The following is a 71,823-nucleotide window of genomic DNA, read 5'->3' on the forward strand; positions in this document are numbered from 1 at the left end:
AATAAACTCTGGAGTTTCGTCGACCCTGGAACTCGGGGAAAGGCCGCCATCTTGAATTTTCTATAAAAAACACTTTTACCACTGGATTCAATCGTAAACTTGTCATTGGAATTTTCAGCGATCGTCTCAAAACTTTTTGGGCATCAATGGCAAGCTACTCTGGAAAAAATGTTGCAATCACAAGTTGTAGATTTTAAACGGCGTCCGCGTGGCGAGCTAGCAAATTGGCGCACTGTTATAACTCCCATGCCTTTCAATACAATACAGTGAAAATTGAATGCATGCATCCATGTCAGGAACTGAACATAATGAAAAACACTGGACATGGACATATAAGGAATGTGTGCGTGGTTAGCATGAAACCAATGTTGCTAAGGGCAACAAAAAGTTTGCTTAGACTGATTCATCTGAAACTGATGTCAATCTGTTCGTAATCCCAAGGCGATTAAAAAATAAAATGGTTGCTATGGAGATAAAATCAACAGAAAAGCCGCCATTTTGAAAAAAGTGGGTTTTTTATCAACTTATGACACATAGCTCTCACCAATGGAGCAATGTGTTTTTCTGTGTCAGTTGATGATGCTGATCGTTATGCTAGCACTTTTAGCTATGTTAGCATAACTAGCATAGTTAGCATAATTAACATCTTAAACAAAGTGTCTTTCTGAGAGAGTTGATGAAGCTGATCGCTATGCTAGCACTTGTAGCCACATTAGCATAGCTAGCATAGTAAGCATAATTAGCATTTTGGGTAATGTGTTTTTCTGAGTCAGTTGATGATGATGATCGCAATGCTAGCACTTTTAGCCACATTAGCCTAGCTAGCATAGTTAGAATAATTAGCATTTTAGGTAATGTGTTTTTCTGAGTCAGTTGATGATGCTGATCGCAATGTTAGCACTTTTAGCCACATTAGCGTAGCTAGCATAGTTAGCATAATTAGCATTTTTAATAATGTGTTTTCCAGAGTCAGTTGATGATGCTGATCACAATGCTAGCACTTTTAGCTACATTAGAATGGCTAGCATAGTTAGCATAATTAGCAAATGCCGTTTTGACTAACCTTTATCCAAAGTGGGCAGTGAGGGCAGTGAGGGCAGTGAGGGCGGTGAGGGCGGCGGTGGTGCGTAGAGTTGGGCGTGGAAGGCGGGTTGCGTCTGCGGGCCATACAACGCCGCTTGCGGCTTTAATTGTTATTATTATTATTGCACTCATGACGTTTAAGATAATGTTTTAATAATTTTTAATATCTTTTTAATAATGTATTTATTGATTGTACTTTTATAATTACTATTACTGTTATATGTTATTTTTTCTTCTTATTTTGTTTTATTTTATTTTTTAACTTTCATTTATATTCTGATGCTGGGGGATCCGGTTTAGCTCGTGCTGGTTTGTGGCACCTTCCGTCCGTGAAACCAGGGTTCGACTTCGGGCTGCTCCCTGTTCCCTTCTCTACCTCTGTGCCGATCCCAGGCCCGGTTGCTTTGAGAGGGTTGCGTCAGGAAGGGCATCCGGCATAAAACATTGCCAAGTTTACCATGCGACTCAGCCCTGTGGCAACCCCTGATGGGAAAAGCCAAAAGGGAAACAACATTTATATTCTGATGCTGTTTCTTACTCCAGTGTTTCCTCTTCAGGATCCATTGTTCTGGGGCACTACCGGCTTCACCTGTAGGGGGTGCTGTTGCTGCGGTGCTCGTTCTCATTGGGCCGGCTGGGGTCCCGCTCTGTGGTCTAATAGCCGTAGAGTGGGCCCTGAGCTCACCTGCAGAAACTTCACCTGCAGAAATATCACATGTTAATTCAATTAAGTATTTTATAAACTTTTAAAGTTCATTTTTAAGTGTCAGTATATGTATATGCATGGTTCAAAAATATACAATGCACTTTAATATTATTTCCCATAATAACTTGTTTACTGATTTCAATCTTAAAGTAGATTTTTAGCAACACTGATGCCATATAATTACTGTATAAATCACAGAATCAGGCTGGCTCGGAGCTTTTTCTCTCATGTCAACGAAAACGGGAACGGCTATCATGTGAAGACGGTTCGTCTCCATCGGGTTCCTTTTGCGCATGCGCAAGATAAAAAGAAATTATCTTTTCAAAGCAGCACTTTAACATCCTAAAATTAACATCCTTAGAGACATGTGACTGACAAAAGAAAAGATCACAGAATTGATTCTTACCTGGAAAATGAAGATGATTGACAGCATGAACCTTGCAGCCGTAGACATTAGCGCACAGCGTTCATAGTAAAAGTGCTCACAAACTACTTCCGGGTGATCGTGTGTCAGGCGAAATGTTTAAAAGAAAGAATTTAAAAGTTCATTAACAGTTTGCTGCACTTTTTATTTGATATATAAATGGGAAATACGTGGATTATTATGGTACATTGTTGTTTGGACGATAAAATCCGGTATCGCTTCATTTAAAATACTTTTCAATTCAAATGATTGACAAACATCATCATCCAATCAGCATTTTCCCATAGTACCTGTCTCTTCCGGTTTGAAAATGTTTTTCATTTTTTAATATTTCATTTTGTTTTCTGGAAATTAATTTTGTTTTCTGAAATGTTTTCATTTTTTAATATTTCATTTTGTTTTCTGAAATGTTTTTTTTTTCTTTTTTGTTTTTTAAGTTTTGGTTTCTGATATTTGTTTTGTTTTCTAAAATGTAATGCTGCTTTTTAACATTTTTTTTTTTTTAATTGTTGTGATCTTAAAAATGTTTTTGTATAGAGTGATTTGTTGAATGCTTTGCACTTCAGGGCCACCGTAGATTCCAGCTCAGGCAAGGAAAACAAAGATATATACGGATCTATTTGTCTGCAAATGGATGTCGGTTTGAAAGAAGAAATACTCAAAAAATGTAATTTTGAGCTTCATTTTTCTTAATTTATGTCCTCCATTAACCAAAAAATGTAACAAAAAAACGTGATAAAAAACACTTTTTTTGTCATAGTGGGTCTTTAAATAGAAAGTTAAAACACCATAAATGAGAAATGCAAGGAAAAGCGGTGAACAACTTGCCTATAAGTGCTTAGAAAGAACAGAAAAAAGCAGATATTTTTTTCCCATAGTGTGTAATCAGGAGGAAACAGGAATTTTAACCAAACAAGACATTTCAGCGGTTGTGTAACAGTAAACTGGCAGAGGAAATAAAAGCTGAGTTAGGTTTCGATTCCCAAATCTGTCTGAACTTTCAGAATAAAAGTTTTTCAGCTATAACAATCGAGAAATGCACATTTAGACTGTTTTTCTGCACTTATTTTCAGATTTTTTGCTGTTAGTAACTTATTTTGTTTATCCAGAATGTGCCAAAAACAATAAACCATCAGTTTTTCAGCTGTTTGCACATAAACTAAAAGAACTTGTGTATTCAAAAACACACAAAATAGTCTTTCACTTCAGCAAATTCAACTGGATTCATTTTAACTGAAAGGATTCCAGCGTCTAGAAGTCTCCCGGCACTGACGTGGTTAACATCAAGGAGCATCTGGATGGAACTTGAGGTGACTGTGGGGAAATTCAACACTGCGCAACCCAGTGTCTGCGCTTGAGCTGGGCAAAGAGTTACAAGGCAAAAAACCTCCAAACTGAAGTGGAAACATGCTGCAGCTCTTCCTATTGACCCTCAGCCTGTTGCCATGGATGCCAGGTATGACTGCTAAGGTCATCTGCTATGAAACCTTTGAAGCTGCAGATAATTGAGTAAAAACAGGATGATTACTTTGGCCTCCTCCCTTGATTAGGATGTTTTGGTAAATGTAATTTAAATGATGACGTTAGTCTTGCTTCTTGGTTGTTTTTTTTAGCTTAGAAGGAATTTTTCTTTTGTTTTCTTCCAAGTTCTGCTACTTTTTGCAACGATAAAATTCTCTTCAACATTTTGCCTTATTACTTTTTAGTGTTATGAAACAATTTTGAGAAAAAGGAATCAGAAAGGGAAATGGAAGTAGGAAGTGTGATGAGTCGGAGCACAAAAATCCACTTTCGCTATATTTTTCAGTAAATAAAGTCAATAAAGCTATTTGTTCTCTGCAGGTTTTAACCTAGTGGTTCAAGACCAATATGTGTTCTCTGGGAAAAGAGTTCAACCAAGTGTCAACAGTCCCATCTATTCTGCTTTTTGTCAGCGTTCCACTGTGAGGTCACCGTGGACGGCGAGTATTCGGTGCTGGAGGGGGGATCCCTCACCATCCCATGTCACTACGAGCCTAAATACGTTGGCAACGAGAAATACTGGTGTCAGGGGAAAACCAGGGAGTTCTGCACCATCTTAGCTCGGACTGACAACACTCGCTGCATGAATTTAGCTGTGGAGAAAGTGAGCATCTTTGACGACCCGGTCCAGCTGGTGTTTACCGTGACCATGAACGGCCTGAATGAAGAGGACTCCGGGTGGTATATGTGTGGCGTGGGGATCAAAACCTGGTGGTATCGTGACGATATCGGCTACACCTACATTGCTGTCATTCATGGTGAGAAATGGCGACACACATTCAGCTCATTATAACACCTCGAAACGCTTCGTCCACGCCGGTCATGTGACGCGTGTTAAAGATGCACATGTTATTGAAATATTGGTGCATTTTGTGGTACAACACCAAATTTGGCAAAGATGTACCTTAGGATCCTCTCTTTCAGGAAAGTGCGTTAGCCAATAAAAAAATCCACGTGTTTGAAACATATATAATGTCTATATTATAAATACTGTAGAACAGCATTCTATAAGTACCTCCTCAAGTTTAAAAAATGCAGTTTCTGCATGTGTATGCTACAGTCACAAAAACAACTGCCACCACGCCATGGGGAGGCATCGGCAGAATCTTCTAGATTTCACCCTGCCACCTGATTTTTGGAAAATTGTTGCAGTGGGCGGCTACCGTCCATATCAAGTGCCATCAGCCGCCAGTAAGTACCCTTGGGGTACATCAAAAAAGCTGGCCATTCAGTCTGTCACTGGACTGCCACCATGTGACCTTGAAATGGGCTGGGGAGGCCACTGACAGATGTCGCAACTTTGAAAGAAAATCGTTCGATTACCATAAAATGTTTTATTTTTTCTCAGAACCTCCTCTGGCCACTGCGTGGGCTGTTTAGGTGTGATCACTTGCCGAATTTGTTACAAAAATATTTTTGTAACAATTGTGTGTGTGGACGCCATCTTTAATAATTGCTGCCATTTTGGATTTTTCTCATGGCTAACAGGCTTTTCTGAAAGGGGATTGTAAGGTCTGAAATATCAACCTAACCGGCTCTGGTAATGGTGTTCATGCTGGATTACTAGTGCATGTCCGCCAGGTACAGTTGGAGTCTTGCAGGGAAATGTCAAATCGGAACATTTCCGGCTCCAGGCACTTTCTTTCACAGCTCTACTCTGAAAAACGAAAACTTGTGTCTTTTAATTCTGGCCGGGCACAAACTACAATTATCAATTTCTCCTTCACATCAGTTTACAAATGTTGGCAGTTCCGTGAATTGAATGGGATGCAAGTCATAATTCACAACCAAATCAAGTTTGATTTAGTTTAGCTGTCAACATGTATTCAATCGTATTGCCCTTTGTACGTAGAGCGTGAAAACACTCTTAAAAATGTGCACAGCTATGGGTGAATGCCAGAGTTTTAAATGCGGAAACCAGTAATGCATATTTACACACGTTTACTTAGACCTTTCATCAAAAGTGGCCGCTTGCTTTACGCCAGGATTTGCAGAGTTGTTTTCAAGCGACACAGAGGATGAGAGAATTCAGCGACATAAAGAGTTTAGTTGATTTGTTAGCGTCTTCTTGATGCTTTAGTTATCATTATTATTGTCTGTATGTTGGGCTAATGTACTAGATTCCTCCAATGTGTCATGAAGCTAAATAGGTTGATGCTGAAGCTGAAATTCGCAGATTTGCACTTTTATGTAGCCTTTCCATTGAACGCACGTGCGAACGTAGCAATACCGTTCTCACTCTGCTTTCCCATCATGTTTTCTCCAGGTTTGTCAGCTGTACACAGCCAAGTGAGTGGGGAGAAGGGGAGCAGTGTCACAGTTGAATGCGTCTACAGTGAGAGATTAAGGCATCTGAACTTCCTTTCTTTTATTCTTGTCATCCCTAAGTTTTCTGTTCCGACACAGGCAGATTTACAAACAGGCGCAGCTTTTCTAAAATTTCTAGCACCACCAGAGGATGGTGAGCACTAACAGACTCCCCCCGGGACTGCTTGCCAACAGAGACAGCGAGAAGATGTGGTTTCGAAGTGGAGACCTGAGATCCTGCCGATCAACGGGGTCTGAGGGGATCTACGAAGACTCCTCCGTGGTCATCAGAGATGACAGAATTGGGGCTTTCACCGTCACCTACAAAAAGCTGGAGAAAGGAGATACTGCTTGGTACTGGTGTTCTGCAGGGCAGCAAAAGACGCCAGTTCGCATCATGGTCAAGCCACCACCCACCACCAGTAAGATTTATCTTTTCAAATATTACATTTATGGTGCTAGCTGACTTGTTGACCATTAAATGGTCAACAAGCTGACATGGCTAGCTGACTTGACAGACCAATACGTGTTCTCTGGGAAAAGAGTTAAACCAAGTTTCAACATTCCAATTGTTTCCGGCTCAGACCTGTTCAACCTGATGCCCTCCGGGAGGCGCTACAGAGGCATCAGAAGCAAAACGAACAGACTAAAAAACAGCTTCTTTCCAAAGGCAATAACAATCCTCAATTACCAAATGCACAGATAATAAAAAAATAATAATAATAATAATATTCCTGTTTACTCTGTCCACAGTGTCAACTATCTACCTCTTTGCCACCTCTTGCACTTTGACATGTCTACGCACAGTTTTTCATACGCAATTTTGCACAATTATCTCGGCACTCTTCAGCACAGTTTACAGCTTATATTGCACACTTGTATATACTGTTTGTTTGCATGTTTGATTTTATTATATTACGATGTTTTCTTTACTACTTTTCCCTTCGTTACTGTTCTTGCACTGATGGAGATGCTTAAATCTCATCGTACTATGCACAATGACAATAAAGCCATTCTATTTCTGTTTCTATTTTAATACAGCACTCACAGAGGCACAGAGCCATTCCAGGGGAACGGTTAAATTCTGGTTTAAACCCCCCAATACTAAGTGTCACCCTTTTTTAGAGTGGTATCGCTCAGCTGGGGATTTGAACTTACAGCCTTCCAGTTTCAAGGCAAACACCAAGCTGGTCTCGTGACAGACCAATACGTGTTCTCTGGGAAAAGAGTTAAACCAAGTTTCAACAGTCCAATTGTTTCTGCGTTTTGTCAGCATTCCACTGTAAGGTCACCATGGACGGCGAGTATTCGGTGCTGGAGGGGCGATCCCTCACCATCCCATGTCACTACGAGCCTGAATACGTCAGCCACGTGAAATACTGGTGTCAGGGGAGAACCAGGGAGTCTTGCACCATCTTAGCTCGGACTGATGACGCTCGCAGCATCGGTCCAGCTGTGGAGAAAGTGAGCATCTTTGACGACCCGGTCCAGCTGGTCTTCACCGTGACCATGAACAACCTAAAGGAAGGAGACTCCGGGTGGTACATATGCGGCGTGGAGATTGGCAACTTGATGAATCGTGACGATATCGGCTACACCTACATTAATGTCATTCATGGTGAGAAATGGGGACACACATTCAGCTCATTATCCCAGCTTGAAAAGTCATGTAACGCCCGTCATGTGACGCGTGTTAAAAATGCACGTTATTGAAATATTGGTGCATTTTGTGGTACAACACCAAATTTGGCATACAGTAGATGTACCTTAGGATCCTCTCTTTCAGAAAAGTGGGTTAGCCAATAGAAAAATCCACGTGTTTGAAATATATATAATGTGTATATTATAAATACTGTATAACAGCATTCTATAAGTACCTCCTCAAGTTTAAAGATTGCAGTTTCTGCGTGTGTATGCTATATTCACAAAAACAACTGCCACCACGCCATGGGGAGGGATCCTCAGGATCTTCAAGATTTCACGCTGCCGCCTGATTTTTGGAAAATTGTTGCAGTGGCCATAAATGTAGATGGCGGCTGTCAATCAGTCAGGCGGGGTTGACGCGATTATGAAATCAGGCAATAGCTGGGTGGGCTGTGGCAACTGAATCGCCTGCCGGCAGCAGCTCCCATGTGTTCGGTAGCCGTCCATATCAAGTGCCATCAGCCGCCAGTAAGTAGCCTTGGGGTACATTAAAAAAGCTGGCCATTCAGTCTGTCACTGGACTGCCACTATGTGACCTCGAAATGGGTTGGGGAGGCCACTGACAGATGTCAACTTTGAAAGAAAATCGTTCGATTTCCATAAAATGTTTTATTTTTTCTCAGAACCTCATCTGGCCACTGCGTGGCCTGTTAAGGTGTGATCATTTCCCGAATTTGATGAAAAACAATTGTTACAAAAATATTTTTGTAACAAATTGAGTGTTCGGACACCATCTTTAAAAATAGCTGCCATTTTGGATTTACTCATGGCTAACAGGCTTTTCTGAAAGAGGGGATTCTAAGGTCTGAAATATCAAACTAACGGGCTCTGCTAATGGTGTTCATGCTGGATTTTTGCTACCCAATACTAGCGCATGTCCGCCATCTACAGTCGGAAGAGTCTTGCAGCGAAATGTCAAATCGGAACATTTCCGGCTCCAGACTTTTTCTTTCCCAGCTCTACTCTGATAAACGAAAACATGTCTTTTAATTCTGGCCAGACACAAACTACAATTATTAATTTCTCCTTCACACCAGTTTACAAATGTAAGGACTTCCGTGAATTGAATGGGATACCAGTCATACATCACAACCAAATCAAGTTTGATTTGGTTTAGCTGTCAACATGTGTTCAATCGTATTGCCATTTGTACTTACAGCGTGAAAACACTCTTAAAAATGTGCACAGCTATTGGTAAATGCAAGAGTTTTAAATGTGGAAGGCAGAAACGCATTTTTACACACATTTACTTAGACTTTTCATCAAAAGTGGCCGCTTGCTTTACGCCAGGATTTGCAGAGTTGTTTTCAAGCGACACAGAAGATGAGAGAATTCAGCGACATAAAGAGTTTAGTTGATTTGTTAGTGTCTGATGCTAAATAGGCATTGATATGTGCGATTGTAGAAACTTGCGTAGCTGTGTGTTGAAGATGAAATTCGCAGATTTGCGCTTTTATGTAGCCTTTCCATTGAACGCACGTGCGAATGTCGCATACCATTATCACTCTGCTTTCCCATCATGTTTTCTCCAGGTTTGTCAGCTGTACACAGCCAAGTGAGTGGGGAGAAGGGGAGCAGTGTCACAGTTGAATGCGTCTACAGTGAGAAATTAAGGCAACTGAACTTCCTTTCTTTTATTCATGTCATCCCTAAGTTTTCTGTTCCGACACATGCAGATTTACAAACAGGCGTAGCTTTTCTAAAATTTCTAGCACCACCAGAGGATTGTGAGCACTAACCGACTCCCCCCGGGACTTCCTGCCAACAGAGACAGCGAGAAGATGTGGTGTCGAAGTGGAGACCCGAGATCCTGCCGATCAACGGGGTCTGAGGGGATCTACGAAGACTCCTCCGTGGTCATCAGAGATGACAGAATTGGGGCTTTCACCGTCACCTACAAAAAGCTGGAGAAAAGAGATACTGCTTGGTACTGGTGTTCTGCAGGGGAGCAAAGGACGCCAGTGCGCATCATGGTCAAACCACCACCCACCACCAGTAAGATTTATCTTTTCAAATATTACATTTATGGTGCTAGCTGACTTGTTGACCATTAACAAAGCACTCTCAGAAGCACAGAGCCATTCCAGGGGAACAGTTAAATCCTGGTTTACCCCCCCTTAATATTGAGTGTTACCCTTTTTTAGAGTGGTATGGCTCAGCTGGGGATTTGAACTCACAACCTACCAGTTTTAGGGCAGACACCAAGCTGGTCTAATCCAAGACCAATACGTGTTCTCTGGGAAAAGAGTTTAACCAAGTGTCAACAGTCCAATTGTTTCTGCGTTTTGTCAGCATTCCACTGTAAGGTCACCGTGGACGGCGAGTATTCGGTGCTTGAGGGGGGATCCCTCACCATCCCATGTCACTACGAGCCTCAATACATCGGCAACGTGAAATACTGGTGTCAGGGGAAAACCAGGGATTCCTGCACCATCTTAGCTCGGACTGATGACGCTCGCAGCATCGGTCCAGCTATGGAGAAAGTGAGCATCTTTGACGACCCGGTCCAGCTGGTGTCCACCGTGACCATGAACAACCTAAAGGAAGGAGACTCCGGGTGGTACATGTGCGGCGTGGAGATCGGCAACACATGGAAAGCTGACGATATCGGCTACACCTACATTAGAGTCATTCATGGTGAGAAATAGGGACACACGTTCAGCTCATTAAAACAGCTCGAAACGCTACGTTCACACAGGTCATGTGACGCGTTTTAAAGGATGCACATGTTTTTGAAATATTGGTGCATTTTATAGTACAACACCAAATTCGGCATAGATTTACCTTAGGATCCTCTCTTTCAGGAAAGTGTGTTAGCCAATAGAAAAATCCACGTGTTTGAAATATAAATAATGCATATATTGTAAATACTGTATAACAGTAATCTGTAAGTACCTCATTTATATATTTTTTTCTGTTTCGTCCCTACGGGGTCACGGGGCTGACGAAGCCTATCCTGGCCACTTACAGGCGAAGGCAGGGGACTGCCTGGTCTGGTCGCCAGTCTGTCGCATGGCCACATATTACACATCCATTTCACTCTCACGCTCACACCTGTGGACAATATAGAGTTGCCAGTTGACATATGTAGCATGATTTTGGTACCTATAAGTACCTCCTTAAAAGGCTTTAAAGGCTGCAGTTTCAGTATGTGTATGCTACAGTCACAAAAACAACTGACATCACGCCATGAGGAGGCATCAGCAAAATCTTCAAAATTTCACGCTGCCATCTGATTTTTGGAAAATTGTTGCCGTAGCCAAAAATGTAGATGCTGGATGAGCTAATTTACCAGATTCCTACAATTTTCATGAAGCTAAATAGGTTGATGCTGAAGCTTAAATTCGCAGATTTGCGCTTTTATGTAGCCTTTCCATTGAACGCGCGTGCAAATGTTGCATACCGATCTCACTCTGCTTTCCCATCATGTTTTCTCCAGGTTGGTCAGCTGTACACAGCCAAATGAGTGGGGCGGAGGGGAGCAGTGTCACAGTTAAATGCGTCTACAGTGAGAGATTAAGGCATCTGAACTTCCTTTCTTTTATTCATGTCATCCCTAAGTTTTCTGTTCCGACACATGCAGATTTACAAACAGGCGCAGCTTTTCTAAAGTTTCTAGCACCACCAGAGGATTGTGAGCACTAACACCCACGGGTCTTCCTGCCAACAGAGACAGCGAGAAGATGTGGTGTCGAAGTGGAGACCCGAGATCCTGCCGATCAACGGGGTCTGAGGGGATCTACGAAGACTCCTCCTTGGTCATCAGAGATGACAGAATTGGGGCTTTCACCGTCACCTACAAAAAGCTGGAGAAAGAAGATACTGCTTGGTACTGGTGTTCTGCAGGGCAGCAAAGGACGCCAGTGCGCATCATGGTCAAACCACCACCCACCACCAGTAAGATTTATCTTTTCAAACATCACATTTATGGTGCTACTACCTGACTTGCTAACCAGCACTCACAAAAGCACAGAGCCATATGGGGTGATTTCTCAGTAATATGTCACTAAAAAGTCAGACTTTAGAAAAAGAAGACATATATATTATAATTATTTATAATTATACTGTTTTGTTGTTGTTGCTATAATTTAAACATAAACATGAAGAAAAAAATAATTCAAAATATAAAATAGTTGACAAAAAATAGTTGTCAAAAGCTCATATAATTTCCTTTCAAAATAAAAGACCCCATGCGTATATGTCGTTTCATCGCTGCCATAAAGTGAAAGAGCGTAAAGACAACTGAGCGGGTGTATTCAGGAACTGAGTGAGTGAACCTCACAACCGCGCAGGCGCAATTCTACCCGAGCGACCCCGCATTTTATAACTGCAGGCTTGCAATCCTAAATGAGCGGGGATCCTGCACGGGCAATTCCTCTTTGCACCCTCACCTGGATATAAAGTGTTAAGGGGGCGTTTTTGTCAGATGGGGGCAGTATTCAGGGGTGTATTTGTCACTTGGGGGCAGTAAACTTGCTGGTTGATCTGATTGGCCGAAATTTGCATGTCAAGTCCTGCAAAGGCAAGGCAAGGCAAGGCAACTTTATTTGTATAGCACAATTCATAGACAAAGTAATTCAAGGTGCTTCACAAAACAGAAAAAATGCATTAAAATCACAATACATCATACAAATAATCAACGTAAAATTTACTTTAAAAGAAAAGAAAAAAATTGAAAATTGATTTAAAAAGAAAGGAAAGGAAAGAAAAGTGCAGATAGGACCTTTCAGTCATATACACGGCTAAACAGAAATGTTTTAAGTCTAGATTTGAACATGAACACAGAAGAGGCCTGTCTTACGACTTCAGGGAGGCTGTTCCAGATTTTAGCTGCAGAATATTGAAACGCTGATTCCCCTTGTTTAGTTCTGACTCTGGGAATCAACAGGAGGCCGGCCCCTGAGGTCCTCAGAGTACGAGATGGTTCATACGGCACTAACATGTCAGAGATGTACTTTGGTGCTCGGCCATGGAGAGACTTGTACACAAGCAGAGCTGCTTTGAAGTCTATTCTTTGAAGTACAGGGAGCCAGTGCAGAGACCTGAGCACAGGACTAATGTGATCATACTTCCTGGTTCTGGTCAGGACTCGAGCAGCAGCATTCTGGATGTACTGAAGCTGTTTTACATCTCGTTTGGAGAGGCCGGTGAGCAGGCCGTTACAGTAGTCTAACCTACTGGAGACAAATGCATGAATAAGTATCTCCAGGTCTGGCTTTGACACTATGTTTTTGATTTTGGCAATGTTTTTCAGATGGTAAAATGCCGTTGGTTTTACTGACTTGATGTGGCTGTTAAAGTTCAGGTCAGAGTCCATGATTACCCCTAGATTTCTGACTTGATTTGAGGGTTTAAGAGACAGATAATGAAGGTAGCTGCAGACACTTTCTCTTTGTTTCTGTGGGCCAAAAATAATAACTTCAGTCTTGTTTAAGTGTAGCTGGAGAAAGTTGTTCTGCATCCACGCACTGATCTGTTGGAGGCAGTGGCTGAGTGAATCCACTGGCCCATATTCACCTGTTGTCAGTGACACATAGATCTGAGTATCATCTGCATAGTTGTGATAAGATATGTTATTTCTGCGTATTAACCGCCCTAGTGGCAGCATGTAGAGGTTGAACAGAAGGGGTCCCAGCATCGATCCCTGGGGCAGACCACAAGTCAAGGCCATGTAGTCTGAGACACAACTCCCAATTTCAACAAAGTATTTCCTGTCTTCTAGATAAGACTTGAGCCAAATTAGGGCAGATCCAGAGATGCCAACCCAGTCTTGGAGTCTGTGCAAAATGATCCCATGATCAACAATATCAAAGGCAGCACTCAGGTCTAGCAGGATTAAGACAGAGAGTTTGCCATCATCAGTGTTCAGGCGGATGTCGTTGGTTACCTTGATAAGAGCAGTTTCTGTGCTATGATGGGGTCTAAAACCTGACTGGAAAACATCAAATGAATTGTTTAATAGGAGAAAGTCAGTGAGCTGTTGGTAGACAACTTTTTCAAGGACTTTTCCTAAAAATGGCAGATTAGAGATAGGTCTGTAATTATTCAGTACAGTGGGATCAAGACCGCTCTTCTTCAGGAGGGGTTTAATGACTGCAGTTTTTAAGGCCTCTGGGAATATTCCAGATTGAAGAGACATGTTAACTATTTGAGTAATTGGTGGCAACACACTGTTCAGGACAGACTTTGGAAATCTAGTGGGTAACACATCAAGGCAGCATGTAGACGAGCTCAGACGGGTGATGGTCTCTTGGACAGTTTAGTCAGTGACAGGTACAAAGTGAGTCAGCTTAGAGTGAGTAGGTGGCCGTTGGATAGTTATGTGTTTTGGAGTTGATGGCTTTTTTAATGCCCTGAACCTTGTCATTACATTAAAATACAGCAAACTCATCACATTTAGGTGTGCAAACCAGTTCTATTGGTAGCTGGGTTGGAGGGTTAGTTGATCTGTTTACTGTTGTGAACAGGTTACGAGAGTTCCTGCTGCAACTTCCAATGATTTCAGAGAAGTACCTTTCCCTTGTTCTGCATAAGATCTGGTTGTAAGCGTACAACTCCCCCTTATACATTCCATAATGAACCTGGAGTTTTGACCTGCTCCACTTTCGCTCAGCTCTGCGGCACTGTTGTTTCTGTGCCCTGACTAGATCATTGTTCCTCCAGGGAGCTTTCTGTCTATGTTTTCTCAATTTAACCTTCATAGGGGCAATGGCATCCAGAACATTCAAGATGCTAGAAGTAACAGAATTCAGCATTTCATCAACATTGGCACCAGATGCGTTTTCAGGGTTTATCATTTCTACAAACTGTGCCCTAGTGCTCTCATTTATTTGTCTCATTTGGACAACTGCAGGGCCAGGCGGTGGTTTGGGAGCAACAGACAGGTCAAAGAATGCACAAAAATGATCAGAGAGGGCGACATCAACCACACTGACATTGTAAATAATAACCCCCTTTGTGATGAGCAGGTCCAGAGTGTGCCCTCTGCTGTGGGTGGGGCAACTCACATGACACACTGAATTAGATCAAAGGTTTCAAGGACAGCATTGAGCCCTTTTGCATTTCTGTCATTGACATTATCAACATGCACATTAAAATCACCTGTAATGACTAGACCATCAAAGTCTGTGCACACAACTGAGAGCATTTTAGTGAAATCATCAAAGAAACTTTGGCTGTGCTGAGGAGGTTTGTACATTACTATGCAGAGTAAGGGAGGAGTTTGTTTTAACTCAATCTTAAAGGACACATACTCAAATGATGAAAACACACCAAATGATAGTCTGTGGGTTGCACTATTATCTCTGAACAGTGCAGAAATGCCTCCACCGTTTTTATTTTCTCGTATTTCCGATTCATGTTTGTAGTTGGGGGGAGTTGATTCGACTAGAGCTATGTTTCCTGTGTTTCTGTCAAGCCATGTTGTCAAGCCTCTAGAGGCGCGCAGGGGAGGTCGAGTTGAGGGTAGTTTGGGTGATGGACCAGGAGGAGCGGGAGCTGGATGGGATTTGGGTGAACGATGGAGGGGGCGTGTTGGAGGAGGTTTGGATGAGGGACGTGTTGGAGGGACTTTGGGTTAAGGATAAGGAGGGGGCGCTGGAGGGGTAGGAGAGCTCCTGTGTGGTGTGAGGCTCACAGGTGTTAGGGGAGCCATCTTAATTCCTGACTTAATGAGGCCATCAAAATGGCTAGGTAGGGTCATCGGTGAAAGTGGGGGGGCGAAAAGGAAAGTGAGTCTTCACTGGGAGTAGATGTAGCGGTGGGCGCCCACAGCTGGTCAGATGGTGGTATTTTTGGGGCCAAATCTGGTGGTTGTTCTTGTGGTTCTGCAGCTGGGTCCTTAGCTGGCGGTAGTTGTTGTGGTAGTTGTTGTGGTGCTGGTGCAGCTGAGTCCTTAGATGGAGGTGGTTGTGGTGGTGGTGCTGCCGGATCCAAGTCTTTGATCGGTGGTGGTGGAGGTAGTTTTTGTTGCCGTTGTGCTGTGATTCCTGGGACATTGGCTCGGTCCTTCCTTACTGCCTTTTCAGGGCCTTGGCCTCTATGCCCCAGAGCGTGGAGGAGGTTCTTCATTAACTCTCTTGCTCCACCTCTGTTCAGGTGTGGGCGCCTCTTCCCATGAATAGGTCCTTTCGCTGCCAGAATATATTGAAGTTCTCAATGTAATGGAATCCTCTGGAAGCACACTCTGGAGAGCCAATTGTTCAGCTGAAACAGATGGCTGAACTTGAGTGACACCCTATCAATGTTAGGAAGAGGTCCACTGATGAATGCTTCAACCTCTACTTTGTCAATCTCTCCAAATAACTTCATGAAGTCTTTTTTCAAACGTTCAGATTGTTCTTTTTTGATATCAACAGCACCTACATGGATGATTATTCGTTTAACTCCTTGGTACAAGACTTTAGATAAGAGTCCTGTAATCACTGGAACAGTAGAACTCGGGCAACATAAAGTTTGCATTTATTTCCTTGGTCTTGGGTCGTTGGTTAACATTTTAATCCAGGTTACATCTGTCGTATATTTCTTTTAAAGCCTCTAACGCAAACAGGGGTGGCGAACAAGTTTGACACAAAGAGACGAAATTTCTAACTATGATAGTCAAAGAGCAACACCACGCACTGACCTGCCAGACATACACACACAGACACGCAATTTAAGCCATTTTATTTCCAACAACACACTCCTTCATTTACAATACTACAGTACTGGATTAAACGGCGCAGCTTCAGTTATGAGTGTTTTTTTTTCTGTATTTAACGTATCAGTAAAACGTGCATGCTCGTGTTAAGTTCTACAGACCAAAAGTAACTCGCCTCTTAACAAAAAGAGTGAACTACAAATGCATTTCTGAAGAAAAAAGATATTTTTTTGCCTTTTCATTAGAATTGTTTGCTTCAAGCTGTGAAGTGCAAACTCTGTGAAACACCATTCTGTAAAAATCAATAATCTCACAAAAAAGAATAAATGTCTAATGAAGACTTGTCAGAATATTCTTGTTACAATAAATATTTTGTAGGAAAGTCAATCTTTATTTTATCTTTTTGCATACAGTAAACCCTTGTTTTTCGCGGGGGTTACATTCCAAAAAGAACACGGGATAGGCAAAATCCGTGAAGTAGAAACCTCTGTTTTTTTTACAATTATTATACAATTAAATACTCTATTATACATTGAAAAGAAAGAACAAACCAGTTTACAGGCTCAAGCATTTGTTTCACAAATAAAAGTACTTTAGAAACAAATAACTTCTGTACTGTACTGTCAAATAATAATTTTAATCATCAATGTGAACAGAAGGCTTCAAATCGCAGAGATTAGCCCCGCCCACCGCGACCCTAGTTTTGGATTAAACGGGAGAAAATTTAAAATGATTATGAGAAAAATACAAAGTACAGTCAGACAAATAGTAACTCAGGTGTATTTCACTGCTCTTCAGACTGAGCCGCTGCATCCTGACTCCGCTCTGCAGTGATTTCTTCTTTTGAAGCCCGCGGTGCAGGTGTGTTTGTTCGGGAGAAGGAATAAATACACAAATATATTCTACAAACAGCAGTGACCGTACTATGAATGAATCAAATGTTAGCGCTGATGTGGCACTCTAATACGTAACCGACGCCATCACCGAAACGCGCAGTGAAATCACAGCATTAATTCTTACCGGCTGCCTCCATTTTTACTTTTTTGTTTTATGTTTTTTTATATTTTCTTTTCTCTGTTTTTTATTTACTGCAAAAATAAATACTTGAAATATAGATTTTCTTTCAGTTTGACCTAACAGTCACCAAACCTTCTGTACTGACTAATCATGACCTTATTATCATACTATAAATAAAGATTATGTCAATAGTTCACTTTGTTTATTTTTAGGAATTTTTCATATTTACAAATGGATCAGATTTGGTCAAAAATCCTCAATAGCTCTGAAGATGCTAGAATTTTCAACATAATTTTTATTGTAGTAGGAAAATAAGGTCATAATTAGTCAGAACAGGAAGTTTGTGTCAGTAACTACAGCATCTTCAAAGCTATTGAGGATTTTTGACATATCTGATCAATTTCTTAATATGAAAAATTCTTAAAGATAAACAAAGTGAATTAACGACATAATCTTTGTTGCAGTAGGACAATAAGGTCATCATTAGTTAGAACAGGAAGTTTGGTGAAAGAAGCTTTAGTATCTTTAGAGCTATTGTGCACATTATGATTCATTTATCTATTACATTTTAAAAAGTATATGCAATAAAATAAAGTAGAGATAGACTTTCTCACAAAATTCAGCATAATAATAATAATGTAGCATGATTATGCTGACGAGTCTTCATTACCAGTTCATATAAATATATGTGACAGACAGGGCTGTGGGTGGTGGTTTGTCCCTCATGGTATTCCATAGTTTAACATTCATGGCCAGCACCTGTCTGTTGAGCTGCGATTGGCTCACAAGGCCGATAAATAGCAGCAGTGGGAGTTCCATCTAGATGCTGGTTTCCTGGTTTGGCCTTGGTGGGTGATCTTGACATGTGGACCTTTTTTTTACTAAAGCTTTTAATCATTGAGTCCTTTTACTAAAGTTTTTGAGCATTTGAGTTTGCAACATTTTAAATTCTATTTATATTAACAGGTGGTGGCATGAGTTCTGACCCTGGGGCATGAGAGGTAATATAAGGGTTTGTAAAACATGTGTGTCCCAGGGGAGAACTAACTTATTATTCTTTTTCCAGCAGAGTTGCCACTGCTGTTTTGCTTGTAGTGTTTTTAGTCAATGTTTTTAGTCATTGTTTTTAATGTTTTTTTTAACCAACCTTGACACCCTTGCTTTTATCCATTTTTAAACTGTTTTGTGCTCATTTTAGTAACTTGGTGGCTGGACCTGGCTGAAGGTGGCTGCCTCCTCCTTTTATCCTTATGGTAGCTGGTGGGTGCCATACGTGGTGTTGTGTAAGGGGGACCCCCCCCCCCCCCCTGTGTTCGGCCCATAAATTGGTGGTGTCGTGCTCAGGTGCACCTCTTCTGTTTTGTATTTTCTTTTAATCACTGTTTGGGTTGTGGTGTGTTTTTGTGTGCATTTGGGCCCTGAGCAGGTACTCCTGGTGAGGGTTTGGATCAGAGATCTCCCTTGGTGGTGTTTGGGGCTACCCACCGGTGCAGTGGGGCTGAGGTGATCTGGAGGCAACCGCCCTCATTCAGTGTTGGAGTGCAGTCCAACTGTCTGAGTTTATTTTAACCTTTTTTTATGGAACTTGTGTCAAGTTTTTAATAAATTGTATATTTTTAACCACTAAGAAATCCAGTCTCCATTTGGTGTGCAAATGTAAGAGGGCATTCGGTCACATATATATGGAAGCTCTGAGCTGCCACTGCGAAAAATATTTTTTGGAACAGCTTCTCGTAATAACGAGAAAGTATCTCGTTATAACGTGATACGTTTCTCGTAATAACGAGAAACTTATCTCGTTATTACGAGAAACCTATCACGTTATAACGACATACTTTCTCGTAATAACGACATAGTTGTTTACAGTAAAACGTCATCTTCTCGCGGGACATTTCATTCTCGTCTTGATGACCTGTGGGAAAAGATGGAGAATCAGCGGGAGCCTCTTTATTCCTTTTTAAGGGATAGAAATGTGTCAGAGGACAGAATTTCCACCATGAGGAATGACAAAGTAAGTTATACTTATGAAAAACATAGTTTACGTGAGTTTCATATCGATTTAATTTATTTTTTTGTTACTGAATGAGGCACAGCGAGCTTCTTCTAACTCCAGCGACAACGTTCACCGAACGCACACACACCCACAGGTAGACCCCGCCCCCCCCTCTCTCACCAGTCATCAGCCCACCGCTGATTGACACACACTGTGGTCTAGCATCTTGCAGAAAGAGGGGGGCGCCGGCCACCTGCAGCTCTGTCCAAACTCTGGGTCGTTACAGTATGTAATGTTTTAGAGTTGCAGGGTATAACTCTCTTCAGTATGGACGTGCTGTGTTAACGTCTTTTATTAACATAACTGGTAGCAATCGCTTTTAACAGAAGGCTTCGTGCTTCGTTCATATCCCATAATGCATTATTCTTATTGTCAATACATCTTTACCGTAACGGAGATGCATTCGAGTGCAGTAGGATAAACGTATATCAAGATATTACAAAGTACACCTCGATTAATGCTGTTATCCTAAGCTAATCATAGCGTATACTTTTATCCTGCAGAAATGACGAGTTGAGCATGATTATTTACAATTTATTAGGTGTCAACATCAAGCAGTTAATGTAGAACTTTATGTTGATAGCATTCATGAGCAAGTGAGTGAAAACTATTTTATTATTGGCTTCATCATGACATAAGAAGCCATGCCAACTAGTTATGTTTGATATTATGTGTAAAAACCACAACTGGAGCAAAAGCGCGTCCTGGTGGTGTGATGCACGTAGTGTAGCTCCAGATAGTCACAAACTGTCTTGATGCTTCTTGATGAATATGTTGCGTATACAATCCTACTTTTTTTTAAGGTACAGTAAACCACTGTTTAGTCCAGTTTAAAACAATTACTTTTACCATGAATAACTAATAATAAATTGTTTCTGTAGATTGACATATCAGTTATTGGAAGCATGGATGATGACAGCTTGGCCACCTACGTTCCAATCTACGGTGACAGGATTGCCACACGAAGGTTTTGCTCTGAATATAAAAAGAAAGGTGAGAGAGATGCACAACGCCAGTCATTGCTTCAAAAACTAAAAAGAAAGATGGGATTTGACACACAACCAGAAGGCCCTGACCATGGAGAACATGATACAACTCAAACACATCCAAGGGCATATTTGAAGAACAACAAGCTGGCTGTGAGAAAGACCAGAAAGGTTGAGTTAGGATGGATACACGAAGGAAAGCAGCTACGCAAGAAAAATGGAGGTGGAACAAGGAGAATAGATTTGCCAAAGGAAGCAAAAAAGGCTGACATTTTAAGCATTGCAAAGGAACTATTTTTTCCAAATGGAAGATCTAAAAAGGGACAACTGGAGGATTTTACTTTTGATATTTTAGATTATCAAGAGGATGCAGTATTAGATGAAAACACCACAGTAGGAGAACTTTATTCCCTGCTAAAAATGGGAACGTTAAGATTTTATCTTTGCACAAGAGAACGGAAGGAATCAAGAATCCCAGAAATCAGTATTCCAGATGACCGCATGGACCACGATGAGCCAGAGGATGAAAACAGCTCCTCATATTCATCTAACTTCTCAGAGGTCCTGATAGGTCCTCACACTGGTGAACCTCTGGCATGGCAACTGGAAGACACTCTGCCCATTTCATCAAGTGATGAAGGGGAATCTGTGAGTCTTAATCTTACTTCAGCCACCCTGAACTTAAGTTCTGTGAACCAGTTTGTCTCAAACAACTCTGCACCAACGATAGCTACCTCCACTGAAGAGCCTGAACCTGCTCTTATGCTCCCACCATCTGCTGTGTCTATTTTGTCAAGTTATGAAGGAGACTCGGCAGTTCTTCTGATTCCTTCTTCTGCCCTTGAGCTGGCAAGTCAAAGCAATATCACAACCAGTGATGTGCCATCTACATCCAGTGTTACTGAGCAGCCTGCATCTACCTCTGTGTCCCACATACCTAGTATGACTTCATCAGATAATGAAGCACACAGTAATACTGAGCTGTCCGGATATGACACGATTAATGTTAACATTAAACTTCATAGGACAATGCTTATGGATGAACTGATAACACAGTTCAAAGATCCCAGCTTGCTCACCTGTCCTTTAAAATTTAGTTTTATCGATGAAATAGGAGCAGATGCAGATGGAGTTTCTAGAGATGTCTATTCTGCTTTCTGGACAGAGTTTTTAGACAGTGCTGCTGAAGGGCAAGACATGAGAGTTCCATTACTTTCCCCAAAGTGGCAGGAGGAAGAATGGAAATCTGTTGGACGGATCCTTGTAAAGGGGTTCCTAGACCATGGCTATTTCCCAAGCCGCCTTGCACCAGCTTTCACAGTGGCGCTGGTTTTTGGTGAGCACTTGGTGTCACCTGACTTGCTATTTGAGTCACTCCTCTTTTACATCAGTCCAGAAGAGAGAGATCTTGTGAACAAGGCTTTGCTGGAGGATCTTCTTGGTGAAGAGCATGAGGAACTGCTTGATTTATTAGATCGTGTGGGTGCTAAATTTATCCCAACAAGAGAAAACTTGAAAGCTGTGCTTTTAAATGTTGCACATAAGCTGATCATTCAACAGCCAAAATATGCTCTTGATAAAATGTCAGAAGTTGCAAGAACAACATTTGCACATGTCTTCAAGAGCCAACTAAAAATTCAAGAAATGTATGAAAACATGAAACCTACAGCAAGAAAGGTTCTGAAATTATTAGATGCTAATCCTACTACACAAGCTGAGAGCCAGAGTCTGAGGTACTTACAGCAGTACATCAGAGGACTTGATCAGGCAGGTCTCAGAAGGTTTCTGCGATTTACAACTGGCTCAGATGTGCTTTGTGTTACCAAAATCGAAGTTCTCTTCACACCCTTAGATGGAGTAGCACGGCGGCTAGTAGCACATACATGTGGTCCAGTTCTGGAGCTACCTTGGACATACTTGTCCTTCCCAGAGCTGCGTGTGGAGCTCGACTATATACTGAGCAGCAACAGCTGCTATGTTATGAACATTGCGTAATATTAAAAATAAGGTGCCTGTTGAAATCTTTTTTTTATGTTGAAATGTTTCACAGAAATAACAGAAATGTGCACAAATAAATCTAAAGTGTTTTGGTAACGTTTTGGTTATTACTATGTAACATATTCCAAAAGAAGTTTTTTTTATTTGAAGTAAGAATAGAGACAATATCAGGAGAATGTACAAATGCGATGTACCACTGTAAAATTCATATTCAACAGTTTTTGTTATTGATGCCAATGGAAAAGAATCACTTATTGAGAAGGAAGACTGGTTAAAAGAATACTGTGAAAGACGAGCATTTGAGGTAACATTAACACTGTTCATAAAAAGATTTCCAAGTTAAGCAGGTTAAGCTTGAAGAATGCATCTACATATCTTTTTTTCTTTTTACAGGGCAGTATTATATGTTATATTCCTTTCTGGTTTGATGTGCATTAAGCACAATGATGTCCTGGTTCACAACAAAAGTATTTATTTTTGTACTCGTTTTTAATGTATGTGAAGTTTCTCATGTTCACTTTTGAGATTTGGTTTTTCAGATTTAAAACATATCTGCTCTACAGTTTTGCACTTTGATGGAGAGAACCTCCTCCCAATAGGACATTTTAGAGCACTTGTTAAATGAACATTTTGTTTACCATGTCAAAGCACATGTAGCAAGATTTCTGAAAGTTATGAGGAAAAGAACAAAATTGTTGGTTTGATCACCCAAATTGTTTATTTTGTGATGATTAAAACATTACACATTCAACATAATGAGTCCTTGATTTTTCAACTTTTTATCATAGCTGCATTTCCAGATTAGTTATCAGTTTAAAACTGACCTCAGTCACCAAGTACAGAGAACTTTAAGGGTAGTTGTTGTGTTAGACATAATGAAAAGTATATTTTATGTATTTACTGAGGTGGGGTGTGGTTTATAAATTAAATTTGAATAGGTTGTGTACTGTATTATAGATTCAACATTTTTAATGACATTTTCTAAATTGTTCTCCAACATGTACACTTAAATGTATATTATGTAGAATTTACATATCTAAATATCTTACACATTTATGAGAAAACTGAGTAAACCTAGATCCATATCTTACTAACATTCCACTACTCTTATGTCATAGCATTTTTTCAGTCATACACAACAGCAAAAAGTTTCAAGTTCTGTAAACAAAATATATGAAGGTGCATGAAAGGACAATATGACACCAATTATGAGTACGCAGAAGTTGATTGTAAAGAAAGCAGGAAACTGTTGATTTGAACCAGTGTTACACGTCTGACAGGTTTGAACGTATGGAAGCTCTTAAAAATAGATACAGTTCAATTGCTTCATTTGGTGTGGTCGGTGCATGAAGACAGTTTTCTGCCATCAGGAGGCAGGATAGTGAGAAGACGGTTTCATCACATGTGTCTGGTCCCCTCTGAAGACAATATGCTTTGCAAGTTGCCACTGCTTGCTCGGAAACTTGCTTCAAATAATCTTGTCCACCAAAAAGCTGCGGGAGGGTATACATCATGCATGGTCGGCCACTTGGAGCAATCGCATTTCTGCTCTGACGAATGATGTGAGTGTTCCATAAATGAACAACATTTTGAAGCTCTTCCTGAAAGGGAAGCAAAAACAAACATGTTTATACATTACATATCCCTTATTTAAAAGCATTTCCTTATCATATATTATTTTCTCTCTCAAATACATGTACACACCTCAATGATCTTCAAACAGCTGAAAAGAATCAGCTGCTTGTCCAAGAAGTCCCCAGTGAAATCATCTGAATCCTTCAGTTTTTGAAAAACGTTAATCCAGTACTGTGCATGGTGTTTCCTTAAGAAAGCCCACCAGCTCTCTATTCGCTGATTGTGGGTACTGGATCCTAAAATGAAGCAATTTCTGGTAAAGCTGTCATCATTATCAAGGCGTAAAAATCTTTGAATGTCTTCCATTGTACCGTTCTCTGTCCCCATGTCTGTACGGACTCTGGCTGCAGTACCACCTCTTTTCTCAACTTCTGAAATGAAATATCCAGCAATAATTTTAGGATTACTGTTTGTAGAGTATGCATGAAGCCAGATAACCATTCTGGAAAACCCATCCACAGCCCCATTCAGACAAATTCCATATGGTTTCAGTTTATCATAAGAGTCCACATGCCAAATAAAGTTTGGTCCAGGATTACAATACAGTCGACGACGGAGACGATTACGTTGTCTCAACTCAACACCTCTGGGATCCAGAATTTTGATTAACTGTCTCACTGTGTTCTGGGTGACAAAAAATCCCTCCTGTATACATCTAAGATGTTGCAGTTTGTATCCATTAAGTTGACCATAAGTCTGCAGTTGTCCAATAAGAAATAATGCAATGTCAAGAACGTCACTTTGGTTTTTTCTTCTGTGAAGTCTCAGTGTTGACAAGATTCTTCGAAGAGTCCGAAGGCTGATTATTATTCTATCAACAGCGCTGAGTGAAAGCAGTATTTCTCTATGGTTTAACCCCATTGAAAAGTACACTTTAATTAGAGAATGCAAATGTCCTCTATCTGCATCCATGAAGGAAGTCAGTCAGTAGGTTTTCTTAATCCTCTCAAAATCTTCAGGTAGTGTTTCTTCGTCCAGCCTCAGAGATGTCGATCTGTAAAAACAACAAAATTATTGGTGCTATGTTTTTTTCTTTTTTAAATAACAGTTTAAATAAGTGATTTTACTGAACTTTTCTACACGTTAAGCTTCACACAAAGTTTGCCTTTGTTTTTGAAAGAAATGTCAGAAGTTCAAGTCTTCAAAATTTAAAGTTGCTTGAAAATAGGCACTGTGAATTTTAAGAGTTTAAATATTAATTCAAATAAGTATGCATTCCAAAACGTAAAATAGAACCTTGTTTTCTCTGCATCTTTTGACGGATTATTGATACAGCCATCATCCTGTTCCTCTCCAGCGCGTCAAAAAAGCGCACGTATACGTGCATCACACCACCAGGACGCGCTTTTGCTCCAGTTGTGGTTTTTACACATAATATCAAACATAACTAGTTGGCATGGCTTCTTATGTCATGATGAAGCCAATAATAAAATAGTTTTCACTCACTTGCTCATGAATGCTATCAACATAAAGTTCTACATTAACTGCTTGATGTTGACACCTAATAAATTGTAAATAATCATGCTCAACTCGTCATTTCTGCAGGATAAAAGTATACGCTATGATTAGCTTAGGATAACAGCATTAATCGAGGTGTACTTTGTAATATCTTGATATACGTTTATCCTACTGCACTCGAATGCATCTCCGTTACGGTAAAGATGTATTGACAATAAGAATAATGCATTATGGGATATGAACGAAGCACGAAGCCTTCTGTTAAAAGCGATTGCTACCAGTTATGTTAATAAAAGACGTTAACACAGCACGTCCATACTGAAGAGAGTTATACCCTGCAACTCTAAAACATTACATACTGTAACGACCCAGAGTTTGGACAGAGCTGCAGGTGGCCGGCGCCCCCCTCTTTCTGCAAGATGCTAGACCACAGTGTGTGTCAATCAGCGGTGGGCTGCTGACTGGTGGGAGAGAGGGGGCGGGGTCTACCTGTGGGTGTGGGTGTGTGTGCGTGTGCGTTCGTTGAACGTTGTCGCTGGAGTTAGAAGAAGCTCGCTGTGCCTGTTGGTTCGTGCTGTAACCGTTCTGAGATACAGAAACATTAATAAAGAGCTGTTTGACAACCGCCCGCCTAAGGAGCTTCCTTGCAGCTACTACAATACTTAAGTTAACGAGGTCTTGGTCTCAGGTCTACGCAGTACACGGCAGGCTCATTCAGTAACAAAAAAATAAATTAAATCGATATGAAACTCACGTAAACTATGTTTTTCATAAGTATAACTTACTTTGTCATTCCTCATGGTGGAAATTCTGTCTTCTGACACATTTCTATCCCTTAAAAAGGAATAAAGAGGCTCCCGCTGATTCTCCATCTTTTCCCACAGGTCATCAAGACGAGAATGAAATGTCCCGCGAGAAGATGACGTTTTACTGTAAACAACTATGTCGTTATTACGAGAAAGTATGTCGTTATAACGTGATAGGTTTCTCGTAATAACGAGATAAGTTTCTCGTTATTACGAGAAACGTATCACGTTATAACGAGATACTTTCTCGTTATTACGAGAAGCTGTTCCAAAAAATATTTTTCGCAGTGGCAGCTCAGAGCTTCCGTACATATAGACATTTATTCACTTTTTGAAAGTTTATTGATTTTTACAGAATGGTGTTTTACAGAGTTTGTGCTTTGACGGTCCCTTGGCAGCCGGCTCGCTGTTCTTTCTGCATTCATTGCTTGAAGCCAACACTTCTGATTAAAAGGCAAAAAAATTATCTTTTTTCTTTAGAAACGCATTTGTAGTTAACTTTGTGTTAATACAAAAGGATAGAGATACTTGGTGACACATTGGAACGTTTATTAGTTATTGAGGCCGGAAGTCCGAATCTGTGACGATCTAACTTTCAGCCCAAGATTTGCTCCCCAATGAGGATCACCTGAAAGCTATTGCAGAAGCTCCAGCACCAAGCAACGCCACTACCCTACACTCATTCATGGGACTTACTGCATGGTATTCAAATTTTGTGAAAAATTATGCATCCCTGGTGGAGCCAGGTACAGAGCCTGATACATACCTCCCTTCTTAAATACACAGTGAAAATTCTGTCATAAGAAAGTCACTGCTTGCCGTGCAGCACGTTAAGTCTCCGGCAGAAGATCACTATGGACGACTGGAGTGTTTCACCCCGTGAGTCTCCTCCTGCTCCGTAGTCCCCCCCCCCCTCCTTGGCACATGCTCCTCATGGAGTCAGCAGGCTTAAAAGCCATGCCCCCCCCCCCCCCCCCCCATTGCACAGTTTGCAGGAGAGCATGACATAGTCGCTGCTTTCTGTTTTTGTAATAAAATCTCTCTCTATTCTACATCAGGGGTGTTCACACTTTTATATATATAAAAGTGTGAACACCCCTGATGTAGAATATCGAGCCAGTGCACAAAAATAATGCCGCTGACTGTCTCTCCAGATTGCCTCTTCCTTCAGTGGAGAAAGCAGAACCAGTGGTGGCGCCTGAGCAGTTGGCTCTCATGGATAAAGAACAAACAGCCCTCACAGTGAAAGACTTTACTGCAGCGTGTCAGGTATGTCCAGAACTGACTGCCCTAAGAGAGCAGATGAAGCAAGGATGGGCTAAAACAGCCTGCAATGCTCCAACCTTACTTTGCTGTTAGAGATGAACTATCAGTGTAAGAGGTAGTAGTTTAATCTGTTGGCACCGTTGGAAATGGAATTGGACCAAGGGCACTGCCAGATCGAGTTCCTGTGACGGAAACAGAGGTGGTGAGTACCCATGGGAATCTTCGAAGGGAGACATCCACCTGGCGGTAGAGGGGTGAGTATTGTGAGCATACTCCACCCACACCAGGAACTTGGACCAGTCCGCACTATTTTGGGCAGCCAGATACCTGAGAGTAGCTTCCAGCTCCTGGTTGTCCCTCTCCGACTAGCCATTGGACTGAGGGTGGTATCCTCATGAGAGACTAACCGTGGTTCCGAGGGCGGAGCAGAATGTCTTCCACATCTGTGAGATGAATTGAGGACCGCGGTCCAAAACAATGTCCGAGGGAATGCCATGATGGCGGAATACTTGATTGACCAGAATATTGGCGGTCTCACTAGCGGTGGGTAGCTGGGGAAGGGGAATGAATTGGACATATTTAGAGAAACGATCTATGATGGTAAAAATAACGGTATTGCCTGGAGAAGGTGATAATCCCGTCACAAAGTCCACAGCTATGTGAGACCAAGGGCAACCAGGAGTGGGCAGAGGAAGCAGATGACCAGTGGGTGGAGAATTGGATGCTTTGGAGCGAGCACAGGTGGTACAGGTCGCAAAATATTCGCGAATATATTTTTCCATGGTGGGCCAAAAAAAAAAAAAAAAAAAAAAAAAAAAGAGTCTCTTGAGGAGATCGACAGTTCTACATACCCCTCCATGGCAGGCAATTCGGGACGTATGCCCCCAAGTGTGGACGTCAAACCTAAGAGAGGTGGGTACAAAAAGAGTTCCTGGGGGACATTGTAATTGATCAGGTTCCTCACATTGGGCCTGTTGGACCCTGGTTTCAATGTCCCAGGTGAGGTTACCCACAAAACAGGAGTCTGGAATAATGGTGGATTTGGTGGTGGTTTCAGAGGTGTTGTATTTTCTGGAGAGTACATCGGGCTTGATGTTACGGCTTCCGCCGCAGAGCTCTTTGATGTATGCCGGCATTTGGGCAACTGGCTGGTCTGTTGACAGACAGCTGATATTGTAGTTTAGGGTCGAATAGGAATAATAATATTCAGGACTTGTCTTTTATTAACTTTAGCAGTCAGTTGCTTTACATTCGAAGGCTATAAGGATACATGCTAACTGACTAGCCGATCATTTATCCTGTTATTAATTTACGTCATAGATTTACAGCAGATACCTTCACATTTCTGCCTGTGTGTGTCTCATTACATTGCATTGAAGACACGGAGGATGTTTAGAGAACAGATTTATTTATTTCAAAAAGCACAAAAGCATCCATCGTATTCACGTTCATTCACATGATGATGATCTGGTACGCCCTCAGTCATCTTGCTGCAAAAGCCGCTTCCTGCCGCTACTTCCGTGTCTCTGTGAGCATTCGATAGGGGTAAAAATAAAAGCAAGAATGGTCGATCTGTTATTGTTTCGATGAAAATCTGAAAAATATTATATTAAGCTGGCTGCTTCGCCTAAAGCACTTACCTTTAGCTCGTAGCATAACAACAACAGCAGTACGTCACGTTTCCCAGCATGCTTTGCTGCAAATCATTGGCCAATCATTGGTCTTGTTGTTAGACCTTGGTCACAGGGACACGGTGGTATTCATTGAGACAGTAATAAAGTGATCTTTTTTGTTTTTCATGTTCCTTTTTTGAACGAATATGGGTCACAGAGACACGGAAGTTACCGCTGAAAGCGGCTTAGTTTTGCCGGCGTACAGAGGGCATATCCGCGTGAATGACTTATGACGTGAATAATTATTGCGTTCGAACGGATTAATTATTGCGTTCGAACGACATAATTATTGCGTTCGCACAAGTTAATCATTTCGAGGGAACGGAATAGTATTTTGAGGGAACGCAATAGTATCTTGTGGGAACGGAATAGTATTCCGTGCGAACGACATAATAACCTGTGGGAACAAGATATTAATCTGTGGGAACAAGATATCTTTTTATATCTTAATGTCAGGACATGGGCTCCGTAAAATTCAACTAAAAGCTAAATTAAAAAGGTAGGTCTTAAGCCTTCCTTTAAAAACATGAACAGTCACTGCGGCCCTGAGGCTCTCTGGGAGGCTGTTCCACAGGCGAAGTCCGTAAAAACTGAATGAGGCCTCGCCTTATTTTTTACTTCTAACTTTTGGAATAACCAAAAGGCCTGTATCAGAGGACCTGAGGGTCCGCGAGGGCTCATACTTTAAAATCATGTCAGATAAATATGAAGGCCCGAGACCATAAAAACATTTGTAAACCAATAAAAGAACTTTAAAATCAATTCTAAAATGCACAGGGAGGCAATGCAGCAATCTTAAAACCGGTGTAATGTGTTCCCGCTCCCTGGTCCTCGTCAACACGCGTGCCGCTGAATTTTGCAGCAGTTGAAGATTTGCTATTGTTGTTCTGGGAAGACCAGAGACCAGGGCATTACAGTAATCTAATCTGCTGGTAATAAAATCATGCAGCAGTACCTCTGTACTGGCAAGAGAGAGAAATGAGCGGACTCTGGCTATATTTTTTAGATGATAAAATCCTGTTTTTGTGATTTTCAATTTGTGGGATAAAATTCATCTCGGAGTCAAAAATGACACCTAGGTTACTCACACACTGAGAAGTTTTGTAATTCTTTAGTTTAGATAAAACTATCTCTCTCTTGTCTTCAGAACCGATCACTAACACTAACACTTAATGTCTAAAATGCATTTTAAGAGTGTGTTGACCGACTCTTCATCATCAAGAGACATAGCGATGTAGAGTTGAGTGTCATCAGCGTAGCTATGAAAACAAACGCCATGCCTCCTGATGACGTACCCCAGTGGCAGCATATATAGATTAAAAAGTAGTGGGCCTAAAATTGAACCTTGGGGGACCCCACAGTTGATGTCAAAGACCTTGGAGGAGCAAGTATCCATAATTATGTAAAAACTTCGATCTGTGAGATAGGAATAAAACCACTTTAGTACGGTACCAGAGATGCCCAAACCTCTCAGCCTGTTGAGTAAAATACTGTGATCTACAGTGTCAAATGCAGCACTGAGAACCAGTAGTACCAGAACTAAGAGTTTCTGACAATCCAGATTACATCTAATTTCATTTACTATTTTAACAAGGACCGTCTCATTGCTGTGGTTTGTCCTAAAACCAGATTGATATTTTTCAAATGTTATTTCTATTTAAAAACTCATTAAATTGGATTAAAACAGTGAAGCCATTCTTCTAATGCGAGTTTTATAGCAAGAAGTTCTGATTCCCGACATCATAATTTTTCTCTGCGAAGGAGAGTTTGCGGGAGAAAAAGACACATGGCTTGAGTTTTCCACAGGTTTCTTCAGGTTGGGAGAGAACGGCCCCTACTCCAGGGTCGGAGGCGTCAACTTCAACAATGAATTGTTTTTGAACATCAGGTTGGATGAGTATTGAGGCAGAGACAAAAAGTTCTTTGAGCTTAGCAAAAGCGTTATTAGCTGCAGGATTCCAAGCATAGGTTCTGTTGATCGAGATGAGTTGAGTGAGGGGTGCGGCTATACTTCTGTAATTGCGGAAGGAGCGTCTATAAAAATTGGCGAAACCCAGGAATTGTTGTTGTTTTTTGCACGTCTCCGGGATCTCCCAAGTAGTGACAGCTTCTATCTTTGACGGGTCAGGTCGGATGCTACCTGCCTCAATGATATACCCCAGAAAGGGGACGGTAGACACATGGAATTCACATTTTTCGGACATGACAAATAACTAATTTTCGAGTTGAGTGTTCGTGTTGAGCAAGGATATTAGAGTAGACGAGGATATCGTCTAAATCAGGGGTCGGGAACCTATGGCTCGCGAGCCATATATGGCTCTTTTGATGGTCACATGTGGCTCGCAGACAAATCTTTAATTTACTTTTTTTTTCATTAGACCAGTCCTTTTCGGGCGCGATGCGATGCCAGAGGCGCGCAGTAGTAGCGGTGCTTGGAGAAAAAACTATCAGTTTACTATTATCTATTATTTCACAGAGTTTGTACCACCCAGAAACCTGTGAATTGTCGTGCCTAAAACGGCACGCTCTCGTCTCTGAGAAAGAGCGCGCAGTTGCGGGGACGGGATGTGTGAGGAAGAAGGCATAGGGTGGGGGTGAGGGGTTGTGGGGACAGGCAGCAGGTGAATCGCGCAGGGATTGTAAAAACGTAAAACCCAATGCCCGTCACTCACTGCAGTGTGTGAGTGTGTGTTTGGCTCCGCGTCTGCATGTGGGGACAGGCAGCAGGTGAATCGCGCAGGGATTGTAAAAACGTAAAACCCAATGCCCGTCACTCACTGCAGTGTGTGAGTGTGTGTTTGGCTCCGCGTCTGCATGTGAGCAGTCTTTGTCACATCTACAGAACATTCAGACCAACCTAAGATCACGTTTAAAGTCTCAACGCCTGCATGAAGCAGAAACTCACCACGTATCAACCAGACTAGACAATCAGCAAAACTACCACGAGAAATACTCATCATTTATTAGCAACAGAATAACAATGTTATTAAAAAGAATCCACAGACTTATTGTACTTTAAAAATGTTGAAATTACATCAAATGCACACATTCACTTGTATATTTAGTTTTAAAAATATTGTCGCAGACTGAGTTTAACTTGGCTGTTGGGCCGCGTTAAAAGTTCTGGGGTTCATTGAACGCATCAAGCAGAGATCTGATTGGCTCTCAGTTCTGTCGCTCAGCCTGTTGTTAGGTAATTTGGACCAATGGGGTTCAGTTATGGGCCGAAAAAGGAAAATGGGAGGGCTGGAGCGGGAGCAGGGGAATATAAAGTTGGGAGAAACGCTCTCTCTCGGCTCGGCAGGAGAGATTCAGGAGTTGATGAATTAGTTGTATGGCGTTTGTTGCGGTCTACAGTAACCAGAATAAAGGACTTTAAAAGAGGTTAAGTCTCCGTGCATCAGTGTGGGAAAGAGACACTACATTATTGTATGGCTCTTTCGAAATTACATTTAAAAATATGTGGCGTTTATGGCTCTCTCGGCCAAAAAGGTTCCCGACCCCTGGTCTAGATAAACAAAGACGAAGCGGTTGAGTAAATCACGGAGGAGCTAATTAACAAGTCTTTGGAATACCGCAGGAGTGTTAGTGAGTCGGAAGGGCATAACGAGGTACTCATAGGGAACCAAAGGTGTGTTGAAAACCGTTTTCCACTCATTGCCTTCTCGGATACGAACCAGGTGATAGGCGTTGCGGAGATAAAGCTTAGAAAAATTTGAGCCTCTTGGACAGAACCAAAAACAGAATTCATGAGTGGAAGAGAATACTTGTCCTTAACGGTAATTTGGTTCAATTCACGATAATCAATGCAGGGTCTTAAGGACATGTCTTTCTTTTCAACGAAGAAAAATCCTGCACCGACTGGGGAGGATGAGGGACGGATGTGACCTGAGGAGAGAGCTTCCTGTATGTAGTTCTCCATGGCAGTTTTTTCGGGACCGGACAGATAAAATAATTTACCCTTAGGAAGAGTAGCGCCACTAAGGAGTTCAATAGAACAGTCATAGGGCCTATGGGGAGGTAAAGCACTGGCTTTAGCCTTACAAAACACAGTCTTAAGATCATGGTAACAAGGAGGTACTTTGGAAAGATCTATGCTTTCCCCTATATTGGAGACAGAAGAGGAGGAGAAGTGTTACTTGAAGTTACACCTGTAACTTAAATCTGTTACATGCAGATTTCTTGAGTTATTGTTATTAAAATGTTTGTTTGAGAATATCTGAGTTAGAGAAGTAATGTGGGGACACAAAAAAATCTTATTTCATTTCAAAGTTTCAGTGTTTCTATTACAGGTCTTTTAAGCTCTTAAACAAGGGGGGAAATATGTTGTATATTCAATTGCTGCACCACGACACTAGAGGGCGCATTGCATGACTGACTGGGATTTCTGTATGTTATGTTGTGAAGAAGAGAGCGGGAAAGCATTCTGAGTCACGTCCTGATTTCTGTTAAACCTGAGGAACTTTTACAAGCATACAACAGTAGTGAAATACATGACGTACAAGAACGTTGGCCATTTCCAAAGCAGTGGGTAGCTGGGGCAGAGGAATAAAGTGAGCAGATCTGGAGAACCAATCAATAACAGTAAGAATGACCGTGCTGCCATGGGATGGAGGCAGACCATCGACAAGCCAGAGGGAGGAGAGTTGGAGGACTTGAATGAAGCACAAGAGGAGCAAGCTGCGACGTATTCACGGACGTCCTTCTCCATAGATAGCCATAAAAAATACTTCGGGAGCAAGTGAAGTGTCCTGTGGACACCGGCATGGCAGGAAACTTGAGACGCACAGTATGTCCCCAGATTTGGACATCAGACCTTAGAGAAGAGGGAACAAAGTTCCATTGGGGCAAGGTGCGTGATTTGGTTCCTCACCTTGGGCTTGAAGTACCCTGGTCTCAATCTCCCAAGTGAAAGGTAGGATGGTGGAATCGGTAGGTCCATCAGTAGAGGTAAATTGGTGAGAAAGAGCATTCGGTTGAACGATACGACAGCCAGGTCTGTAGTTGATAGTGAAGTTGAATCTGTCAAAAAAGAGGCACCAACGGGCTTGTCGTGAGTTTAGTCTTTTAGCTGAACGTAGGTATGCCAGGTTCTTATGATCCGTCCAGACGATGAAAGGTTGAACCGCCCCCTCCAGCCAATGATGCCATTCCTTCAAGGCAAGTTTTCTTTTTTCTTTTTTTAAACTTGTCCTGTCCAACAGCTGGGCAGACAGATGAGAGCTGAACGCCTCTTGTATTGGACATATTTTACTTTAACAACAGGGGTTATGAATCTTCAGACAGACCAGAGGTTGCCTGAATAAACCCCTTTTGTAATTGAGGCCAAACTTTATTCATTCTAATCATATTTGAAAATCTTTTGTGTTGGACCGGACGGAAAAGGAAAGGAGGGAAGAAGAGAGAGAAATGTTAGAGAGGGGGGATAGGAGGGGGGGGGATAAAACCATGAAGTAGCATAAATCAACAAGTTGCTGAATGTTTATCATTACGGTAAGATACAGATGTAATAAAAATCTCAAAGGGCGGGGCCTGTCCACACACACACATTCAAATTTTACAAACATACCTGCTAGCTGCAAAAATTTCCACATGTCAACATGTACACAAAACAGGTAGTGTTCACACATGCATACTTATGCCTTCAAACCAACTAGTGTGAAATACTTCATTCAATCACGCAAACTGTTAGTGCAAAGGTGAGCTAACACCTGTGCTCAATTGAGTGTTTATGTTCTTCTAAAATGGATGGTGGAATGTGAAAAGAAGGAGGGAGAGTGCCCACCCATCCCCACACCAAGACCCCCGCCGCAGCAGCAGTGGCAGCCAGAACCCCCCAACGCCACATGGCAGCAGGCAGAGAACAACTGCCCCCCGGGAGATCACATCCGCCACCCAGCTCGGGAGCAGACCGCTGCAGGAGATTCAACATTTTCTACGACTATTCCACGTATGGACATATGTCCAACGCATATACCACAGATGTTTATATAGCGCATACAGCACACAGATCCCTATTGAATTGCATATAAAGCAATAGAATCTTGCATGCTTCATGTTCTTCGTTCATCTCCATGTTCGTTGCATGGTTTATTCGTATTTCTTCTGTGGTTTTAATGTGGTTCGTTCAAGGTAAATCTATGAAAATTTCATGTAAAGAACAAAACTTTTCTCACTTTTTCCATATATGTTCACGTATGACCAATTTTTATCCAAGCAATATATGCAAAAGATATGTAGCGGCTGTGTAACAATATATTAAAATTACCTATATTTGTGTCATATTTGATTCACTCATTTCTGAGACCCCTATCTCATGATCAAAACTGCAGTTGGAAACCCATTTTTTCTGTTCCTGTCCTGTAGTTCATCATCATTCCATTGGGGGCAGTAGAAACGTTTCCTGCTCATTTCAAAATGGCTGCTTCCATAAAGCTTTTGGCGGGAAAAGTTCAGCTCATTTAAAAAACTATGGTGAGAATAACCCATCTGTAGTTATTCAATATTTACTATGTTGAGTTCAAAATTAATTGGTAATTAATTCTTTATAAATGTTAAAAATGTGTGGATCAAATTTGAGTCAGTGGGTAAATACGGTGCTGTGTTTCTGAACACTTATGTCAATATTTTTACATCTTAAACTTAACATCGTTTTGGGTAAAATCAAATCATTTAAATGTAACATAATGATTTAGCAAAATTGTTTGCAGGTTTTATGAAAAGGTTTGAAAAAAAATCATAAAATTTCCTTTCAATTTTATGATGTAGTGGGCTTTAGAGGGTTAACTATTTTAACTATTTACCCAAAAAAGGGACATTGGATGCATGCACATATTCCAATTTTTAAATAACATAAAAAAATATATCAATAAAAAAACATTTCTTGCTGCAACTATGTTTTAGATACTCATTTTTTCAAGACTTTGTTAAACAAAGCAAGGGGGGCACTGGCTCAGGTGGTTGAGCAGGTCGTCCAATGATCCAAGGGTCGGCAGTTTGATCCCCACTTGCCCCCAGTCAACTGTCGTTCTGTCCTTGGGCAAGACACGTCACCCTCTCTGCCTCCAGTGTGGCTCCACTGGTGTGAGAATATGTGTGAATGTCCCGGTGATGGTCAGGAGGGGCTGGCAGCCACGCCTCTGTAAATCTGCCCCAGGGCAGCTGTGACTACATAAGTGGTTACCATCACCAAGAATAAATGAGGAATGAGCGTCTGGAAAGCCGCAGATGAATCCAATCTATTATAAGGGCTCTAGCACGTAGTGCAAGGATCCCACTGAACTTTTAGTGTTTAATTTTTATTATTATTTTCATTCTTCCGACAAAAGAGTCGCCTTTTTGAGGCCTTTAACAAACCTGAAAACTCCAAATTTTGAATTTGCATCAGAAGTTGCAAAACATTTCGTATTTAATGGGAGACTGTTATGGGTGCACAACCGTATTTAGCTTCGTGAAACATCAGACGAATCTAGTATGTAAACGCAACATACGAACATATATTCAGATAACATCGCTAACAGGTAATCTAAACTCTCTAAATGACTTTAAATCCCTAAATCTGTTGAATTCTTCCTCATTTGTGTCGATTTGGAACAACAGCTAAAGGGACAATGCATCTTCTTCTGCGTTGCTCTCAGTAGAAATTACTGACAAATGCACCCACAGCGCCCTCTAGAGGTTGTTAGTGGGAAAATAACAAACGCATAAGTTTATTTCTCGATAAAAAAGAAAAAAACGTTACAAATAAGTCGATCCCCCGCCCAACTATTCAATTCAATTCGATTCAATTTTATTTATAAAGCCCAAATTCACAACAACAGTCGTCTCGATGGGCTTCACATCGGTAATTGAAAAAGTAAAACATAAAATCAAAAGTATCATAAATACATAATATTCAATAGGAAAGTACTAAATTGAACTAACAAACTGACTAAGCCAAACTGGACATCCCTGCCCTTAGACCCTCCTTGACGGTAAGGAAAAACTCCTGAAAAAACGTTTCCGGAAAAAACAAAGAAACCTCAGGGGGGCTCACATGAAACAGGGATCCTCCCCCAGGATGGACAGGCGATTTACCAGAACTCCTAGAAAAGAATTAACTTATCTTAATCTACAACTACATGTTTAAAGTCCAGCAGACGAGCTTCATCCAGACGGATTTGGGGGGACAGTCAGGGGCGCGAGTCGAGCCGGAGACAGGATCCACAGCCAGGTGTAGAAGCAGTGGTAGAGGCGAGCCAGAGACGAGGTACATGGTCAGGTACAGGAGCACGGATGAGCCAACTAGAATCTGGAAGCACTCCCACTCCCCAGGAGGAGAACTCATATAACATTGTATATAACAAAGTTTAGGGATCATGTGATCATCAAGTGATAACTGCAGTACTGTATTCATGGACTTTTTTAGCCTTTGTTCAAAAAAGAAAATAATGGTATGAGCCAAGGAAAAGCTGATCGTAAAAGAGCTACTAAACTATTGAAAAAGTTGACTTAAAAAAATGTGTTTATTATTACCAATACCAACTCAAATATAATGCAGTTTTTGCCTTGGGAGATATAGAGAATAGTTTTCTTCTTACAAATGAATGCAACGGTGCGGTAGAAGTATTATGGTTTGGACCTTTTTTGGTGTATTTTGTTTGTTATGGGTTTGTTTTTTATTATTAAAGGAAGAATGCACATAAAATAAATACATTTGATAATTTTGTGACATTTTGTTGATAATGTTTGTTTCTTCTATTCTCATTAAATACATTTGCTTGATATGTAACTGTTTTTAGATTTATTCTTGTATGTTTTGCTTGCTGTTTTTTTTTTCTTTTTTTCATTTACTTTGTTACCTTGAAGGATACTGGATAGCATAGGAGGTCCACAAACTGCTCCTCTGCCTTCGCGGTGTCCGAGGGGAAGTGAAGTCGGGAGCTCCTGCTGAAACCCAGGAGGTTGAAGGCATGGACGGGCCTCGACCGGCTCAGGCCGTCCAGGTTTCAGACCCATGGTCTTGTTGGTGAGAGTCAAAGTCCATATTCGGTCATGATTCGGGAGCTTCACAAACCGGGCCCATAAATTTTTCTGAATACCTGGTAAAAGTAGGAGATGAAGCTCGTAAAGTCGTACCCATTTGATTACCCCAACTAACTGAAGACAGTGACAAGCTTACGGGCAAGTATTTTGGACTCTGCAGTCTTCAAAAGGGACATGGAGGTTGGACACCAGGAAGGCCACCAACTGAAGTCGGAACTTAACCTGAGCGTGAGGACATTGAAGGAAGAGATCAGTCAAGCAGGAGATGATTGTGAATAGGAGAGAGTTCAGCACACGCGGGTTAAACAATGCAGCCGACTCTGGCAGGAGTCCAACGTTAGTCAGGGGTGTTTGCGTGGAGCACATGAGTTGACGGAAAAAAAAAAAAAGATTTATCTTAACTGAAGCAGACAATTAAGTTAGATTAATGTAAAAAAAAGTTTCTCTACAACATCCATATGTGGTCTTATCACCCTCTCACGGGGGAAAATGCATCACTGAGCTTCTTCATCCACTAAATCATCTTCAAACGGAGATGCTGCTTCACCTCTCTGAAAACAAACTGACCCTCAACTAAACCTGCTCCAGACCAGGTTATGTTCAGAGCATGAATTGCTATGGGACCTAAGCATACCCTGAAACATACCTCTGTTTTTGGAACCGAAAGCTGAGGTCATCCGCTTCCTAGCATCCTTTGATCATAGACCAAATCTTCTCAAACCAGACGGCTTACATCCAAACCATACAGGCTCCCATCTTTTTGGGAAGAACATAGAACTGCTGCACCTCTCCTTCCAGCTGACGGTTCAACCAAAGCACACACGTTCCTTCTATCTATACCCTTTATTCCAGTACACATCACTAGCAGAGATCTCAAACGTCCACATTCAAAGTCACACATTCCTTCTGTTAGATGGTCATCACCTGTCTGCTGGGGTGTCTTCTGTTGTTGACTTAAACGATATATAACTCCAGAAGTGGCAGAAAACTTTATTGACATTTTAAAACAAACCCCCGCTCAGATTTTACTTTTGTCCTGCCATTCTCTGATTGATAATTTTAATGAAAGACTGAAGTCTGCCATCAATTCAGCAGCTCCGCTAAAATGCAAAAACTGAATCCAAAGATGCCTCGGAGGAACGGACCTATTTCAAATCTGAAGCTAATTTGAAGGAGAGCGAAGAGAAAATTTAATTCATTAATTTTCTACCGTTTTATCTCTTTCGGGGTCATGGGGCTGCCGGAGCCTATCCCGGCCACTTGTTGGAAAAGGCAGTGGACACTCGGGACAGGTCGCCAGACTGTCGCTGCGCTAGAAAAAAAACAACAAAAAAACAAATTCAACAGTCGACTATGACTTTTTAAAGGATCAGCTAAAAATCTACAACTATGCTGTCAGCGGCACGAGTTCTGACAAGAACCAGGTGGCAGAAAAACCTTTCACCCATTTTAATATAGCTGCATTAGCTTCATGTGCGACCCCACGGTCGTCTGGCACCGGCCTCTTCGTTGTCCCTAAGGTGAGGACCAAAACCCACAGTGATGCCTCCTTCCACCAATACGGTCCTCGCCTGTGGAACAGCCCGCCACCTCCACAGAGTCTAGAGGTTTTTAAGAAGAGGCTAAAGACCCTCCTTTTTAATCTGGCTTTTGCATGACTTTTGTAATTGCTTTATTATTTTACACATCATCTATTTTTTTCTATTTTTTTTTAATTTATCTATTTTCCTTACTTCATAAAGTCTTTACGTACATAAGGACTATTATTGTTATTTTTATTATTGCACTCATGATGTTTAAGGTAATGTTTTAATAATTTTAATATCTTTTTAATAATGTATTTATTGATTGTACTTTTATAATTACTATTACTGTTATATGTTATTTTTTCTTCTTATTTTGTTTTATTTTATTTTTTAACTTTCATTTATATTCTGATGCTGTTACGCCAGTGATTCTTGATCCATTGTTCTGGGGCACTACCGCCTTTGCCTGTAGAGGGTGCTGTTGCTGCGGTGCTCGTTCTCATTGGGCCGGCTGGGGTCCCGCTCTGTGGTCTAATAGCCGTAGAGTGGGCCCTGAGCTGCGGTGTTGGGCGGGCGCCGTGGTAATGACCCTCGTGGTCGGGCTGGGCCTTGGAATGAATGGATCCCCGTTATACCGTTTCCTCACAGCAGAACCAAGCCAGACTGTTTCTTTAATCTGCAGTTCCTCATTTTTGTTCAGGGTTATATTGGGGGAACTGGGTGAGTGGAGGGAGGAATCTGGTGAGGGGGGTGCCAATTTTGTATCACAGTCCTGTGTTTTTTGTTGTAGCTAATTTTCATATTTTATGGCTATTTTATTTCTCTTTTATGTAGAGCAATTTGTGTTTTCGATCGAAATGAAAGGCGCTTAACAATTAAATAAAGTTTGAGTTCATTTTGGAGCCAGATTTTAGCTCAGGCAAGGAAAACAAAGATATACACCGATCTATTTGTCTGCAAATTGACGTCAGTTTGAAAGAAAAAATACTCATAAATATAAATTTAGCTTCATTTTTCTTTATTTTTGTCCTCCATTAACCAAAAGATGCAAAAAGACATGATAAAAACAAATTTTTTTGTCAGAGTGGGTCTTTAAATAAAAAAGTTAAAACACCATAAATTAGAAATGCAAGAAAAATCGGCGAACAACTTGCCTATAAGTGCTTAGAAAGAACAGGAAAAAGCAGATATTTTTTTCCCACAGCGTGTAATCAGGATGAGACAGGAATTTTAACCAAACAAACATTTCAGCGGTTGTGTAACAGTAAACTGGCAGAGGAAATAAAAGCTGAGTTAGGTTTCGATTCCCAAATCTGTCTGACCTTTCAAAATAAAAGTTTTCAAGCTATAAAAATTGAGAAATTGACATTTAGACTGTTTTTCTCCACTTATTTTCCGATATTTTCTGTTAGTAACTTATTTTATTTACCTAAAATGTGCCAAAAACAATAAACAATAAGTTTTTCAGCTGTTTGCACGTAAACTAAAAGAAAAAACACACAAAATAGTCTTTCACTTCATCAAATTCAACTGGATTCATTTTAACTGAAAGGATTCCACCTTCTAGAAGTCTCCCAGCACTGACATGGTTAACATCAAGGAGCATCTGGATGGAACTTGAGGTCATGTGACTGTGGGGAAATTCAACACTGCGGAACCCAGCGTCTGCGCTTGAGCTGGGCAGAGAGTTACAAGGCAAAAAACCTCCAAACTGAAGTGGAAACATGCTGCAGCTCTTCCTATTGACCCTCAGCCTGTTGCCATGGATGCCAGGTATGACTGCTAAGGTCATCTGCTATGAAACCTTTGAAGCTGCAGATAATTGAGTAAAAACAGGATGATTACTTTGGCCTCCTCCCTTGATTAGGATGTTTTGGTAAATGTAATTTAAATGATGACGTTAGTCTTGCTTCTTGGTTGTTTTTTTTTAGCTTAGAAGGAATTTTTCTTTTGTTTTCTTCCAAGTTCTGCTACTTTTTGCCTAAAGGCAACGGTCAAATTCTCTTCAACATTTTGCCTTATTACTTTTTAGTGTTATGAAAGACTCTTGAGAAAAAAATAATCAGAAAGGGAAATGGAAGTAGGAAGTGTGATGAGTCGGAGCACAAAAATCCACTTTCGCTATATTTTTCAGTAAATAAAGTCAATAAAGCCATTTGTTTTCTGCGGGTTTTAACCTAGTTGTTCAAGACCAATATGTGTTCTCTGGGAAAAGAGTTCAACCAAGTGTCAACAGTCCCATCTTTTCTGCTTTTTGTCAGTGTTCCACTGTAAGGTCACCATGGACGGCGAGTATTCGGTGCTGGAGGGGGGATCCCTCACCATCCCATGTCACTACGGGCCTCAATACGTTAGCAACGTGAAATACTGGTGTCAGGGGAAAACCAGGGAGTTCTGCACCTCCTTAGCTCGGACTGATGACGCTCGCAGAATCGGTCCAGCTGTGGAGAAAGTAAGCATCTTTGACGACCCGGTCCAGCTGGTGTCCACCGTGACCATGAACAACCTAAAGGAAGGAGACTCCGGGTGGTACATGTGCGGCGTGGAGATCGGCAACTTGTGGAAGGCTGACGATGTTGGCTACACGAACATTAAAGTTATTCATGGTGAGAAATGGGGACACACGTTCAGCTAATTATCCCAACTTGAAAGGTTACGTTCACACGGGTCATGTGACGCGTGTTAAAGGATGCACATGTTCTTCAAATAATGGTGAATTTCATGATACCAACAGCAAATTTGGCATAGATATACCTTAGGATCCTCTCTTTCAGAAAAGCGTGTTAGCCAAAATCCAAGATTTTGAAACATACATAATGTATATATTATACATACTGTATGACGACTGCAGTTTCTGCATGCTATGGTCACAAAAACCACCACGCAATGGGGAGGCATCAGCAGAGGCTTCAAGATTTCCAATGCCGCCTGATTTTTGGAAAATTGTTGCCGTGGCCATAAATGGAGATGGTGGCCGTCAATTAGTCAGGTGGAGATGACGCCATTATCCTTTGTGCTATCCTATGGGGTCAAGATGACCATTGACGTGTTCTCCCTACCATGACAAAGGTGGATAAAGGTGGAGAGGATTTCATGTAATCCATGGACACCAGTGAAGATCACAAATCATTGATGAAAAAAGTTCAGTGCACTGTCTAGTGGGTCTAGATGACCCAACTCCCAATGTTAATGTGCCTAGGATAGCACAATGGTTATGAAATCAGGCAATAGCTGGGTGGGCACAGCTATTCGTGGCAGCAGCTCCCATGTGTAAATGTCTCCAGACAGCGGGTCGTCCATATCAAGTGCCACCAGCCGCCAGTAGCCTTGAGGTACATCATTCAGTCTGTCACTGGACTGCCACCACGTAACCTCGAAATGGGCCGGGGTGGCCACTGACAGATGTCAAATTTGAAAGAAAATCGTCTGATTGCCATAAAAATTTTTGTTTATTTTTTAAAACCTCCTCTGGCCACTGCGTGGCCTGTTAAGGTGTGATCACCTGCCGACTTTGCTGAAAAACTTGCATTTAGGTGGCCACGCGGGGACATTATGGGATAAGTGACCATAATATTACTGTTAGAGCCATTTTAAACATTCTAAGGTGTTGGTACTGATATGTAGGTCAACTTAGGAGCCCAGCTGTTCTATTGGCTGAAGAGGTATGACGTAGGTGAGTAGGTTCGTTTTGGGCCAGGAGCGAAGCTGGAGAGCTAGAGAGTACACTAGTTTTTGACCGTACTTAAAGTTCCTTCGTTTATATGTTTTTTGTATTTACATTTTTGTAACAGCCTTTTTTGGGAATTAAACATTCAAACGAAGAACTTGGACTGTGTAAGTTAATTAACGACAGACGCGTCAACTATAAGTTCTGACTCTACAGCTTAAGTGTGTATTTCAGAAATTAGACGGATCCACACTTACAATTACACTGGGGGACAAACAGACAATAAATATTTATGTAACTAATGGCTGCCATTTAGGATTTTTCTCCAGGCTGATGGGCTTTTCTGAAAGAGGGGATTGTAAGGTCGGGAATATCAACCTAAGCGGCACTGCTAATGGTGTTCTCACTGAATTTTTGCTACCCAATACTATTGCATGTCCGCCACCGTTGAAAGAGTCTTGCAGCGAAATGTCAAAGCGGAACATATCCGGCTCCAGGCTTTTTCTTTCACATCTCTACTCTGATAAATGAAAACTTGTGTCTTTTAATTCTGGGCCAGGCTCAAACTGCAATTATCCTTTTCTCCTCCACAATCCATTTACAAACAGTTGGCACTGCCATGAATTGAATGGGATGCAAGTCATAGGTCACAACTAAATCAAGTTCGGTTCGGTTCAACTTTCAACGTGTGTTCAGTCGTAGCGCGTTTTTGTACGTACAGCGTGAAAACACTTCTAAAAATGTGGGCAGCCATGGGTGAACGCCAGAGTTTTAAATGTGGAAGGCAGAAACGCATGTTTACACACGTTTACTTAGACATTTCATCAAAAGTGGCCGCTTGCTTTATGCCAGGATTGGCAGAGTTGTTCACAAGCAACACAGAGGATGAGGGAATTTAGCGACATTAAAGTTTAGTTGGCTTGTTAGCCTCAGATTAAATAAATCTGAGGCCATGGTCCTTCACCGGCGAAAGGTAGCTTGCCATCTCTCGGTGGGTGGAGTGTCCTTGCCCCAGGTGGAGGAGTTTAAATACCTCGGGGTCTTGTTCACGAGTGAGGGAAGATCGGAGCGTGAGATTGACAGGCGGATCGGAGCGGCGTCCGTAGTTATGCGGTCGCTCTATCGGTCCGTCGTGGTGAAGAGAGAGCTGAGCCGAAAAGCAAAGCTCTCAATTTACCGGTCGATCTACGTTCCAGTACTCACCTATGGTCATGAGCTATGGGTCATGACCGAAAGAACGAGGTCCCGAATACAAGCGGCTGAAATGAACTTCCTCCGTAGGGTGGCTGGGCGCTCCCTTAGAGATAGGGTGAGAAGCTCGGTCACCCGCGGGGAGCTCGGAGTAGAACCGCTTCTCCTCCACATCGAAAGGAGCCAGTTGAGGTGGCTCGGGCATCTAGTCCGGATGCCCCCTAGACGCCTCCCTGGAGAGGTGTTCCGGGCATGTCCCACTGGACGGAGGCCCCGGGGAAGACCCAGGATACGCTGGAGAGACTACGTCTCTCGGCTGGCCTGGGAACGCCTCGGGGTCCCCCCAGAGGAGCTGGAGGAAGTGGCTGGGGTGAGGGAAGTCTGGGCATCTCTGCTCAGTCTGCTGCCCCCGCGACCCGGTCCCGGATAAGCGGTGGAAGATGGATGGATGGATGGATGGCTTGTTAGTGTGTTCTTGATGCTTTAGTCATCATTATTATCCATATGTTAAGCTACAGTAATGTACTAGATTCCTGCAATGTGTCATGAAGCTAAATAGGCATCAATGTGTGCGATTGTAGAAATTTGTGCTTTTACTTAGCCTTTCCATTGAACGCGCGTGCGAACGTCACATACCATTCTCACTCTGCTTTCCCATCATGTTTTCTCCAGGTTTGTCAGCTGTACACAGCCAAGTGAGTGGGGAGGAGGGGAGCAGTGTCGCAGCTGAATGCGTCTACAGTGAGAGATTAAGGCATCTGAACTTCCTTTCTTTTATTCCTGTCATCCCTAACACATCCCAAGTTTTCTGTTCCGACACAGGCAGATTTACAAACAGGCGCATCTTTTCAAAAGTTTCGAGCACCACCAGAGGATGGTGAGCACTAACCGACTCGCCCCCCCCCCGGGACTGCCTGCCAACAGAGACAGCGTGAAGATGTGGTGTCGGAGTGGAGACCCGAGATCCTGCCGATCAACGGGGTCTGAGGGGATCTACGAAGACTCCTCCGTGGTCATCAGAGATGACAGAATTGGGTCGTTCACCATCACCTACAAAAAGCTGGAGAAAGGAGATACTGCTTGGTACTGGTGTTCTGCAGGGCAGCAAAAGACGCCAGTTTACATCCTGGTCACTCCACTACCCACAACCAGTAAGATTTATTTTTTCAAACATCAAATTTATGGTGCTGCTAGCTGACTTGTTGACCATTAATACAGCACACACATAGCCATTCGGGTCGATTTCTCACTAATAAGTCACTAAAAAGTCTTACTTTAGAAAAACAAGACATTGATTCTATAATGATTTATAATTATGTTGTTTTTTGGCATAATTAAAACTTAAGCATGGAGAAAAAAATAATTAAAAACATGAAATAGTTTATGACTTTTGACAAATGCTCATACAACTTCTTTTGTAAACAAAAGACACCCTGTGTAGCACAGGATCATCTCAGTGTAGCAAATGTAATAGAAGTAATGTGATATTAACAGTGATTTAAGCCATACATTGTGTCCGGGTCAAGATGTTCACACTTGAAAATGGGTCCGTTTCGACCCGAACACAATATAAAGGTTAAAAGAAAAAATATACATGATTTATTTTACTGTTTGTGGTGCATCTGAGCAAGAGATTTGTTAATTTAACCAACCACAAGCTTAACATTGGTGACAGGAGTGTCCAGTACAGATGCTACCGGAGGTCCTGTGGCGTGATTTGAGCGTCAGGGGAGGCATGTTGGTGCGATTTGGGCGTTGTAGCACGATTTGGAGAGTCTCTGAATCAAGGATGGGCAACTCCAGGCCTCGAGGGCCGCTGTGTCTGAATGATTTCCACATATCCATGCCCTGCTTATGACTGATTACCTGGTTCAGGTGTGTCCAGCCAATTAGAACATGCCAGAGCAGGGTGAATTAGAAACCATGCAGGCATGCGGCCCTCGAGACCTGGAGTTGCCCGTCCATTGACATGGAGACGTGATTAGCGGTGTTTTAGCAGAGCTCTTAAAAATAAATGAATCTCCCGTCATCATCTGTGCCTTCCATGCATTGTAAATGAAAAATACATTCAATGCTTTCATGTTGCGATGAGGCATAGTGGTAGCTCCTCCCACACATGTCTGGAGCACCAAGTTGAATATTAACCAATTATGAACACATATTTGGAGAAGCGAATTTGACGATTGATTCACAGTTTGAATAAATGCTGCATAAATTGGATTTAAAATCCTTCAAAATTTGGTACCCCTTGATTCTGGTTGTACTTTTTAGTCCCCAACTGATTATCTGTGGTATTCGGCGAACAAAATCTGTCGAAGTGTTTGATTTCGACTTGTGATTGGTACTGCCCTGGAGCTGTATGTGAATTAGCTGAACAAAGTTTGATCCTTTTTTTTTTTTTTTTTTTTTTTTGCTTGAAAGCTTTCTTATTAATAACTTTACTTACTTTTTAAAATTAAAACTTCTTTCTTAACCAAAGAAGGGGTTAATGAGCCGCATGTCATTCTGGAGCTGCAAGTTGCTAAACACTAATTTTTATATTTTCTACCAATTTTGTTCAATATCTCTGCTTTAGGATACAAAATGAATTGAGTTTGCACTGTTAGGCAACTGTTACTAGTAGTTTCTATGCTTTGTTAGTGATCAATAAGTCGGTTAATAAGCATTTTTCTCATCTGTCCTTCCAATTTCATCCTATTTTGTAGACTGTTATTGTTTATTTAAAAGCAGACACTACAAGTATGTGGTTTCATTTTAGACAAGCTCATTTAAAGGGCGCTGTGACCTTGTCGTTGTTCCACTTCCAAACAAAACTTTAATAATAAATTCGTTCTTCTTAAGGTTTTGAACAAAAGAGTCAAAGAAAAATGTTTCAATAGCTGCTAAGAATAAAGTTTTGTATTTGTTTAATAGAAAAAATAAATATGGGAAACTGTGTTGTGACTCTAAAATATGTAATTTGCAAATTTAAAAAATTCTAAACGTGCAATATATTTCTTGACTTATTATTGTTATCAATGACTAATTATTAGTGTTCTTGAGTAGTTATCATTTTTCTCCTTTTTAAATCCTGATTTTATGGTATAAAATATCAAATTACTTTTTTGTGTTTTCATTCATTCGTTCATTTTCTACCGTTTTATCCCTTTCGGGATGACGGGGCTGCTGGAGCCTATCCCAGCCAATTGTGGACGACGGCAGGGTACACCCTGGACTGTTCGCCAGTCTGACACAGGGCCACAATCACACACACATTAACTCTCACACTCACACCTAGGGACATTTGTGTTTATAAGAAGCCAAAATATTATGACCAGATCTAGAATGGTTGCCAGAGAAAACAAAAGCATCAAAGCTTTGAATCTTATGTTGAAATAAAAAAAAGTAAAAGAAACAAAAGTTCCAGTGGTTTCTTTTTATGGAGCCCCTGAAAGGACATCGAAAGAAAAAAAATAACTTGCACTTTGTCACTTTGGTGGCTCCACACATTTCCAAAAATAAACTTTAGTTTCATTTAGTGTACTTTAGAAGTGGTTAGTTTCACTTCTCTCCTCCTGTTCTCCTTGGTTTTTTGTCTTCTTCTCTATTCAGCAATTGTGGACATCAGATTTTGCAGCCACAAGATATGATGTTATGATTCTGTGTCAACATTTTTATTTTCCATGAATGTAAATGCAACGCGAATTGTGATTTGATCGGCAACACATGGTAGTGTCTGTGCATCCTATTTGTCATGGAGGATGAAGATCTAGCAGCATTTAATGTCCCAATTTCCCCCTTTTACTGGGTTTGTGATGAAAGCCACCCTGACCAACAAAAGATCTACAGAAAAACACATAGAAAAATAAATAAAATAAAAGACAGAAAAACACAAGGGTGGATGAACAGACACACCTAGAAAAAAATAAATTCTGCCTCAAAAGGGCAAAAACCATTGTCCGGGCTGTGCCTGTCCCAAGCCGGGACACAAAACTTAAAAGTCATGGATATATGATGTAATATGGAGTTTTTTGTTTGAAACATTTGAGGGCTTTGGGGGATAAACTCTCAGCACACCCAGATCTGCCCCCCTGATAGTCAACTTTGCCCCTCATAGTGTGGCTGACTAAATCCGGGCCTGCCAGATAATGATTTTAGGAACTGTGCACATGGTTGTTGGAAAGTCATGTTTGATTTTCACAAAAAAAAACTTTTTTTTTACCTGCCACTCTGTGTTCTTCACCTGCAGCATCCACTTCTAAATCAACCCCACCCATGACAAACAAGCCCCCTACACACTTGGCTCCACCTCAACTTGAGTCTAAGGAGACCTGGCACGGTCACACGTAAGTCTGACTTTACAGTCATTCTCCAGTGAGAATAATTCACCCTTCTTCTTCCACTTTCGGCTTCTCCCATCAGGGGTCGCCACAGCGAACGAGTCGCATGGTAAATTTGGCAATGTTTTACGCCGGATGCCCTTCCTGACGCAACCCTCTCAAACCGGGCTTGGAACCGGCAGAGGTAGAGAAGGGAAGAGAATAATTCACCCTAACGATCCATTTTCCCCCTCCATACTTTCAGTCACTTGTTGGCGATAATGGTGGTGTGTTTATGTATCATCGTACTTGGGGTTGTGGTCGTGGTGGCCAGGAAGTTATGGAACTTTCACAGTAAGATGATTCCAACGTAATTCATGAATAATTGTGATTTTGTACTAAATATCCTAAATACTCATTTCTAGGAAAAGATTCTGTATTAAAAGAGGTTGCAAAGATGAAAGCTAAATATAACGTGAGTGAACTTTGGAACGTTTGTCTGATTTGTTTGAAGCTGTTAAAAAACAACCATCCCATTACAGTTTTCTTCTCTTTCTTTTTAAAGGGATACTCGGGGGATGTGGATGACTTGGAAAGCGTTGCTGTTGTTTTCCTCAACAAGAATTCAGAGGAAGTGCTTTTACACTGACTTCACTTCCTTCTGATCACTTTCAGGTTTCAATCTGTTGACACATCTTTTCTTTTGTACATGTTTTGTTCGAGCACTGCAAATGTCAAACAGCCACTAAGTACATTTTGTGCATTTTCCCTGCGTAAAGTGTTGGTGTTTCATGATATGTGCGTGACATACGTAATTCTTAAGTGTTTCTTGCGTTCGTCATTTGCTGCAGCACTGTTGTTGCTCTTCCATCTCAGGCTGTTGTTGGTGATCACTCCCAAGTACTTGTACTCCTCTAACCTCTGCCACATCCCTGCCCAAAATGCTAAGAGGCTGGGAAGCTGGTGGTTTCTTCCTGAAGTCCATAATCATCTCTCTGGTCTTTTCCACATGGAGCAGCAGGTGATTTACTCCAGCCCACCTCACGAATTTATCCACAAGTTGCTTGTACTCCGCCTCCTGCCCACCATTAATGCAGTCGACAACCGCAGAGTCGTCAGAGAATTTCTGAAAATGGCATGTCACTGAGTTATACTGGAAGTCACTGGTGTACAAAGTGAACAGGAAGGGAGAGAGCACAGTGCCCTGTGAGGCCCCCCACACTACTCGTCACCACGTCAGACAGGACACTACCCAACCGGACAAACTGTGGCCTGTTCAACAAGTACCGGTATTCAATGATCCAGGAGACCAAGGCCTCGTCCACACCCATTAGCCGCAGATTCTCACCCAGTAACCATAGATAGAGATAGAGAGATAGATATAGAGAACAAACTTTTTATGCATATGCCACTGATGTTAATATAGCGCATACAGCACACGCATCCCTATTGATTTGCATATAAAGCGATGGAATCTTGCACGATTCATGTTCTTCGTTGATCTGCGTGTTCGTTGCATGGTTTATTCGTACTTCTTCTGTGGTTTTAATGTGGTCCATTCAAGATAAATCTATGAAAATTTCAGTCAGACAACTCTTGCAGTAAGAAATATTTATTTGACATTTTTCCACATTCTTTAAATTGGCATTCACATATTTTCGTTTGGCATAAGGCTCCGTTCAATTCCATAAAACTTCCATAAAATTTCCATAAAACTTTCGGGTAACAAAACCCCCCTTTACGGAGCCCACAGGTGGAAGCCGGGGAGGAGGGTGGGGCGAAGAATGAGCGCTGAAGGTAAGAAAGAATGAACAACTGCGCGCCTGGCTTAAATAGGACGCTGAGCAGGTGAGTTAATTAACTGAACCGCCCTAGGGTATTTACCTGAAAAACACTGCAGCGAGTATCTGCCCGAAATACGATAAATCGTCATTTCAAGTAAAGAACACAAATTTTCTTACTTTTTCCACAAAATTTCACGAATGACCAATTTTCATCCGAGCAATATGCGCAAAATGTGGGTAGCGGCTGTGTGACATTTTTACAAATTAACTTTATATTTGTATCATATTTGATTCATCCATTTCTGAGACCCCTATCTCATGATCAAAACTGCAGTTGAAAACAGATTGTTTCTGTTCCTGTCCTGTAGTTCATCATCATTCCACTGGGGTAGTAGAAGCATTTCCTGCTCATTTCAAAATGGCTGCTTCCGTAAATCTTTTGGCGGGAAAAGTTCAGCTCGTTTTAAAAACTTTATGGTGAGAACAACTCATCTGTAGTTATTCAATATTTGCTATGTTAAAAGAGTTCAAAATTAATTTGTTATTAATTCTTTATAAATGTTAAAAATGTGTGGATCAAATTTGAGTCAGTGGGTAAATACGGTACTGTGTTTCTGAACACTTATGTCAATATTTTTACATCTTAAACTTAACATCGTTATGGGTAAAAACAAATCACTTAAATGTATCATAATGATTTAGCAAAATTGATTGCAGGTTTTATGAAAAGGTTTAAAAAACATCATAAAATTTCCTTTCAATTTTATGATGTAGTGGGCTTTACAGGGTTAACTATTTTACATAAAAAAGGGACATTGGATGCATGTACATATGATTCCATTTTCTTACATAAACAAACGCAAAAAATAACACATTTCTTGCTGCAACTGTGTTTTAGATATTTGTTTTTTTCAAGACTTTGTTAAACAAAGCATGGGGGATCAGTGGCTAAGGCGGTTGAGCAGGTTGTCCAATGATTGAAGGGTCGGCGGTTTGATCTCCGCCCCCCCCCCCCCCCCCCCCCCCCCCCCCCAACTGTCGTTGTGTCCTTGGGCAAGACACTTCACCCTCCCTGCTTCCAGTGTGGCTCCACTGGTGTGTGGATGTGTATGAATGTCCCGGATGTGCGAGTAGGTGCGAGCTGGCAGCCACGCCTCTGTCAGTCTGCCCCAGAGCGGCTGTGGTTACATCAGCAGTTACCATCAGCAAGAATGAATGAGGAGTGAGCGTCTGAAAAGCCGCAGATGAATCCAATCCATTATTATTATTATTATTAAAAAGCAATGTTATTTTTATACTAATTTTATTATTTGATATTTTTTCTGTAAATTTCAAGTTATCCACTTATGTTAAGAAATTATAGTTTTTTAACAATAAAACTGTGTTTTAGCTGTGCCATGCAGACACATTGTGCCTGATCAAAGACTAAGGTGAATAATGCAATGAGAATTTATAAGGAACATTTTATTGGCAAATCGTTAGAAAAGAATAGGACGATGAAGTATGTTGCAGCATAAATTAAACGTTATGTAGTACTTTTTGAGGGAAGTTGTCAAAGTTAATAAATGAACTTAAATGCTTGGATTTTTTAATGTTGAAAATCTTTTAATCATTAAATTCCTTAAAATGACCTTTTGTGTTGTTTTCTTTTTTTAATTGTAGTTTAAATTCAGTGTTAATCATCGGTCATCGGCGGAAAACCATCTCCAGAGTTCGAACACACTACATCTCCCAGCAACCCCAGCGCACATTTCTAGCTGAAATGTTCTATATCACTGCGCTGACATCTTTAAAACAAACTTTAGCTTCATCATCTTGACAAAAACAAGCGGTAAGAGGGGAACTGATGCTTTATTTAACCTATCATGACGATCAGCATAGATCGCTTTCCTTTGGCTGCTGCACTCGAGGTCCGTGCCTGAACGTCCTACGCGAAGCGTCTTCTTTTCGGAAGAAGCGGTCCCACGCAATAAGGCCTCCGTCATCAATTAATTTATGATAACAGACACCTCGGCGGGAATTATTCCTTACATAGTAGCTAATTGCTATCGATTAACCCTTGTGCTATCTTAGATGACCCCACCCTTACATTGACGTGTTCTCCCTACCATGACAAAGGTGGATAAAGGTGGAAAGATTTCATGTAATCCATGGACACCAGTGAGGTTCACAAATCCTTGAAGAAAAAAGGTTCAGTGCACTGTCTAGTGGGTCTAGATGACCCAACTCCCAACATTAAAGTGCCTAGAATAACAGAAGGGTTAAAAATGCAATTTAAAAAAAAAAAAGCAAATTTTTCTGTAATCGCAATTACCGGGATAATTTGACACCTCACAAGAAACACAGTTGCACCATCCGTCTGTCCATCCATCCATCCATCCATCCCTCCCTCCATCCAGGGTCATGGAGTCTACCCAGCAACAGACAACCACGCACTCACATTCACACTTATTTACATATCAATCTAATCCTTGGTGGCTTCAAATCTGTGTCTTGTTTTGCATTATTTTTTATTTTTCCAAAAGCTAAGACAATTCTAAAAGAACCTGCATTGCAATTTGACCTAAAGCTATAATAATGAAGTCTACCTGTTCATAAAACTCTGGTTCCAACAACTGACTGCAATCTTTCAACCATTAAAATAAATAAGAAAAGGAAGAGCTGCCAGGATTTCTTTTTTATTAGGTCTTAAATTCTCAAAATGATTTCCAAAGGAATAAACAATAAATAAATAAAAATGTGAAGGCTGTTTGATTCTTTTGAGAATGCTAATCTCCTCATTATAGTTGTACACAAAGTGAAAAATTGTCATTAGTCGTGCTACTCAAACAGAACCTAATAACACCTTGAAAATACACTGTGGATTATCTAATGGAAGCTCTCTTAAAGCTGCTGTTTTTAACATTTATTCTTAGTTTAATACTTATATCATAAACGTTTATTTGTGTCATTTTAGCCTTTCTCCCCCCCAATGAGTCTGATAATGGTGCACAAACAAAAAATTTAATTAATATGCTTAAGCGTTGAATGCACAACTTGTTAGAGGGGGAAAAAAAGCAGATAATGTGAAAATTGTTGCACGGCAGCCTTGTTTTAGGGCTTTTTTTAATGAACGAAAAACAAATCAGAAAACATTAGCAGTTCACAACTTGACTGAAACAAAGAGTTCTACATTTCATGCTTGAACTGGTTGTTCTCATGCTGAACTCCAAACAGCCTGTTGGAATAGCAAATTGAACCAGTTAATGAGACTGTCAAAGCAATCGCGGAGCCAAGAGTCAACAAGATTCTAAATAAATTTGAATAAATTCTCGTCTCACATTTAGGGAAAATCTTCATTTAGGGGCTGTAGCCTCTGCCGTGTTCACTTCCAGTCCAAAGCCACGAGTCAAGCTAGAATTTAAAGTCCATAATAATTACGGTAATAATTTATTAACATGAAAAGGTCTGCTTAAAGTAAAAAATAAGAAAATGCAAGGACGGCATTTCTATCGCCAATGATGAAGCGCTGCTATCTAATGCAGCTTTAATGAGCAACAATAAAAAGGAACAGAATCCAGGTAAACTTTCCCAGCACCGCTGCCAGCAGAGGCTCCAGGTGACCACCACTGTTCAACCCCGTAAAGCCCACTACATCAAAGAATTGACAGAATTTATTTTATTTTCACAGTTAAATTGAGACTTTTTTATTTATGGAAGTGTAGTGCATTCACTTGAGAAAACTGGTGCTTTTTTCATGTATTTAAAATAAAAAAAATCAATTAAAAAGTTGTTTTAAAAAGTTAGAAAAAAAACAAAAATTATAACAAAAATTAAAAGAAAAAAAATCTTGAAAAACAGATTATTACTGGGAATTTTTTGGGGGGAATAAATAAACCTGCAAGAGCCTTTTTCACACTAGCTTGAAAGAGTCCACAAAATGTCCAGACGGCCTCATAGAACATCAGGGTTGTGTAACAATGCCCTCACTATATAGAGTGCACTTTTTTGTAGTGCTGTCCGAATCTACAATTCCAGTGGAATACAGTGAATTTATAAATGCTCATATTGTTTAGGTTTTCACTTCGTGAAATCCATGACATCATTTGAAGAATAAGCAGAAGTGATTAAGGTGTAAAAACTGCTTTTAAAATCCAGGGCTGCACTGTATGGTTTTTTTTTTGTACTTAGAGAGGGAATTCCATGAGTCCATAAATTTTAGAAAATTTGGCACTTCAGTGAATTAAAAGGGATGCCATCCATACGCCACTACCAAATCCAAGTCCCTGATTGGTCAAAGCTCAACCTGGACCAACGGCCGCTCATTTTGTACTTAGAATCCACTGTGCGGGGATAAGCACTGCACGGGGGTTAGCAGTGGTTAGCACTCTTGCCTCACAACAAGAAGGCCCCTGGTTCAAGTCCTGGCTGGGGGACCGGAAACTGAACATCAATGTTGGGACCTTTCTGTGTGGAGTTTTTTATGTTCTCCCCGTGTATGTGTGGGTTTTCTCCGCGGACTCCGGATGCCTTCCACCCTCCAAAAACATGCTTCTTAGGCTCATTGGTTACTCTAAATTGTCCATAGGTGTGAATGTGAGTGTGCATGGGTGTGTGATTGTGACTCTGTACCAGACTGGCGACCTGTCCAGGGTGTCCCCCTGTCTTTGCCTACAAGTGGCCGGGATTGGCTCCAGCAGCCCTGTGACCCCGAAAGGGGACAGACGGATTAGAAGATGAATGAATGAGTCCAAAATCAGTCGTAAAACCTTGTGTAGCTATGCGTGAATACAAGACTTTTTAACGCAGAATTGCAAAATCTGTATTTATGCAGCTTTACATAGACTTTTACCAAAATGTCGTCACTTGAATGCACGTTGCCAAGGGTCATGTCAACGTAGGTTGTCATTGTTTCTGTGGAAACCACTCTCACCAATCAGGAGTGAGCTTGTTGGAAGGGAGCAGAGTCACTCAGTCCAGTTCTCATAAACAGTCAGTGGATGAACCGTGTTTCATATATAAGGGTTAATGGGCGACGAAGTATGCATTATCACTTTTTAACATACGCCGTTGAAGCTTGAACCGTCTGACGCAAAGCAAAGTGTGTATGGTAACGTGACAAGGCGCCGCACCACCGCTGCAGCCAAGATTCGGCCATATAAAGGGATATTTATATGCTGATCTTTCCGATGGGTTGAATAAAGCATCAGTCCAGAGAGAAAGTTCTCCTCTTACTGCTTGTTTTTGTCCAAATGATGAAGCTAAAGGTTGTTTTAAAGAAGCCGGCGCAGTGATACAGATGATTTAAGCTAGGTGACCGGAACTTCTTTTTGGGGCGTGCGGTTATCACTGTGCATTACCACTTTTTAATGCACACCCAGCAGCCAATCAGAATCGAGTATTCACTCGGACCATGGCATAGCATGGTGTAATGCTGGAGACTGCTGGATTAAACCCATAAAACAAATGTAAAAGTCTGGGTCAAAAAGACCATATCCACGTATGAAATGTGGCTCTAAACTAATAAATCATTCCTCACTGTTGGAAATCTATTTCTGAATTACTGAATAGTTGCATTCATGAGGTGCAAAGTTCTATTCATCTAAGGCTTTTTTTCTTCTTCAGTGTGAAAATGTAGGTTAAAAAATGTTTATTTTTTTCCTCATGTCTTCACCTACATTGAAATATAAAATCCGGTAGTTGGGTATCATCACCACCTCGTCATCACAAAGAGTCCCTCATTAATCTTCATAAACTTAAGGTTGGATGAATTCTGCCACTAGATGGAGGTCAACGCTGTATGAAATATGTTCTTCAGCGCGTTTGTGTCATGCTGCAGCCTCTGCTGCTTTGTGAGTGCATGTAGGGAGGAAAAGGGGGAAAAAAAATGCTCCTTTGTTTTCCTGACTAAACAGTGCACACTGTGAGGAAAAACATGAGGCTGTCTCCTCTCCCCGCAGAGCTCTTCACGGGGAACCAACAGCATTCCAATTATTTTTCATCCATTTCTGAATATTTTCCATTCAGAAACATTTCTCGCTCATGTCAACATGTATTTGAAATTGCATTCCTATAACCTTTCCCTGGAGCCTGGCTGTTTGCCGGTATCTAAAATCAATAATTTTGTGCTCACCTTGCGCGCAGCTGCTGCAGATAATAAGGTATCAGGCTGAAACGAGGAGGGTCTGGAGATTCCTGTATGTTCTGCAAGTATCGGTATGAGGGCCGCGCGCTGAACAAGCTAACACGGGTAACAATAAATGCTGGGGTAGTCATGTTAATGCAAGCCCAAATGGGCAGGAGGATTAGGATGCATCTTAATTAGGATGAAAATATTGTAATGAATATAATACGTCAAGCACTCTGGGGAAAAAAAAAAAAAAAAGCCATTCCACACACCATCAAAAGGCTTAAAAGATTTCCATGCATTATGTTTGTTGAAGTTTTAAACCCCAGTCTTGTTGTGACTAGATTCCCCCTGACATCAGATTATGTTTTACACATCTCAGGGTTACACTTTTTTTTTTTAAACCCGGATTCAGATCTCGCAATTCCTAGATGTGTGCACTACAGAATTGCGAGCAGCTTATCCCGGGCTTCCCAGGAAGCGAGGAGATGAGGAAATTACACACAGCTGTGTACGCACAGAACTCATTTCCCCGGATGCTGAGTGTTTTGTACTAGTACGAGCACGAGGGAGCTGTTTAACCAGGTTTTCTCGTGTCATGAAAGCAGCATATCCTGACTGTGATCAAAAACCAATGGAAGACTTAGGAGCAGAGATGCTGTAAGCCCACAGCAAGCTGCTCTGAGAGAGGAGTCAATCCCTTGCTGTGTTTCTATAGTAACAGTGCATTAAAAACAAAACAAAATGAAGTAGTCCACTGGTACAAAACCTTTTTTCCAGTGTTTTTCTTAACAGTAGATTGCTGGAAATGAAGGTAAAAGGCTTGTCCAGCAGTGATGTTGCACATCTGAACCCAATCACCAGACATATTTTTAGATTAGTTATTGCATTATCTCCATCAAAAGTCTTCTAATGTTACTCTAATTAAAGTGTAGATCATGACCGTTTGATCTCTGGCGTCCAAATTATACGTTTTTGTGTGTGAATGGGAATAAAATAAAGCAAACTGAAGGTTGTTCTATGACAGCTAAAAGGAAAAAATGGACACAATTTCAGTGAGACGGCCTTCTTTTAAAGAAGTGAAAATCTCACAGATGCTGCCAACGCAGAGGTATTCAGAATGCACCAAATGTTTCCCGACTCACAAAGAAACGAGATATTTCTTCCATAAATTGATTCCCATAAATTGATTTGCTGGGTTCTGCCATTACTTTTGTTTGCTCCGTTTAACTTGTACTTAACTGCTTGAATTTAGCTCTTTTTAATTTTGTCAACAGGGTAAGGTATCTAAAAAAGCATTTGAAACACAGTTTATTGTTTTGTTTTTTGACTTATATACACGAATGGACAATAATTTGTACACAATTACAACGAAAATTGGGTTTTTAACATGGTCTTGTAGCAAATATCTCATGATGGAGGACAAATATAAAGAAAATAAAGCTTAAAATAGCATTTCTGAATCTTTGTCAAGTAGTCATGAATCTGGCGAAATAGACTACTACGTCTTCGTTTTTCTCGTCTGAGCTGGTGTGTGGCACAAAGCTTTATGGCTGCATAGCTCCACTATTGCTTGCTAGTTTGTTGAGGGGGAGGGTAAACAGATAGGTGACAGGAAGTGGGGTGGCTTTGCTCAACAGCCCCGCCCACAACTCAGAGGCAAACTTCTAATGAACTACTGCTGCTCTGCAGAAACTATGTCCTAAAAAAAATGACACTGGCTTTTTAAATTTGTGCTAAAAACAGCATAATCATAATTTAAAGACCATTGGGAATGTTTTAAAATAGATCAAAAGTTGATTGGAGAGTGAATTGAATCCAAACTTAACCTGACTAATAGTTGGGTAATTTTGTTCCAAAAAGAACGCACTTGTACATTAACACAACCAATAACCTAAAGCCTTAAGTTTCATTTAGAAGTGAACCTTTATTAGTGTTCATTGTGTGTGTGTGTGTGCCAGCAAGACTCAAAGGAAAGGTGTACAAGACAGTGGTGAGACCAGCTCTGCTCTATGGGTTAGAGACGGTAGCAGTGAGACAGAGACAAGAGGCTGAGATGGAGGTAGCGGAGATGAAGATGTTGAGGTTCTCCTTAGGAGTGACCAGGTTAGACAGGATAAGGAACGAGTACATCAGAGGGACGGCTCATGTTGCCTGTGTTAGCGGCAAAGTCAGAGAAGCCAGACTGAGATGGTTTGGACATGTTCAGAGGAGGGATAGTGGATATATTGGTAGAAGGATGTTGGAGATGGAGCTGCCTGGCAGGAGGGCAAGAGGACGGCCAAAGAGGAGATACATGGATGTCTTAACAGAGGACATGAAGTTGGCTAATGTTAGGGTAGAAGATGTTCATGATAGAGTGAGGTGGAAAAGGATGATTCGCTGTGGCGACCCCTGATGGGAAAAGCCGAAAGAGAAAGAAGAAGATTGTGTGTCTGTGTGTGTGTGTGTGTGTGTGGGGGGGGGGGGGGGGGGGGGGTCATGGGATGTATACTAATGGAGGGGAGGGGGGGGTCAATAGGTGGGTAGGGTTTTTATTTCAATTTCTGTGTCTGTTGTTGTTTTTCATTGTAAAGCGCTTTGTATGAGAAGCGCTTTTCATTAATAAAGGTTGATTCGATTTGAATCGCATTTTGCTGTATTGTGTTAAATTGCCCTACACAGTGTGCTGAGTCATCCTAATAATGTAAGACACTCACAAGTAGTGGCAACAATAGCTATAGGGACATTCAGTAAGTTTTTACCATTTTGTATTCCATAAACCGATGACTCCAATCATTACGATTTGATGTCTACTTGCAGAGCCAGCTGTAGATGGTTGCCTATGGGGCCACATAGTGGTGGAAGTGCAGCTCAACACCATCACATTTAAACATCAGTGGTTATTTTTCACGTTCTATGGCCAATGCGGTCACATTTTTTGTTTTTTTAACTTGTCCTGTCCAACAGCTGGGAAAACAGATGAGAGCTGAAGGCCTCTTGTGTTGGACATATTTTACTTTAACAACAGGGGTTATGAATCTTCTGACAAACCAGAGGTATGTCTGAATAAACCCCTTTTGTAATCAAGGCCAAACTTTATTCATTTCAATCATATTTTGTGTAGGACCGGACGGAAAAGGAAAGGAGGGAAGAAGACAGAGGGATGTTGGGGGGGGGGGGGGGGGGGGTAGGAGGGTGATTATAGGGGGGGGTAAAACCGTGAAGGAGCATAAAGCAAGAAGTTGCTGGATGTTTATCAATACGGTCAGGTTAAGATGTAATACAAAACTAGAAGGGGCGGGGCCTGTCCACACACACTCAAATGTAATCAACACACCTGCTAGCTGCAAAATGTCCACATGTCAACATGTACACAATACCGATAGTGTTCACACATGCATACTTATGCCTCCAGTGTGAAATATTTCATTCAATTACGCAAAATATTTGTGCAAAGGTGAGCCAACACCTGTGCTCAATTGAGTGTTTATGTTCTTCTAAAATGGATGGTGGAATGTGAAAAGAAGGAGGGAAAGTTCCCAGCCATCCCCACACCAAGACCCAAGCCATAGCAGCTGCTGCAGCCAGAGCCCCCCACGCCACTCGGCAGTAGGCAGAGAACAACCGCCCCCCGGGTGACCACATCCGCCACCCAGGCCAGGGCCAGCAGGACCGCCCCGAGGCCCCCAGAGCCAGAGAACAGGGAGGGACGGAGGGACAGAGAGCGCAGCCCCGGCCCAACCAGGAGAGTAGCCCCCCCACCGTGCCAGGAGGGCCAAACGCCGGGCCCCACCCGAGAGGGGTGCCCTCTGGGCATCCCCCCACCCCAACCCCAGGTACGAGCCAGGACCCCCAAAGGGAGACAGGCAGCCACCCACCCGGCCCACGGTGGGTCCAGGAAGGAGTAAGGCAGGGGCCAGCCGCCCCCACCCAGGAGGAGGGCACTGGGAGAAGAGGGGGTCCACAAGAGATGTTGTGAACTTGGCCCGACCAGGCAGTTGGAAATTTGGCGAGGCCTGGCACCACAGGGACACGGACACCCCTGACTCAGCTGTGATGCGATCTCCGGCTCCTGGGGTAGGGGACAGAAGGTCCAAGGTCCCACCTTCCTTGCGAAATGTGTGTGTTTGTGAGGGTGTGTGTGTACATGTATGTCTGTTTATGTTGGAATGTAAATTTGGAGGAGTAAAGGGTGTGTGTACTAAGGGGGTGCAGTTAAAATTGGTGGGTAGGGCACTGAGGGGACATCTCCTGATTACTCACAGTGATGTCCCCTCACCCTCCCAACCAAGGGGCCCTAAATGTCTAAGGTGCGGTTAAAATTGGCGGGTAGGGCGCTAAGAGGACATCTGCTGCTTGCTGGCAATGCGGTCACATTTTACCCGTAAGAATAAGCAAAACCCAACAGATGAGCATATTTTATGGCCAGTCTCTGTTGGTTCTTTTTTTGATTGGTTGAGTACAGTATCATAAGGGACACAGCAATTCCCTTTTTCCACAATCCGGTTCAAATGTTTTGGGTCAAAGTGTTTATTTTAATCACAAGTGTTTAAATTTGAAAATCTTGAAAAGGAGTGGGTTGAAGAGAAATCTTGCATGATCCCATCCCTTTTTACAACTACGGATGATCTGTGCATTTGTATTTACAGTTTTGTTCAAAACATTCACATTAAATTCTGCATAGCACCTATGTAGAAGTGACATTTTTTGTTTTTATTGACCATTTCTTGCCTTGTACAGCTCCATCAGTGACATCTTGATCTTATTTTTTAATGAATGTACGCTTAACGTTTGGTTTGTTTTACACCTTCCATAAATCCACACCACAAATTGATCAACACGTTTTCTTTTTTCTAGAGCGAATGCGCTGCTTTTTTGAAGTGCACTCGATTTCTTAAATTGTATTTCCCATCTCTGTCCTTGAGCATTTGTTGTATGTTTATTGGTAGCAAGTTATTTCTGGCTTTAGACATGATGAATGCTGTTTTAAGTTTCACTAGTTCACATAATTTCAATAAACCCGACTTTAAAAATAGTGGGTTTGTGTGTTTCCCATAGTCCACACCATGAACTATTCGAATTGCTTTTTTGTGAGATATACAAACACTGTAGATTAGTTTTCCCCAAAACTTCTACACTGTACTGTAAATATGATTACAGTAATATCATCCAAAATATATGCAGATTATGTTACTTATAAAAATCATGTATATGATTTAAAAAATATTACTATAAGAAGATAGACTAAACACTTTCAAAGTTCTTCATAGCAAAAATGGGTCTAGTATCAAACGTTAAAATATGTTCAAATTATGTTACATCAGGAAATAATCATGTATCCATTTTTGGAGTAAGTGATGTAATATTAGAAATCAATCAATTTTACCATCGTCGATAATTGGTTAAGCTTTTTTTTCCAAAATAAAAACATGTAAAAGAGGAAAACCAGAAGTCTTCAATTGAACTATGAATTTGTTGCAACAGTTCATCCTTAGTCGCATGTGACAACTTTGAAAAAGTCTTGAAATTAAATCTTCTAAGCAGTAAAATGTGATTTTCAGAGAACAAAGAAAAAAAGGGGAGAAAATGATATGATGTAAGGCGAACAATTAAAGGCTAATTTACTCAAAGGAATACTAATAAAGGACTGGCTTTATCTACTCCCTAAATTAAACATAATTGCCCCACATAAAGTCAACCAAGAGCCTATAAAGATTGCATTTCTTTGTATCAGGGTCAGCCCAATGTCTCCACAAAGCGCTCAGGCCCCTACAACATCAGCGATTATGTTCGGAAATGAGCCTAGTTAGGAAACCAAAGAAGCCATACGCACAAACACACACTCCGAACACAAAGAGACGTGACCTCTAAAGAATGCCAGAGCGCTTTAAAAATGCCAATATGATAAAAACGTATTAATCAGAATCAGAATCAGAAAAAGCTTTATTGCCAGGTTCAGTAGAGTGCACTTTACAAAACGAGGAATTTGACTTTGTGTTGGCAGGTGGTGCATCTCAGATGACAAAAATATAAGTGCAAACAGTGTAACATACAGATAGTGCAATTAAGGATAAGTTAAAAATTAAGTTAACAACAACAGACTATATACAGTGGAGAGAAGTGGATGCAGACTATATACAGTGGAGTAAAGTGGGAGCGCAGGATGGCTGGGATGGTGGGGCCTGTAAGTGGCAGCGATAGTCCTTTGGTGGTGGTGGGGGGGGGTGTCAGTTGGGGGGAGTTGGGGTACTGCAGTTGAGAAGAAGCTGTTCTTGTGGCGCGAGGTCCTGATGGACCGGTGCCTCTTGCCGGAGGGGAGGGGCCGAAAGAGTTACTGTCCTGGATGAGAGGGATCGGCTACAATCCTGGCGGCCCGCCTCCGGGTCCTGGAGATGTGCAGCTCCTGGAGAGACGGGAGGCGGCAGCCGATCACCTTCTCCGCTGAGTGGATGACGCGCTGCAGCTTGGCCTTGTCTGTGGCCGTGGCCGCAGCGAACCAGACTGTGATGGAGGACGTGAGGGTGGATTCAATGATGGCAGTGTAGAAGTTTACCAGCATCTTTTCAGGGAGGTGAAACTTCTTTAGCTGCCTCAGGAAGAACATCCTCTGCTGAGCCTTCTTAGTGATGGAGCTGATGTTCTGCTCCCACTTGAGGTCCTGGCTGATGATGGTTCCCAGGAAGCAGAAGGACTCCACAGAAGTCACCGGGCAGTCACAGAGGATGACAGGGGGGAGGGGGGCTGGGGCCTTCCTGAAGTCCACTGTCATCTCCACTGTCTTTAGAGCATTAAGCTCCAGATTGTTAAAGACTCTAAACGGAAATCTATGGAGATTTACTGCGACACACAAAGGATGCTCTGAGGACGAGAGCCACACACCTCAACTCTAACACTCAAAGATGCGATGGAGGAAACGGATGCCAGAAAGTTTTAACAGAGTCGTGGGAAACAGCATGACTCTGAAATGTGCAGTTAACAGTCAAAATAAATGAATGAGCTTAGATAAAAGAGATTAAGCAGAATCCTTCAAGGAAGGTTTTTAACTTGTTGGGCTCTTGTTTTTACTATCATATTTTATAAGAAGTACAAGGAGTGTGACTTATACTCCCATTTTTTTGCTGCTGCAACTTGATTAATTGATTAACTGATCGTTCTTGTCCTGAACCTTGATTTTTTTTTTCTTATTTGCATCAAGGCAATAGAAAAAAGATTGTCTAATTTTATTCTTTTTATTTTATTTAGCAAGTCGTCAAACTGGGTCACAGTGAGATGGAAGTACCGCTGGTTGTCATTCAGACGCCGTGCTGAGCCTCATCGTACTGGGAGGGTCTCTGAATGACCTCATGAACCCAGAGATTGAGGTGTGTCTACCAATGCTTCAAAATAAATAAACCTGATCTCTGAACATCGTCCGCGTCTTCCAAGCATCGTATCTGAGATATACATAAACACCGCTCCACGTAGCGATTGAGTTGTGAATTTGCCACATTTCCAAATAAAGGTGACTGATGCGAATTTGATGCGCAAATCGCATTCTGTGTTACATCTATGTCACGACTACAAGCTTTTTCGAACAGTGTTTTTTGCGTCTTCTCCTGATTCACAGCGATTTGAATAAAGAGATACTCAGAAATACAATTTTAAGCCTAACTTTCGTCATACATTTCCTCCATCATGAGAAAAATGCCACAATAACTTTTAAAAAAACACCATTGGAGTGGCTCTGTAAAAAAGTTTTAAGTGTTTCTGTGTTTATTATATTTCAACATCTAGTTTAGGCTTTCTATGTTGTGTTTCATCTATTTATTGAAAAGTGGACTGATCTCCCTCACTGCTCTGCATGGACTAAACTCTAATGTCTTATGTGTCCTGGGAAGAGTGCAGCATATTTCACGCTGATGCACAAAACAGAAACGGCTCAATCTTTTTTCACACCCAGTTGCACACACATATGGGGGACTGCAAATGTTTAGGACCCATTTTTAGAGTTATTGCTGCAATGTCCTTCGTGAACTCCTTCATTACTGTTATAGAAAAGAAGTTTTCGGCTGCATTCTGTAAATATGATTAGACGCATTTCCTCTTATTGTCTTGGAAGTTGGGTATTTTTTTTCATTTTCTTGTCTCAGTGGGAAATATCTATAGAGGACAGACAGTTTTGGATATTTACTTATAGGGGGTGTGTCATGGCTCAGATCCTTTCGACAATAGGAATTGTGATTTGAAATGTCGCTGCCAGCGTGGAGCAGTTTTCCAGCAAAGCGGTCTAACTGGGTCGAGAAGCATTGTGGTCTCTTTATCTGCAGAAAAGGCAGAGATAACAATGGGTCCCAAAAGCAGACTCATTGCTAAATGGGATGCTGACTATCTCCACTTACCAGCAAACAAACAAGTGAATTACTAAAACTCTGCTCTGCTGTTATTTAACACTCAATTCAGCTGCATGTTAAATTGAAAAGTTCGTGCCGTCACATGACTTAGCTGAACAAACTGGAATATACCCGTGCATCAATATTTATTAAACTCTTGAAGTATTTAGTGACAAATTCTTCCTGTCAGCTTCAGACTGTGACAACTTTAATGTGAGATACAAACAATACTGATAAGGCAGAATTAAAGATTCTTATCAATTACATTAGAACCCCATTTTAATAAAAGCCTGTCCAAGAAAGATGACTCACCAAAAGCTGCTTGCTATGCAAGCAGACTACTGTTGCTGAGTGTCAATATTTGCTTGTCATAAACAGAAATAATCTCTGTGGGATGATAACCTTCCTGAAGTAGAGAGAAGAAACGGCAGAAAACAGAAGGAGACGTAACAATTAATATCTATTTCACGCTTCTGAAGAAGCACTTACAGTGTGCCATTTACCTGTACGGCAACTCTCCCTGTGAATATTGCCACATTAAAGCGAGTTTGGTCATTTAGAAGCTGATGATATTCCATCCTCTCATGCAGCAGGCTCAGAATTTTTTCTCCTGCTGATGTCTCATTGAGTTCTGGCTCAGCAGAGTCCTGATGTTTTCAATGACAGAGTACTTCCTGGCGCTTTTGGTTTGTTGTGCGGATGCAGATGGGATTCTGACTCGGCCTTAAAGGAAAGCCAGTGGGGTTTTTCTACTCAATGAGGAGTAGAAAACCTATCTTGTCACACCTTGACAAGATAGGTTGTATGGATTTTTATCAGGACAAACGTTATTTTGTACAAACAAATACGGTTATTCCGACTTTGTTAAATCCCCTTCATTAACTTTTAACTTTTTTAACTAAAAATGCTCACATATTCATTATTTTCCCACTAACAACCGGTAGCCCTTTAGCGGTTGTTTCCCACTAACCCCCTCTAGAGGGCACTGTGGGTGTGTATCTGTATTTGCTACTGACAGCAACGCAGAAGAAGAAACACCGATACATGGAGGCGAATCTGAGCTTTGAAGTGTCGAAAGAAGTAGGGGACGTCATTTTACACTGCAAATCGCGTATGGTGTGAATGCAGAATTATGCCGGACTTGGCGGATCTGCTCAGAAGCATTGCAGTTTCTCCCAAGAATGCGAATTATACTCCAATATGACTTCTAAATTATTTTTTTCTTCTTTACTAAGCTTTTTTGGTTGCAGCGACTTGTAGTCCAGAGTCTGAAAAAAACAGTACGCCTGCTCCTATTTAGAGCAAAGTGCACAAAATGGGTCAACATTTAAATTTATTTGGAAAAGTTTTTTTTTTGTTCCTGCATGCCAGTACTCTTATTTACTGTGGCTCAAATAAGCTAATGAACTGTATTAACCCCTTCATGCCAGAGGTCATTAGTTCAGAACGTACTGTTTAATTCAGGACTCCACTTACTTTAGCGTTACCTTTAACGGAAAAAACACAAAGGATTGTTTTTTTAATAAAAAAATATATATATAGAAAAAAAAATTTACTTAGATGATCAATTTATTTAAAATAAAGTTATATTACAGCTTAGCCATATTTGAATTAAGAGGATGTGATGATTTGGAAAATGTTTCAGCATTTAAAAAAAAAAATTCACAATAAAAAGAAAAAACAGAAAAGCAGAAAAGTGCGTGAAAGCAGTCCAAGTATTTCCCGACTGATTTATAATTTTCCGTCAGCTGACACAATCTGCACAAAAAATTGCTAATCCCGTTTGTCCATTCGGAGCTCCTGAAACTGTTCAAAGTCTTCGAGGGATTGGAATGTGAACTGCTGACTAATATGCATCACGATTACTTAATACTTTGCGCACATTTCTTGGGAAAATGAAAACAAAAATGCCTGTACTCTGCACCTCAGAGTTTTATACTTTAAACTTGATATTAATGAAGTTAAAATGAAAAGTGCAGAAGAACACAAGAATCAAATCTTTTTTCTCCTTGATTTTTTATACCTAAACAACCAAACGTTATTTCAGCTAGCTTTACATTGGTTGATGCTTTTGAATCCACCCAAAAAGTTGGACGTAACAAGATGACTAAGATGTTATTAACACTTGTATCTGAATATAAGGGATTTATAGTATTCTCTTTAACCTTAAACATACTATTTTATGACAGGCTTTAATGCTGCTCTGAAAAATGAAAAGATGTTTGTGTTGTCAAAGCTTTTTTAAAGTTCATGGACGTTGGTCTAAATTGAAGTCTGATTGTAATACGTTACTCCCAAAGGCTCTCCTTGGAACACATCCAAATGGTTTGTTTTTCATCCTTCAGGTTTTTAAGTTAATATAATACCATATTTGGACATTTATTATAGCAAATCTGAAGTGCTTTTTAATGATTTTAGTCTGCAATGAACTAAGCTTTTTCTCAAAAACAAGTTTTGCTTCAGCATTCATCTTTTTTTTTTTTTACTACTTAGACCAACAGTGGTGAAAATAGATCACAATGACAATTAAAAGAGCAAAACAAATGATTGAGAAAAACAACATATTTTTGAGAATTACAACAAAATTCCAGAAAGCAAAACAATTCCAAAAAACTTAAATGAAATCAAAAAAAGAGACATAATCGGAGAACAAAAGTGGTTTCCAGAAATTAAAATTAAATTTAAACACAACAAGAAATCAGAAAAGGTAGTTACTATGAAACATCGCTGACAACATGGGATGAACCACTGGACTATAACTGAAGTGGCTGATATCAAGAAGTCCTACCAATGACTAGAAAGCTTGTTTTGGGAAATCCCTTTCCCGAAATGTTTTCCGAAACGTCTTGTAGTTTTTTTATAAATCGTTTCTGAATTATTTATGTATTAATTTATATGTTTTGCTTTTTAAACGTAGTTGTTTCTTCTTATATTTCTTTGCAGAGTGATCTGTTGATGTGATTTGAACTTCAGAGCCACTGTGGTGTGGGGTTCACAGCACAGACTAAAAGAAAATGATTGCAAAGCAAAGCTATTAGATTACATCTTAGAATACATGCACCTCTAAAATTGGGAATGATCAAAGTTTATATAAGTTGTAAACATCAGTCTAAAATTGTAGCTGGCATTGTAAAATATAAAATACAAAGCCTTCAAAGTCAAAGTAACCAAATTTCATGTATTGTAACCTGTTTGATTGATGACACATTCACCATTGATGGTTGAGAAATGAGTTGCACAGAAAAAGGCTGCATCCATCTTCAGCGTTCGAAGACTCAACATTTAGCAGTCATCTGCGATGCCGCCAAGGTCTGCAATCTTGCTTAGCCGCTCACATTTCAACATATGACATCCTTCCACAGTAGGGTGATGGGAGGGAAGCAGGGACTGTGACGGTGAGTGATGAAGGACAGCCACTGGTGCTGGGATATCATTTATGTCAGGGTCACAGAGGCAAAGCCTGCTCCACACTATATAATGCATTCCTACACTGTAAACCATTTTGTATGTGAACTGTTTCAGTGAGAGCACAGAGAGGCAAAAATAAATAAATAAATAAAACAGATCTCTGACTGTTCTGTATGTAAGAAAATTAGAAAATAAAATACTGTATTGTCCACACTATAAGGCATAGTTTAAAGCCTTAATTTAATTTAAAAAACAAACAGTGCGCTGTAAAATCCAGGATAACATTTACATTTATTCAAATTGTGCTTACTGATGTCGAATATGCCAATGTGGCGTGGTGTTAATCAAACTATTTTTGTGTGATCAACAAGGTTAGGAGTTAGTACAGTCACAGTAACGTTTGTTTTAGCGGTATCAGCGTTTTTTATGTGTTGCAAACAAGATCGGGGGATAAATGTGTTGTGAATATGCTAATGCAGCTAGCATGTAATGGTGTTGAACTGTGTGGGTTTTTTTCCTTCACGTATTACTAACAAGGATGGGAGCTGGCGTAGTCACACCAATGCTTGTTTTTGCTGTATCAGTCAGTTTTTTAGATGTTGCAAACAAGGTCTGGAGTTACAGGTTTCGTGAATACGCTAATGTGGCTAACGTGTAGTCATGTCAAACTGCGTTTTATTTTTACGTGTTACTAATAAGGCTAGGAGTTAGCGTAGTCACAGTTCCATTTGTTTTTGTGGTATCAGCGTTTTTTTTGTGTTGCAAACAAGGTCGTGGGTTACAAGTTTTGTGAATATGCTAATGCAGCTAGCATGTAATGGTGTCAATTGTGCTTTTTTAAATTTTTTTATTTTTTTTTACGTATTACTAACAAGGATGGGAGCTGGCGTAGTCACAGTAATGTTTGTTTTTGCTGTATCGGTCAGTTTTTTTACATGTTGCAAACAAGGTCTGGAGTTACAAGTTTCGTGAATATGCTAATGTGGCTAACTGTGTCGAACTGTGCTTTTTTTTTACGGTTGACTCCGAATCCCCATCCCAATCCCGAACTACTAAAACGCGTTGTAGTGCGGTACTATAAAGTGCCCTGGATTTTAAAAGCAATTCAGACACCATGCTCACTACTTTTTTTTTTTTTTAAATGGCAAATATGACTTTATTGTTTTCACGAAGTTAAGATCTCATTGATATGAGCATTTTGTGACAACCATTTATCAGTCCACGGTGTGTGAAAACATTGATATTTTATTTAAAAAATATATTTAATTACATTTTCTTTGCAGATATTGTTCAAACGGAATTCATTGTAGTCTATAATCGCCAATATAGTGAGCATCGATGCACACTGGTCTTTCGCAGAGACTTCTGGGAAATTTTTAGGGCACTGGATTTTAGAATTCTAGATTCAGACAGCACAAGAAAATGGTGAACGCACTATATAGTGCACTAGTTAGAAGTGAAGGATTTCGGACACAGCCTACATGTGACTAAGAAGGTTAGGAGTTGGCGTAGCCACACTAACGTTTGTTTGAGCGGCATCAGTCTGCTTTTTTGTGTCGCAAATCATGTTCGCGAGTTACAGGTATTGTAAATATGCTAACGTGTGTCACAAAAAATTTCTAGAATAAATTGGAATGCAGCTAATAGAGTCTGAGATATATATATATATATATATATATATATATATATATATATATATATATATATATATATATATATATATATATATATATATATATATATAATATTAATATATATAATATATAAGTTTGAAAATAGACTATTGCATGCTGGCCTGTCCTACAGTGGGGAAAATCTTGAACAGTTTGTAGTCACTTATTTCATGTTGGTTTTGTTTAAATAATTCATTCAGTTTCCGATATATTGGGGGGTTAAATTCTGTTACAAATCTGTTTATGACTTGAAAGTCTGAAAAACCTATTACTAAAAATAATCAGACATGAATATTTAACAACTTATTAACTTTATTAAATCGATAACAGAAAAACCCAGATGCATATATCTTTGTTTGAAGAAAAAAAAAAACTTAAAAAAAAAAAAAAAATGCATTTTCCTCATCCAAATAAAGAAAGTCAGAAAATAGAAAAAGTTTCCCCAAAGTAACAACAAAGTTTTAGTCCACTAGATTTTTTTTTTTTAACTTGTATGTACAGTGTGACTCAAACATACTCTTTGAAATGTCTGGTTTCATCTTGTGTAGTTTTAGATCAATCCTATGAAGCTCTTCAGTCTGTGAAATAGGCTGCATGCTGCTGCTGTCCTTCATTTTAACGCTGCGAAAACAGAACAAGTGTTTCATTTGGTGATTATCAGTTCCCAGTCTCTTTCATTCATGTCTTTTCGATAGTCTTCTATTCTTAGGCTTTGATCTGATCAATGGTTAAACATCTGGGACTAAAATTTGATTATTAGGGAAAAATCTTGATCAATCTTTATTTTTACTAAATGTGTTGATTTTTAAAGAAGATTCAGTATTCACACTTAAAACTGATCAGGTTCTTTGTGGGTTGCCTTTCAGATTTTGTCCTGTCCTATAGGTTAGTTTATTAAGATAGAAACATTGGGAAAGCAACATCAAGCACGACAGTTTGAAAAGAAAAAAAGAAAAGAAAAATCACACATTTGATCTGGTTGAATTCCCTGCATAACAAACCTAAGAAAGACAACCCATTAGCTTGTAAAGGTTTGGTGAACTGTTCGTGACCGACTATTGAGACTTTTACTTCAGCAGCAGACCATTATCTATTTGTGTCTGTGTGTGTTCATGTGTGCGTTCTTGTGCTCATGAACTGTTTGTTTTGTTGGGGGTGTCTTCTGTGGTTCACACTGTCCTTGTGTGCCTCTTTCTTTAAAGTAATTTCTATTTGCACCAAACTTAATGTAGAGAGTAACAATGATTAGGGTCATATGAATGATTAAAAAAAAATGCTTTCCTTTTAGCCTTATAAGCCAAAAAAGCAGAAAAGAAAGCTCCACATTCTCTTGTATATCTTTGCTATAATTTTTAAATTTACTCTAAATTGCTTAGTTATTCTTGTTTTGTTTTATACTATGGGGTCAAAACAGCTTTTCAGCAAATGAGCAATCTGATTGAAATGATAAAATTGTAAAGAAAAGAAAACTTGAATTAGTGAAGATGTAAATTTGATAGATCTGTATTTATATCTATATA

The 71,823-nt window shown here is 40.8% G+C and overlaps 3 protein-coding genes and 1 long non-coding RNA gene across 5 annotated transcripts; all 4 read left to right on the forward strand.

Moving 5' to 3' along the window:
• Positions 1 to 3,442: 3,442 nt before the first annotated feature.
• Positions 3,443 to 37,274, forward strand: LOC101165672 (polymeric immunoglobulin receptor). Of its 2 annotated transcripts, none has more exons than XM_023965467.1 (12): positions 3,443 to 3,669; positions 4,148 to 4,492; positions 6,001 to 6,082; positions 6,237 to 6,463; positions 7,315 to 7,659; positions 9,278 to 9,359; positions 9,514 to 9,740; positions 10,038 to 10,382; positions 11,185 to 11,266; positions 11,416 to 11,642; positions 27,491 to 27,605; positions 35,042 to 37,274. In XM_023965467.1, the coding sequence occupies exons 1-11, from the start codon at positions 3,621 to 3,623 to the stop codon at positions 27,580 to 27,582; spliced, it is 2,103 nt and encodes a 700-aa protein (XP_023821235.1). In that variant the 5' UTR covers positions 3,443 to 3,620; the 3' UTR covers positions 27,583 to 27,605; positions 35,042 to 37,274. The 2 variants fall into 2 exon arrangements, with proteins under 2 accessions (XP_023821235.1, XP_023821234.1); XM_023965466.1 differs by having other exon boundaries at positions 35,045 to 37,274.
• Positions 17,854 to 19,023, forward strand: LOC105356205. Its single transcript, XR_002875141.1, has 3 exons — positions 17,854 to 18,248; positions 18,367 to 18,401; positions 18,467 to 19,023. It is a non-coding gene; the product is annotated as an uncharacterized LOC105356205 (long non-coding RNA).
• On the forward strand, positions 19,159 to 23,238 carry LOC111949100. Its single transcript, XM_023965465.1, has 2 exons — positions 19,159 to 19,411; positions 20,335 to 23,238. Exons 1-2 carry the CDS (start codon positions 19,325 to 19,327, stop codon positions 22,432 to 22,434), a joined length of 2,187 nt encoding a protein of 728 aa, XP_023821233.1. The 5' UTR covers positions 19,159 to 19,324; the 3' UTR covers positions 22,435 to 23,238.
• Positions 37,275 to 41,387: 4,113 nt separating the features above from the next.
• Positions 41,388 to 50,657, forward strand: LOC101165919 (polymeric immunoglobulin receptor). The gene is made up of 8 exons (XM_004079122.4): positions 41,388 to 41,598; positions 42,087 to 42,431; positions 45,356 to 45,437; positions 45,608 to 45,834; positions 48,912 to 49,008; positions 49,247 to 49,335; positions 49,407 to 49,456; positions 49,547 to 50,657. Exons 1-8 carry the CDS (start codon positions 41,550 to 41,552, stop codon positions 49,628 to 49,630), a joined length of 1,023 nt encoding a protein of 340 aa, XP_004079170.1. The 5' UTR covers positions 41,388 to 41,549; the 3' UTR covers positions 49,631 to 50,657.
• Positions 50,658 to 71,823: the final 21,166 nt, after the last annotated feature.

The sequence above is a fragment of the Oryzias latipes genome, chromosome 17 (genome assembly GCF_002234675.1).
Source record: "Oryzias latipes chromosome 17, ASM223467v1".
In the NCBI taxonomy this organism is placed as follows: domain Eukaryota; kingdom Metazoa; phylum Chordata; class Actinopteri; order Beloniformes; family Adrianichthyidae; genus Oryzias; species Oryzias latipes.

Bases quoted from the DNA above. Each gene is read 5' to 3' on its own strand.
- LOC101165672 (XM_023965467.1), top strand. From the start codon at position 3,621: ATGCTGCAGCTCTTCCTATTGACCCTCAGCCTGTTGCCATGGATGCCA. The intron at 11,267-11,415 runs GCATCTGAACTT...TCCTGCCAACAG, and splicing joins GTCTACAGTGAGAGATTAAG to AGACAGCGAGAAGATGTGGT. The intron at 11,643-27,490 runs GTAAGATTTATC...CTGTCTCTCCAG, and splicing joins CAAACCACCACCCACCACCA to ATTGCCTCTTCCTTCAGTGG.
- LOC111949100 (XM_023965465.1), top strand. From the start codon at position 19,325: ATGGAGAATCAGCGGGAGCCTCTTTATTCCTTTTTAAGGGATAGAAAT. The intron at 19,412-20,334 runs GTAAGTTATACT...TTGTTTCTGTAG, and splicing joins CCACCATGAGGAATGACAAA to ATTGACATATCAGTTATTGG.
- LOC101165919 (XM_004079122.4), top strand. From the start codon at position 41,550: ATGCTGCAGCTCTTCCTATTGACCCTCAGCCTGTTGCCATGGATGCCA. The intron at 41,599-42,086 runs GTATGACTGCTA...GCTTTTTGTCAG, and splicing joins CCTGTTGCCATGGATGCCAG to TGTTCCACTGTAAGGTCACC. The intron at 49,457-49,546 runs GTGAGTGAACTT...TTCTTTTTAAAG, and splicing joins AGATGAAAGCTAAATATAAC to GGATACTCGGGGGATGTGGA.